Source organism: Lathyrus oleraceus, chromosome 5 (genome assembly GCF_024323335.1).
Source record: "Lathyrus oleraceus cultivar Zhongwan6 chromosome 5, CAAS_Psat_ZW6_1.0, whole genome shotgun sequence".
Lineage (NCBI taxonomy): Eukaryota > Viridiplantae > Streptophyta > Magnoliopsida > Fabales > Fabaceae > Lathyrus > Lathyrus oleraceus.
The window spans coordinates 428,112,600-428,184,688 of NC_066583.1; the positions used below are offsets into that span (position 1 = coordinate 428,112,600).

The following is a 72,089-nucleotide window of genomic DNA, read 5'->3' on the forward strand; positions in this document are numbered from 1 at the left end:
TCCTCCGCTAGGCGAAGCGCGCGCATTTTGGAAAATAACAGAAAATTTTGGGCTTGATTATGAGCCCACCAAGTCACCAATATTAGGTTATAAATACCAGAGCTTCATTTGAGAAAAACAGGCTGGAGACTATTACTAACCCTGGACAGAAAGAGTAGAAAGAGGGAGAGAAGGAGAGAGGCAAACTAATCTGCAACAACCTCCAGGCAGCTCTGAGAAGTTCACCCTGACTCACACACTTTTTCACCTCCGCCTCACGCAAACCCTAACATTGCCTTGCAAACCCAGCCGTGCCATTCGATTTTCATCGGTCTCTCTAATCAGGTTTGCCCTTATTCCCATTACTTTCAATTTGAATGCTCTAAATGTATGAGGTATCGTTCAGTTTTGCACCTTCGCTAGGCGAGCACGCGGCGAAGCTTCGCTAAGCTTTCGCTAGGCGATGCAGCAGCGATCGCGACAACATTTGTTTTTTCTGTTTGTTCTAATCTATTTTGTGTTCAACATTGTTTTCTCCCGATTCCATCCTGTTACTCTAACCTTTTTGTTGAGTTTTGTGAGGACTCACGTGACTCTTGTAGAGATGGCTTGCTTGGTATTCCACTTTATTTGTGGGATACCACCCTGGAGGTTTATTCCGATTACCTGTACTAACCCACTTTCTTTGATGGTGCTAGCTTGAGAGATCTCTGGGTTACTTGTTTCTTGAGTTGCTGTTACTCCGGATCTTTATCCGTGTGGTAGATCTTAATCCCTTTTACATCTTTTAGCATTTTACTGCTTTCTTAGCTGGAAGACCTCGATAGGAGGCAATGTTCTTGTGTGTTACTTTTGTGCTAAAGACCTCCATGAAGAGGAAATTGACGGATAAAAGGGATTAATAATCAATCCCCCGTTATTCAGTGTGTCGTTCTTTATGCTCACACTACGTGTCGATGCTTCAGAACAAAAGCCCAAGATCTTTTGTCCGGTCGGTCAGTGGAGAGGGTTCCACCTTTATGAATCCCCACTTTTTGCCATGAGCTCACCCTGTCCAGGGTTAAGAGCTATGAGGTCTTATCCTCATTACCCCTTTTGCATGAGCGTTCCTAAAACGCAAACAACTCATTGATTTTTCTTCTCCTAAGAACACGGTTACTCCTTCTACTACAGGCGAGTAAGTCTCCAAAGGTCGAGCATCCGGTAGATTGCATAGTAACGTCGTTCAACCCTTACCCCGTAGTTAGCCGAACTACGGCTTGCTCTGATTCTCATTCCAGATGAGATACGTAGGCATAAGATGCGATGTCTTACCGAGCACCCTCCTCTTTAACCCATAGGTAGCCGAGCTACGAAGACTCTGATTCTCCTATTCAGATGAGATACGTATGCAGTGGATGCGACATCCGTGCGAGTCATTTTCTTTTGACCCTTCTTTTAGTAAGTAGTACATTAGATAAACATACACGATTTTCTCATCCCTTCAATCATGTTTGCACAAATAAATTTTTACAAAAACAACAACCTTTGCAACAAATGTGAAAAGGGCTCCCTAGGAGTACCTAGGATGCTTTGGGTGCCTAACACCTTCCCATTGCATAACCAACCCCCTTACCCAGATCTCTGACATTTTTACTAGTTTTTGATTCGATAAAACTTTTTAGGTTTTTGTTTGCTTTCTAACTATTCCTTTGGATAAATAGAAGTGCGGTGGCGACTCGACTTGTATGATTTACCTTGGATTTAGTCAATATCTCTAATGGTAACGAATACCCCACTACAGAAAAGTGGCGACTCTGCTGGGGATAGAATGCCTAGTGGGTTTTGCCTACTTTCCATATTGTGTTGTATTGTTGTGTATATTATTTTGCAACATATTTTTGTGCAATTTGGGATTACTGTATTGTATGTAATGATTGAATTTCTTGAATATTAATTCCTTGTGTACTTGGTGATCTTTGTGAGATGAGTTCTATACCCGAACTCGAGTGCACTTAGGATAGGAGAATGGCATAGTCCTGTTGACTTGTGTGGAGTTATTCCTTAGCAAGTTGACTTGCAAGTCCATTCACTTGGTGGAGGTTATGTTGGGGTCAATAATGTCACACAAGTAAGTTGTGGTTAGACATTACTCTTTCCAATATAGACCTTAGAAGCCAAGGACCTTAGTTTACCAAACCCATCTTGGCCTATGCTTAGGATGTAGTGCGAAGATTGTTCAAGTGTAAGATTTGATACGATTGCTACGCGACAGGCTGGTGACACAGACAAGCGGGGTCGTGTCGTAGAAGTCGTCGAGAACAAGAACAAAGTTGGTCTAGGATTTCAACAAGGTCCATTCAAAGGAAATGTCAAGGCTATGTAACAAGTATTTTGTAGTGGATGGTCCATTCACAAAGAAGAACAACACTCAACTGCGATCATTGAAGACGGAGATGAGGAAGGCAACACCAACTTTGTAACACACAGACAGATTTACAACAATTGGGTTGCTATTGATGTTCCTATTGTAGTCCATCATTCAAAGTAATATGTCTTATTGTTAATGTAAAAATCCTTCTCCTATGCCTAAGGGATAAGTGAAAACATTGTTGGGCATTTTCAATTATCATCAATAAAATGAAATTTTATTCATCCACATTTATCTCATTTTTACTTTTTGCTTTTTCTTAAAAAGGTAATCACAAAAAACATAAATAAACAATAATTTTTCCATATTTGCATAATATTTGTGTCCACTTCATATTTCTAAAATCAAAAAATCAAATCATTATGCAAGTTGCTTCTCAAACCCATTAAAAATAATGATCTTACTCCCTCTCCGAACTTTGATTTCCCTGTGTTTGAAGTCGAGGAAGAGAATGATGATGAAGACATTTCTGATGAGTTATCCTGATTGCTTAAGCACGAGGAAAGAACTATTCAGCCATTTGAAGAACAGATTGAGTTAGTCAACTTGGGTTCCGAAGATGACATCGAGGAAGTCAAGATTGGGTCACAACTTCGTCCAGAGGTTAAGAAGGGGTTGGTTGAACTTCTCCGAGAGTACTCTGATGTGTTTTCTTGGTCTTATCAAGACATGCCAGGTCTTGATACCGTTATTGTGGAGCATAGATTGCCATTGAAACCAGAATGCCCTCCAGTCAAGCAAAAGTTGAGAAGAGCTCATCCTAATATGGCAGTGAAGATCAAGGAAGAAGTGTAAAAGAAGATTGATGCTGATTTCCTTGTTACCTCCGAATATCCGCAGTGGATGGCCAATATTGTGTCTGTTCCTAAGAAGAACTGAAAAGTTCGCATGTGTGTTGATTATAGAGATTTGAATAAAGCCAATCCAAAAGATGATTTTCCTCTACCACACATTGATATGTTGGTAGATAATACAACTAAATTTAAAGTCTTCTCTTTTATGGACGAATTTTCCGGTTATAATCAGATTAAGATGGCACCCGAAGATATGGAGAAGACCACATTCATTATGCCTTAGCGAACATTTTGTTATTGAGTGAAGCCTTTCGGTTTAAAGAATGCTGGTGCAACGTACCAAAGAGCCATGACCATTCTTTTCTATGATATGATGCATAAAGAGATTAAGGTCTATGTTGATGATACGATTTCCAAATCAAGGACTGAATATGAGCATGTTGAGCATTTATTGAAGTTGTTCCAGCGTTTGAGGAAGTATAAACTCCGCTTGAATCCCAATAAGTGTACATTTGGTGTTCGCTCTGGTAAGTTGTTGGGCTTTATTGCCAGTGAGAAGGGTATTGAAGTTGATCTTGCCAAGGTCAAAGCAATACAAGAGATGCATGCGCCCAAAACTGAGAAGCAAGTCAGAGGTTTTCTCGGCCGCTTGAACTATATCTCAAGATTTATATCGCATATGACTGCCATATGTGCGCCTATATTCAAGCTCTTTTGGAAAGATTAGTCTTGTGATTAGACCGAGGATTGCCATAAAGCTTTTGGCAGTATGAAAGAATATCTGCTTAAGCCTTTGATTCTGTCTCCGCCTATTGAAGGAAGATCTTTGATCATGTATTTGACTGTGCTTGAAGAGAGTATGGGTTGTGTTATTTGTCAGCAAGATGAATCTGGTAAGAAAGAATACGCTATTTATTACCTCAGTAAGAAGTTCACCGATTGTGATTCTCGGTATTCTATGCTTGAGAAGACATGTTGTGCTTTGGCTTAGGCTGCTAAGCATCTGCGCCAGTATATGTTGTATCATACTACTTAGTTTATATCCAAGATGGATCCAATCAAGTCCATCTTTGAAAATCCTGCTTTAACTGGGAGGATTGTCCGTTGGCAGATGTTGTTGTCTGAGTATGATATTAAATACCGAGCTCAGAAAGCGATTAAAGGTAGTGTCTTAGGTGACTATTTGGCTCACTAACCTTTTGATGATTATCAGTCAGAGCAGTATGATTTCCCTGATGAAGAGATATTATATTTGAAGATGAAAGATTGTGATGAATCATTGCTTGAATAAGGGCCAGAACCTGGTTCCCGTTGGGGCATGGTATTTGATGAAGTTGTTAATTCATATGGTAATGGTATTGGGGCATTGATTATTACTCCTCAAGGCACTCATTTTCCGTTTACAACTAGATTGACCTTTAAATGTAAGAACAATATGGTTGAGTGTGAAGAAATCAAGGATGATAAGCCATGGTACCATGATATCAAATGTTTCTTCCAAAGTCATATTTACCCACTTGAGCCATCTTTGAAAGACAAGAAGAGTTTGAGAAGATTAGCTGGAAACTTCTACCTGAACGATGATGTGCTTTACAAGAGAAATCTTGATATGCTTTTTCTTAGATGCGTGGATAGACACAAAGAAAACTTATTGATGACATAAGTCCATGAAGGTTCCTTTGGTACTCATTCCAACGGACATGCTATGGCAAAGAAGAAGTTGAGAGCAGGTTGCTATTGGCTGACAATGGAATCTGACTATTGCAAGTATGTGAAGAAATGGCACAAGTGTCAAATCTATACGGATAAGATTCATGTTCCTCCGACACTTTTGAATGTCATTTCCTCTCCATGACCCTTGTCTATGTGGGGAATTGATATGATTGGAATGATTGAGCCCAAAGCATTGAACGTATATTGTTTCATTCTAGTGGTTATTGACTACTTCACATAGTGGGTTAAAGCGTCATTGTATGCAAATGTGACCAAGCAAGTTGTTGTAAGGTTTATCAAGAATCAGATCATACACCGTTATGATGTGCCAAGTAATATCATTACTGATAATGGATCGAACTTGAATAACAATATGGTGGAAGCTCTATGCAAAGACTTTAAGATAGCACATCATAATTCTTCTCCCTACAGACCCAAGATGAATGGGGTTGTTGAAGCTGCAAACAAGAATATCAGGAAGATTATCTAGAAGATGGTTGTGACGTACGAAGATTGGCATGAGATTATCCCATTTGCTTTGCATAGGTTCCGTACATCCGTCCCGACTTCAACGGGGGAATCCTATTCCTCTCTTGTTTATGGCATGAAAGTTGTGCTCCCGGTAGAAATTGAGATCCCATCAATGTGTGTGCTAATGGAAGCCAAGTTGACTGAAGTTGAATGGTGTCAGAGCAGATATGATCAGTTGAATTTGATTGAAGAAAAGAGATTGACTGCCATGTGTCATGGTCAGTTATATCAGCAGAGAATGAAGAAAGCTTTTGATAAGAAGGTCAAGCCTCACGTGTTCCGAGAAGATGATCTCGTGCTCAAGAAGATTTTATCTTTCAAACCTGATTTTATGGGAAAATAAACTCCTAAATTATGAAGGCTCATATGTTGTTAAGAGAGTCTTCTCAGGCGGTGCATTGATTCTTACAACTATGGATGGTGAAGAGTTGACTCGTCCTATGAATGTCAATGCAATCAAGAAATACTTCGCCTAAAAAAGAAAAGGAACAACTCGCTAAGTTGAAAACCCGAAAGGGAGGCTTAGGAAAAAATGAGCGCCTTAGTGGATTGAAAACCCGAAAGGGCGATCCAGGAAAATGTTAGAGACATAAACCAGAAAAATTATCCCGGTAGATTGAGTATCCGACCTTCGGGCAATCAAGGCAAAAGTTAGGGATTATGGCAAGTAACTACACCCGACTTAGATTTGATCGTTGAAGCAGCATAGCCAGTCATTTGGTTCTGATCACCATTCTCATCCGAAGATAAAGCATAGTGGATTTTAGAGTTGGTAGGGAGAGTAGTGGTCATTGTATTCAATGTATCCCTTTTCCATGTAAAATTACCATTTTCAACTTTGTAAGGATCCATGGAGTCTCTCAATTTGTAGACTACCATTCTATTAAATAAAATTGAGCCTTTATCCAATTATTGCTATTCTTATTTGTTTTTGTTTAATAAAATTGAATTTTCATGATGATAATTCTGAAATAAATAAATTAATGAATAAACATTTTTTGAAAGAATAAGACATTTACTTTAAGAACTCGAAAAGGAATGTCAATAGAAATCTAAGAACAGTAAGTCTAGATGCGTGAAGCATTGTTGCCTTCCACGAGCAGCTATTTGGTGACTTTATCTCCCCAAACAATTTGTTATTTATCCCCAGCATGGTTGATGTTTGCTCCCTAGTAGTTTAGCATTTATCCCAAGTGGAACTGATGTATTGTTCTCTTTGTAGTGCATCATCTGTACCCAACTGAGGCATTTTTGAATTTTCATTCTCGATATGCATTTGTATTATGATTAAACCCTGGATCTCCCGTGAAACCTTTATTTGGGTTTTCAGATCCCAACACCCTTTATTTGGTTGTTGCATAGCCATGGCAGTATTTCTCCCGTTGTGAGTTCCTGCGTTGTTGGTTGATATTTTTGGTACCTTGAAATTGGTTTATTTCTCAATATCCAAGAAGATTCTTGTGATTATTGTTTTCCTCTTGAGGTATTTGTTGTCGGTTGCATCCTCATGTGGCTTTTGACTTATCCTGGAAGAGTTTTATCCCCCAGCGAAGAACCCACATAATTTATTTTGATATTTGGAAACCCTAATAAGTTGTCTGGTTCCCCACTCGAAGTTTTGCCTCTTGTTGTGACGTGGATTCCCAACGGAGTTTCCTCTTCTGATGAAAGATCTTCTCATTTAGCCAGTGTTTGATTCTGAGCAGTATTGATGTAGTCGTCCCCTGCAGGGTTGTCTCCCATTTGATATGTATTGATCTAAAACTCCCCGCATCATTGACTTATTGCTTTGAAATAATATATATATATATATATATATATATATATATATATATATATATATATATATATATATATATATATATATATATATATATATATATATATATATATATATATCCGTCAACTTGGAGGTGTGGATCCTCAGCAGACATCTCTTATCCTTAGCATGTTGGTTGATATTCTCAGCAGTACTTTCGTCCCCGCGAATTTGCCAAGCTGTATTTTTCTCCTCTCCAAGAGAGTTTGAGCTTTAGGCAAGATCTTTGTCAATCATTGCTTATCCCCTAGCAGTTATTTCTTCCTCTTCCGAGAGTCAAGTTTTTATATTTGGGTCTGTTCTGATCCCCATGACTTCTACCAATATATATATATATATATATATATATATATATATATATATATATATATATATATATATATATATATATTCTTCATTTCCTCTGAGCGCTGAGTATTCAACATTTTTTTTGGTCGGATACATGTTTTCCATGTCTTCTCCAACCAGAGTTGAGCGTCGATTCAGATTGTTATATCCCCAGTCTTCCTTGAGTACATAGTTGTGTATTGTTCCCATTGAATTGAATATTTGAAGATAGGACTTATATCCTCAATGATTTATTTTCATACCTAGTAGGTTTTCTAGTTAGTGTTCTGATCTTGTTGAGATTAGTTGATTATCTAGTTGTGATGATTGGATCTTTAGTGTTTGTATCATTTGCGCTCGTTTGTCATCATAATCATATACATACTCATGCATAAGCATAACATCAGATATTTCATTGTTCATCTTACGCATTGACCATTTTTTTCCTGATCCCCTGCTTTAGTGATATCATTTCCCCATGCAGATTTGGTGTGGCTGTCCTCCTTTAATGTAGAGTGTCAACCCCTTATGCAGAAAGAGTTTATCCTTTCTTCTTCCTCACTGAGTTATTTCCTCGTGGATGATTATTACTTTTTTCTCCTCCGCAGTTCATTATCTGGATGGGACCACTCCCCTTGAGTTATATCCTTATTGGGTTGAGTCTTGTTTGACTGTTTCTTTCTAGTTCTCACCTAGATAGATCTTTTGGTCCCCCGAGAGTTTATAACCCAGTAACTGATAATATCCTTCTTGATGTTGAGTACTTTACCTGTGCTAATTTACCCATTAACCGGTAAAAGGTAATTTACTTCTCTGATTTTTCTCCAGCGAATTCGTTTTCGTTTCCCCAGTGAGTTTGTCCTTGATATGTTTACCTTAATCGGTAACGGATATTGTCCTATCTTTGGTATTCTACCCAGTAACTGGTAGATGTAAATCCTATTTCTTTTGTGGTTGATCATCTTTGTTAAGCTTCCCAGTAACTGGTAGTTGGTGACTCTTCCTTCTTTCCCAGCAAGTCTATCCTTGATATATTTACCTTACTCGATAGCGAATATTCTTTGCAGCAAGTTTATCCTTGATATGTTCACCTTAATCGGTGACGAATATTCTCTCTTTGGTCTTCTGTCCAATAACTGGTAGTTGTAAATCCTATTATTCTTTTTGGTAGTTTATCCTTGATATGTTCACCTTAACCAGTGACAGATATTCTTCCTTCTGAGTCTATCCTTGATATGTTTACCCTAAATGGTAACATATATTCTCTCTTCAGTCTTCTACCCAGTAACCGGTAGTTGTAAATCCCATTTCTCCCAAGCAGTCTATCCTTGATATGTTCACCTTAACCAGTGACAAATGTTTTTCCTTTCGAGTCTATCCTTGATATGTTCATCTTAACCGGTGACGAATATACTCCATCTTTGGTCTTCTACCCAGTAACAGGTAGTTATAAACCCTATTTCTTCTTTTTTCCCAGTAGGTTATTCTTACCCAGTAACCAGTATTGAATATTCCTCATTTTCCTCAATGAGTCATCCTTTATATGTTTACCTTAACCAGTAACAGATGTCCCTTTGCCCGAGTGTATTATCTTCTTACCCAGTAGCAGGTGGTAAATGATATGTCTATTTTACTTATGTATTGAAGTTTTTTCTTCCCCAGTTGAGTTTGGATTCATATTTCTTTGTGAAATCGAATTTACTTTTGGTGTTTGAGTATTTCATCTTTGTTCTGATTTACGCCTATCCCCATGGTTTGTTTCTTGCTGTGTTAGTGTTATCCCAATACATGCAGATTCTTTTTCCCTAGTACGAGTCTTTCCATTGATTTATTTTCATGGAAACCCCCTCGTGTCTCCAGCAGTTTTTAAGTCGTAGCCTAGCCTACGCATAACTATTTATCCCCCGGAGTCTCGGTATCCTCAGTGAGTTTTCCTTACGAAATGCATTGTACTTCTTTGGACTTTCAATCTCTCCTGGATTCTTTTCCTTTGTGGCAATATATTCCCCATAAATATTATATTTTTCATTTCATATCATATGCATCATGAGGTCTCTTAGGGACCAATTTTTTTTCTTGTTGTTGTTATTTAAGTCCATTCTACCGCGTTGATACGAAGATTTTAACCTTCTCATCCCCTAATACAATGACCTTAGGGGCAGCTGTAAGACCCCTATTTTGACCCTAAGATCCCTCATGCCATCTCATTAACTTGGCATTAGCATTGGGATAACACCTTGGTATCCTCCTCACACATCATTCATTGGGTTTGCATTGGGAGATCACCAAACATGTTTGATTGTATCATACATTATTTTCTTTATTTACTAACCAAAATCCAAAAATATGTCTAGTGTAGTTTTATTTCTTTTGTAGATAGTGTGTGCATCTACATATGCCCCGTCAAGCTCACATCTAGGATTTGAGACCCTCAGTGAAAGGGATCAAGTTAGAAAAGGTTCACATTGGTTCAAAGCATCATATATGGATCCCCATGTTATTTATTTGTCATTTTGATCAAGAATCCATCAATAATTTGAAGTTTGTTTGTCAAGGAAGCCCTAATTCATCTGGGTATCTTGTGTGCCTTCCTCAACAAGTTTCTTTAACATTTGGTCAAAGATATCAAGGGATACTTAATTTTAATTCATCATAAGCATATTTGATCCTCCATGATACCCAAAGAGCTAAGGAACTTCAAGTTTGCAAGTTGGTTTAAGGATGGTTGACCAGAGAAGTCAACTGGTCCAATCTAGGGTTCCTTAGACTCTATCTCCTACAATTTTTGCCATATGAAAATGATTCCAAGAGAAACAATACTCTTTATGACATTAAAAACAAATTTTATGTTGTAATAAAGATATAATTTTTCTTGGAAAGTCATTTTTTATGGTGAAATATTATAGGTCATTTTGTTTGTGCCCTAGAGAGAAGGTCAACTTCCAAGAACCATAACTTACTAAATTTTTATGATATGAAGATTATCCAGGTTTCACGATCAATTTTAAGATGTCTTCTCCAACTTTTCTTCTTTGAGAAAGGTCAAATTCCACTTTCAAGGTCATGTGCCATGAGGAAACCTTATAGGTCCATTTTGGTCTTCATCTTTGAACAAGCAGTTTTCCTCAACTTCTAAAATCCATAACTCCATCATGAACGCTCCAAATTGTGTAAAATTTGTGACCAAATTGAATATAATGGAAAGATATACAACTTTGAAGAAGGAACCAAAGTCATCTGAAGCTCATAGAGAAAGTTATTCAAGATGGAAAAAGGGGTCATTTGACTTTTAACTTAGAAAATTTTCAAGTATGTTTGAATCCTCCAACTTCAAGGCCAGAATTCACCATGATCCAGGATTCAAATGGAAAAAGTCCCAACATCAAAGTTGTTCCTCTTGATGGTATATTTCCAAAGAGTCCAAGATCATTGCACTTGGATCAAAATTGAGGGACTTGTGCATGTCTATTTTGCATGCTTCCATGTTATGATCTCAACATCATTTATGCACGAATTTGGAGTGGATTACATGATCATTTGGGCCTAAAAACATGCCCATGAACCCATGCATACAACTTGCTATTTTTGGCCAAAATTTCAAATGGTGTGGAAATGAATTCATGAGCCTATAAATACATGTGCATTGCCTCATAATCGAAGGAGAACATTGCCCAAGCTATTCCCAGCAACCCCATAACCACCATTGAGAGAACACCTTGAGGATTTCATTGAAATCGAGCTTCTAGTTCAACTTCTATTTGTGAACTATAACTACAAAGATTCACATCTTTTTTCACCTCAGTCATCTCCTGCAAGCAAAAGGAAGCAAGGCCGAGTGTAATTGCATCGAGATCTTTCTCCAAAGTCACCACCCGAAGGTGAATTTTCTCAAACTTTCCTTCTTCGATTCTAACTCATTTCTCAACATTTTTGCTTGATTTTTGGTTGGCTGAAGTCATACCAATGTAGAGAATAAGATTGAGTTTCTTTGAGGTTGAATTGAAACAACTCAATTATGGAACCTCATTTTTCAACTCCACATATCTTCTTATAGAGTGAGAGTTCGAAAAATTGGAGGTCATATTTGAGATCCTCATGATTTTCGTTTCAAAATAGTATATGATCATAGATTTTGGTGAAGTTTTGATCTTGAATAGTTCGGTGGGGGTGACAAGAGAAGACGACGGGAGCTAGGGCTCTGATGGTGCATTGGCATTGTCCAAGTCGTTTGATCCCATGGCCACGTTCTAATCTCAGCGTTTGATCTTGAATACCACTTGTGTAGCGCGTTGACTGATGAACATGGTGGATGATACGCGCTTGACCATCAGATCTGCCACCTCAAGTAATGAGGAAGATCTGATGACCCTCGTTCTTTGGATTTAATTAATTTTCTGATTTAATATTTTAAATACCATTTTCTTGCAAAATTCACTATAAATTCAATTTTAATCCAAAAAAAAAAGATGGGAATTTCACCAAAACTTCAGAAATAATTTCCTCTTCCCACTTCTAAATTAAAATTAATTTTTATATTGAGTTTGATATTTTTAGTGAATTTTGTGAATTTTAACTTGTTTTTAATTGATTTTAAATACTTCTGACTTTTCAAAAATTCTAAAAAAATCAATCAATGGTCCTTTGGCCTTTTTTTTTACCTATGATGAATCCCTTGGCCATTTATTTGGTGATTTGAAGGAATTTTAGGTTTTTCCGCTTTTAAAAATTATTTTTCTCCATTTTAAAATTGAATTTAAATTGTTTATTTTCTTTTAAAACTGTGTTGAGCTATTTGATTGACTTTGTGTTGACTCAACTTCTGTCTGGCCTTGTTCTTGGTTGAATTGGACTCTACTTTGATCAATACTATTGGATTTACGAGGTTGATGAAGTTTGAACTTCATCCCTCAAGATGAATGGATAGTATTGATCAAGTGAGGTTCATCCCTTGATCAATTTGGGATTCTCTTTCACTTCATCTCTTCATCTTCATCTCACTTATTTCACAATTCATCCATGGCCAATGATTTCTCAAAGATCAAATGCTAGTTGATTCATCAATGACCTTGTGTTAGATGAATCAACATGAGCTTGATTGGGATAGGTATGTAGAGGTAAATTCATGACCATTAAGTTATGGATAAACTTAACGTCAATAAAACCAGAGTCGCCACCGTGCTTTTATTGTTTCCAAATGAAAAGGGAAAAGTACGAATAAAACCCAAAGATAAGAAGTTTTCAAATAAAAACTAATAAAATGCCAGAGATTACAAGTAAAGGGGTTGGTTAAACAGAGGGAAGGGGTTAGCACCCAAAGTGTCCTAGGTACTCCTGGGGAGCCCTTTTTATGTGTGTATGTGTTTTTGGTATAAAAGATGTTTGCAATAAATGGAGTGTGGGAATGAGAAAATAATTCTTTAATTATATTTTTGTGTTTGGCAAGACTTTCGGACATGTGCCTACGTACCAAAATAAAAAGGAGGGATCAAAACCTCGTAGTTCGTGGTATCAATTTCAAAATAAGTGGGTTTATTTTAATCTAAAAATTAAGTTTAAAAGAGGCATAAAGGAGCCTAAAAGAGTTTGAATGAGTGTTATTTCTTTTTGTCTTTTTGAAATTTTAAGTCAATATGGTTCAGTTTATTTATATGTTTAAGAAAAAAGTTTAAAAAATGCAATGACATAAGACCAAAGTTTCTAATTGGCAATATGGTCCAAGTTTTAAAATCACAAGCAAATAAGATTTTTGAATATGGGGAGATTTTGAAATTAAAGAAGTGGGAGGAGATGAAGAGACTAATCCTAAGCATAAAATTAAAAGTTAAGAGTTGAAAAGATCTGACCAATGGGATGCAATCCAACAGACAAGAATGTCATATAGAAAATCCACTTTCCCTTTGGACTTTGAATCAAGCAATATCAACAAGCAAATAGCAATATGAAGAGCAAGGCATCAAATAAAGATGGCCATATCCAAGCAATCAACTTCACAGCTAACAGTCTTCTTTGTCTCCTTAGGTATCAGATGGAATACTCCTTGATTAACTCAGAATAAGGCATTAGACACATGTTCAAAGTAATAGTTGCATCAAGACCATGTAGCAGGTGAATTCATGTGGATCCCAATACTTGCATCAGATGAAAGCTCAAATCATAATAACTTGGTCTCAGAAAAGTTGGCATTGGCCAAGTCCTTTTGCATATGGAATGTTGTCTAATTCTAAGTCCAAAAGCTCAGATCAAATCCAACAGTCCACACAAACATTTTTTAGGGTTTGTGTTGTTTATTAAGTATTTTAAGGTCCTAAGACCACAAACACAAACAAATATATACAATCACAATATATGGCTCAAATGAGCAAAGTGAAAATGGCATAAATATAAACAAATTAAATGATATGTAAATGACAAATGAAATAGTAAATGACTTGAATTTAAGTTGCATAAAGTAAATGACTTGAAAAATAAAAGCAACAATAATACAAGTTAGTCGAATGTTAGTTGATTAGATGTTAGTGATATTTTGCTTTTCAATTGATTAAGTCATTCTTTGGAGAACACTCAACCCTCTATTCACAAGCATGGATCCTTGAACCAAGACATCTTCCAAAGGAAGGAAAAAAGGCCAAGTTTCCATACAATACCATGAAGGGGGGGGGGAGACTTACAATCTCACTTACTAGAATGATATGCCTTTAGGGTCAAAATTTAGCTCTATGTTAAGCAATCGTAATTAGACTTATGTAGAAGTCACAACTATCTGAGGTCGGGTAATAGAAATTTTGGTGTTAATGCATGTTAGAGATATGGTATAATGAACCATACTCCTAAAACATACCACACACAAAAATAAAAAGATCAAAGGATGAACCTATCTCATCCATACTTGTATTAGTTCATCTAACACAAAGTTATTGATGAACCAATTAACCTTTGGATATTGAGACTTCATTAGTCAACGGAAAGGATGGGAGAGAATGGGATTGAAGATGACGAGGGAGGGGAGATGAGAGGAACACAAATTGGTCATGGGAAGAATTTTATCAAATTAAAATCATTCATTCATTTTGGGAGATGAAATGTACATTTCATCAATCCCCTAAATCCAATGATTTTAACTCAACAAAAGTCAAATCAACCTTGACCAAGGCCCAAACACATAGTCAAACACCATAAGTCAATAAAAATTGCTCAACATAATTTCTACACAATTAATCAAATTAAAAATGCATTTAAATTAAATTTAGTTTGGTCAAAACCTAAAACCTCTTCAAAACACCAAATAAATGGTCAAGAGATTTATCCTAGGTAAAACATGGTCAAAGGACCTTAGACAAAAAATTTCATAATTTTTGAAAAGTCAGAAGTATTTTTAAACAATTAAAAATATGTACAAAAACAATTAATTCATGAAAACTATCAAAATTAATCCAAAAAATAATTTTAATTTAGAAAATGAAAGAGGAAAATATTTAAATATTTTTGGTGAAAGTACCATATTTTTTGGATTAAAAATGAAATTAATATGAATTAATCAAAATAAATGGATTAAATGAAAAATCAGAAAATAAAAAGAAATTCAAAAAACAAGGGCCAACAGATCTCCCTCATTAATTGAGGTGGTAGATCTGAACGCCAAGCATGCGCTTCCACCAAACGCTGCAGTCAATGTGTGCACACGCATGGTAATCACTTTGGACGCGTGAGATTAGAACATGAGAACCAGATCAAATGGCCTGGATTGATCCGGCGCACCACCGGAACCCTAGCTCCGGTCATCTTCTCTAGTGATCACCACCGGTCTGGTTCAGGCTCAACTCCAAGGAAAATAAAAAGTGAATACACTAATTTGAAGGAAAAATGCTCAGGAGCACGAATCTTGCCTCAATTTTCTCTAATTCCAAGTATATAAAAAGATACAGGGATTTGAATTTTGAGGATCATGAACTGAGTTGCTTCGATTTAACCTCAAAGTAACTCAATCTTCTTGCCTATATTGATAGGACTTCAGACAACCAAAAATCACAAAGAATGGTGAAGAATTGAGGGAGAATCGAAGAGATGAAGTTTCTGAAAATTCACCTTCAATGGAGCTTCAAACTTTCTCGATCATGATTCTAATTGTGCCTGGCGTTGCTTCAGAAGTTTGTTGGAAGTGATTAGGATCCAGAAAAGGTCTGGACTCTTGGAGTTTCAATCTCCAAACAGATGGAGATTTGAGACTCGATTTTCAAAAGAAAATCTTCAAGATTATCCTCTAATGGAGAGGGTTTGGATTGCAGGTTCAAAGCTTGGGCATGAGGTCCTTAATTCTGAGCAATGAGGGTTATATTTATAGCCAAGGATATTCATTTCCACACACTTCCAAATTTGGCAAAAATGAGTAATTCTCTTTGCATGCTTGCATGGGAGTGTGATAGGCCCATCAAGTGATGTATTCGGGTCTAAAAATGAGTGGGAATCATGTTGAAATCAAGTCATGTGGCCATGCAATCGTGTATGAAATGTGGAAGTGAAAAACATCCAAATGGTTCCTTACATTGCACCCATGCGCAAGGCCTCCATTATTTGGCCAAATGAGGTGATCTTGGACTTTTTGGAAAGGTGATATCAAGGGGAACAACTTTCATGTTGGACACTTTTTAATTTGAAGCTTGGATCATGATGAAGTTTGAGGTGGAAGTTTGGGAAATCAAACATATTTGAAAAATTTCTAAGTCCCAAGTCAAATGTTCACATCTTCCACCTTGAATAAATTTTCTATGGACTTCAAATGAGAAACGTTCCTTCATCAAAGTTGTAGCTATTTGAAACCTATTCAATTTGGTCATAACTTTGACCTCATTTGGATCTGGCATGAAGGAGTTATGCATTTTAGAAGTTGAGAAAAATCACTTGTTCAATGGTAGTGGCCCAAAATGACCTATAATGTTTCCTCTTGGCACATGCATTTGAAAGTTGAATTTGAACTTCCTCCAAACATAAAAGTTGAAGTAGACATATTGAATTTGATCATGTAAGTTTAATGGATTTCATATCATAATAATTGAGAAAGTTATGGTCTTGGGAAGTTGACCTCCAAACTAGGGTTCAAACAAAATGACCTATAATCTTTCACCATAAAAAATGACTTTCCAAGAAAAACTAGCTCTTGAACTAAACATGAAAGTTGTTTGAAATGGGAGTTTGAGTAATGTTTCTCTTGGAATCATTTTCATATGACAAAAATTGTAGGAGATAGGGTCTAGGGAACCCCAGTTTTGACCAGTTGACTTTCTTTGGTCAACCACCATGAACCATCTTGCTATCTTGACATTCTCTTGACTTTTGTGACTCATGGAGGATAATATATGTTTAGGATGATTAAATATGAAGTATCCCTTGAAATATTTTATCAAATGATTGAGAAACTTGTTGAAGAAGTCACATAAGATACCCAGATGAATTAGGGTTTCCAAGGCAAACAAACTCCAAACTCTTGATGAACTCTTGATCATAATAATGTGAGAAGATCATGGGGATCCATATATGATGCTTAGAGCCAATGTGAACCACTTCTTGATTGAGATCCTTGTATTGAGGGTCTTAAACCCTATATATGAGCTTGATAGAGCATAGGTGAGCATGCACACTACCTACAAAAGTAACAAACTATATATTGACATATTTTTGGTATTTTGGTTAGTAAATAGTGAAAAACAAAGTATGATACAATCAAGATGTGCTTGGTGATCTCTCCCAATGCAAACCCAATGAATGGAGGGGTAAGGGGGTTCCAAAGTGTGATACCAATGCCAATCCATATGATGAGATAGCATGAGGATCTTAGGGTCAAAATTGGGGTCTTACAGCTGCCCCTATTTAAGGACATTCTAACTGAGGAGATGAAGGTTAAAATCTTTGTATTGACTGAGTAGAATGGACTTAAATAACAACATATAGAAACATATTTTGGTCCGTAAGAGACCTCATGATGCATATGATATAAATGTTAAAAGGAATCTTCGTGGGGAAAATATTGCCACAAAGGAAAAGAATCCGGAGAGACTGAAAGTCCTCCAGAGTATAATGCATTCCATAAGGGAAACCCACTAGGGAGACAGAGACTCTGGGGGATAAAAAGTTATGTGTAGGCCAGACTACGACTTAAAAAATTGTTGGGGACACGAGGGTAATTCCATGAAAACAAATCAATGGAAAGACTCGGTCGTGGATAAAGGGAAAATCTGCAGGGGAAGCAGGTAAATCAGAAGAAAACTGAAATACTCGAACCAAACAGGGGATTAACGACTTTACTGAGGAAATACGCACTCAAACTCAAAATGGGGAAGAATGGACTTCAGCACAGGAGTACCAGAATTATATTACCTATTACCCGATTACTGGGTAAGGAGATAACATAATCTGATAGAGAGGCATCTGTTACTGGTTAGGGTAAACATATCAAGGATGACTCGCTGAGGGAAACAGGAGATGTATTCATTACCGGTTACTGGGTAAGAATAACCTGCTGAGGAAAAGCCAAATAGGATTTACAATTACTGTTTACTGGGCAGAAGACCGAAGAAAGAGGATATTTGTTACTGGTTAAAGTGAACATATCAAGGCTAAACTCAAAAGGAAGAATATCTGTCATCGGTTAGGATGAACATATCAAGGATATACTTCCGGGGAGAAAATAGGAATTATATCTATCAGTTACTAGATAGAATACCGAAAAGAGAATATTTGTCACCGGTTAGGATGAACATATAAAGGATAGACTCAGTAGGGGAAAGCAGAATTCACAACTACCCGTTATTGGGCAAAAGACCGCAAAGAGGAGAGAACCCATCATCGGTTAGGATGAATATATCAAGAATTAACTCTCTAAAAAAGCAATAAGGATTACAACTACCTTTTTACTGGGTAGAAAACCAAAAAAGGGGGGGAGAATATTTGTCATCGGTTAAGATGAACATATCAAGGGTAGACTCAAAGGGAAGAATATTCGTCATCGGTTAGGATAAACATACCAAGGATAGACTACCTGGGGAAACATAAAATGAATCCGTTGGGGGAAAACAAAAGGAAGTAGATTACTGTTATCGGGTATTGGGTAAGAGTAAGGTACTCGCAAAATCGAGAAGAATATTACCAGTTACTGGGTAACAAAAATTTGAGGGACCAAAAGCATCTATCAAGGTAAGAGCTAGAAAGAAATGGTCAAACAAATGACTCTACCCAATGAGGATATATCTCAAGGGGAGTGGTTCCATCCAGATAATCAACTTGGAAGGAGACTGAAGTAATAATCATCCACGAGGAAATAACTCATCGGGGAATGAGAAAGGTTAGATTCTTTCTGCTTAGGGGAATGACACTCTATAATTGAGGGAGGACAAACGCACCAAATCTGTGTGGGGAAAGGATATAACCATAGCAGAGGATCGGAAAAATAAGGAATCAAATGCAATAGTAATGCATAATGAAATATCTGATGTACGAATGTATATGTATATGTATATATGACTAATGATTATGTTGAAAAAACGATCACAAAGGATACAGATATCACAGATCTAAATCATCGCTACAACACTCGACTAATCTCGACAGGATAGAGGCATCAACTGGAGAAAAAGATGGGGATGAACATAAACCATCCATCACAAACCACTCGACCCTAACCCAGGAGATAGAAAAGATCAGCTGAGGATCTGAAACATCAATTATGCAGGGAATTTTAGGTCAATAGCATGCCACATGGGAGACAACCTTGCAGATGACCAAAAATACTGCTCAAGAATCGGTGTTGGCGGGGTTCATGAGTGAACTTTGCTGACGAATTGAGGGAAATAAAAATTCTATGCCGGATTTATGCAAACCAATGAGAAAATGCACCTACAACTCAGCTGGGGAGGCGATGACAAAACTCGGCTGGAGAAATTGAATTGCAGTTGAGGAGGAAAGAGTGATCAAACCAACTGCTTGGGGAGGACCAACAATGCTTCTCACTTTAGGACTCACTTGTTCTCAGACTGTTGTTGATATTCCTTATTGAAATCGATTGTTTTTAAAAGTAATTGCTTTTATTATTTTTAAGAAAAATGATTTTGATTTTTATTGATTCAAAAATTTCAAAATTATCATCATAAAGATTCAATTCTATTTAGCTTAAAGATAAATAAGAGTAGAAATAATTAGATAAAAAGCTGAACTTTATTTAATAGAATGGTAGTCTGTAAGTGACAAGACTCCATAGATCTTTGCAAAAGTTGAAAAATGGTAATTTACATGGGAAAAGGGCTACATTGAATACAATGATCATTAACCCTTCTATCAACTTCAATATCCAATGTGCTCTTAGCTTTGGTTGAGAATGATGAATCTGAGTCGACTGACTTGCTCAAGACTGTTCCAAGACTGGAGATCAACCGAGTGCAGTTACTTGCCATAATCCCTATTTTTGCATAAATTTCCCCAAGGTGGGGTACTCAATCTATCGGGATAAATTTCTATTTTATGTCTCTAACTTTTTCCTGGACCGCCCTTTCGGGTTTTCAATCCACCGAGACACTCATTTTTGCCTAAGCCTCCCTTTCGGGTTTTCAACTTAGCGAGTTGTTCTTTTCTTTTTAGGCGAAGTATTTATTGACTGCATCAGCATTCATAGGACGAGTGAACTCTTCACCATCCATAGTTGTAAGAATCAAAGCACCGCCTGAAAAAGCTCTCTTAACAACATATGGGCCTTCATAATTAGGAGTCCATTTGCCCCTAGCATTAGGTTTCAAAGATAGAATCTTCTTGAGCACAAGGTCACCTTCTCTGAATACACGAGGTTTGACCTTCTTATCAAACACTTTATTCATTCTCTGTTGATATAACTGACCATGGCACATGGCAGTCAACCTCTTCTCTTCAATCAAATTCAGCGTGTCATATCTGGTCTGACACCATTCAGCTTCTGTCAACTTGGCTTCCATCAGAATACGCAATGATGGGATTTCAACCTCTACGGGAAGCACAACTTCCATGCCATAAACAAGTGAGAAAGGTGTTGCCCCTGTTGAAGTGCGGGCAGATGTACGGTACCCATGCAAAGAAAATGGGAGCATCTCATGCCAATCTTTGTATGTTACAACCATCTTCTGAATGATCTTCTTAATGTTCTTACTTGCAGCTTCAACAGCCCCATTCATCTTAGGTCTGTAGGGAGAAGAATTATGATGTGCAATTTTGAAGTCTTTGCAAAGAGCTTCTACCATGTTGTTACTGAAGTTCGATCCATTATCAGTAATGATCTTACTTGGCACACCATACCGGTATATAATCTGATTCTTGATAAACCTTACAATAACTTGCTTGGTTACATTTGCATATGATGCCGCTTCAACCACTTTGTGAAGTAGTCAATAGCCACCAAAATGAAACTATGTTCGTTCGAAGTTTTAGGCTCAATCATGCCAATCATATCAATTCCCCACATGGATAAGGGCCGTGGAGAGGAAACGACATTCAACAATGTCGGAAGAACATGAATTTTGTCTGCATATATTTAACACTTGTGGCATTTCTTTATAAACATGCAACAGTCAGATTCCATTGTCAGCCAATAGTAACCTACTCTCAACATCTTCTTAGCCATAACATGTCCATTAGAATGAGTACCAAAGGAACCTTCATGGACTTTAATCATCAATAGATCTACTTCGTGTCTGTCCACGCACCTGAGCAAAACCATATCGAAGTTTCTCTTGTACAATACATCACCATTCAGGTAGAAGTTGCCAGCTAATCTCCTCATAATCTTCTTATCTTTCAAAGATGCCCCAGGCGGGTAAATCTGACTTTGGAGAAAAAAATTAATATCATAATACCACGGCTTTTCATCTTTGACTTCTTCAACAACAAACACATGAGTTGGCCTATCAAGATGCATCATAGTCAAATAAGGAACTTCATTCTAAAATTTTACCACAATCATTGAAGCCAACGTTGCAAGGGCATCTGCCATTCAGTTTTCATCACGAGGGATATGATAAAACTCAACCTTTGTAAAGAAAGTTGAAATCCTCCTCGCATAATCTCTATATGGTATCAAACCAGGTTGATTTGTCTCCCATTCACCTTTGATCTGATTGACAACCAAAGATGAATCTCCATAGACGTCAACATATTTGATTCTGAGATCAATGGCCTCTTCAAGCCCCATAATGAAAGCTCATACTCAGCCATATTGCTTGTACACTTGAAAGTCAATCTAGTTGTAAACGGAAAATGAGTGCCTTGAGGAGTAATAATCACTGCCCCAATACCATTACCATATTAATTAACAACTCCATCAAATACCATGCCCCAACGGGAACCAGGTTCTGGCCCTTCTTCAAGCAATGGTTCATCACAATCTTTCATCTTCAAATACAATATCTATTCATCAGGAAAATCATACTGCATTGACTGATAGTCTTCAATCGGTTGGTGAGCCAAATGGTCAGCCAAGACACTACCTTTGATAGCTTTCTGAGATCGGTATTCAATATCGTACTCGGATAACAACATCTTCCAATGGGCAATCCTCCCAGTTAAAGCAGGTTTCTCAAAAATATACTTGATTGGATCCATTTTGGATATCAACCAAGTTGTATGATTCAACATATACTGGTGCAGACGCTTAGCAGCCCAAGCCAATGTGTAACAAGTCTTTTCAAGCATAGAATATCGAGTCTCACAGTCGGTGAATTTCTTATTGAGGTAGTAAATATCATATTCTTTCTTTCAAGTTTCATCTTGCTGACCAAAAACACAACCCATGCTCTCTTCAAGCACAGTCAAATACATGAACAAAGGTCTTCCTTCAACAGGTGGAGACAGAATCGAAGGCTCAAGCAGATACTCTTTGATACTCTCAAAAGCTTTCTGGCAATCTTCGGTCCAATCACAAGACTGATCTTTCCGAAGAACTTGAATATAGGTGCACATGTGGCAGTCATATGCGATATGAATCTTGAGATATAGTTCAAGCGGCTGAGAAAACCCCTGACTTGCTTCTCAGTTTTAGGCGTAGGCATCTCTTGTATTGCTTTGACCTTGGCAGGATCAACCTCAACACCCTTCTCGCTAACAATAAAGCCCAACAACTTACTAGAACAAACACCAAAATTACACTTATTGGGATTCAAGCGGAGTTTGTACTTCCTCAAACGCTGAAATAGCTTCAACAAATGCTCAACATGTCCTTCTTCATCACTTGATTTGGAAATCATATCACCAACATAGACTTAGATCTCTTTATGCATCATATCATGGAAAAGAGTGGTCATAGCTCTCTGGTATGTTGCACCAACATTATTTAAACCGAAAGTCATCACTCTATAACAGAATGTTCCCCAGGGTGTAATGAATATGGTCTTCTCCATATCTTCGGGTGCCATCTTGATTTGATTATAACCGGAAAATCCGTCCATAAACGAAAAGACTTTGAATTTAGTTGTATTTTCTACCAACATATCAATGTGTGGTAGAGGGAAATCATCTTTCAGACTATCTTTGTTCAAATCTCTATAATCGATGCACATACGAACTTTTCCATCCTTCTTAGGAACAGGCACAATATTGACCACCCACTGCGGATACTCAGCGGTAACAAGAAAACCAACATCAATTTTCTTTTTCACTTCTTCTTTGATCTTTATTGCCATATCAGGATGAGTCCTTCTCAACTTTTGCTTGACCGGCGGGCATTCTGGCTTCAACGATAATCTATGCTCCACAATCTCAGAATCCAAACTAGGAATGTCTTGATAGGACCAAGCAAACTCATTTGAATACCCTCGAAGAGGATCAATCAACCATTTCTTAACCTCTGGACACAATTGAGACCCAATCTTGACTTCCTTCACATCATCTTCGGAACCCAAGTTGACTAGCTCAATCTACTCTTCGAACGGCTGAATGGCTTTTTCCTCATGCTCAAGTAGACGAGACAATTCATCAAATACTTATTCATTAGTCTCTTCCTCAACCTCAAACATAGGGAAATCAAAGTTTAAAGAGGGAGTAGGATCATTGTATTCAATGGGTTTGGGAACCAACCTGCATAACGATTTGATATTTTGATTTTAGAGAAGAGAATTGTGACCAAATATTATGCATATGGACAATTATTTTATTTATTTATGTTTTTTGGTGATTACCATTTTCAGAAAAGCGAAAAGTAAAAATAAAACATCATAGATGTGGATGAAATAGAATTGCCTTTTATTAATGATAATTGAAATGTCTAACAATGTTCACTTCTCCCTTAGGCATATGAGAAGGATTTTTCTTAAAACAATGAAAAACAAATTACTTAGAATAATGGAAAATAGAAGGAACATCAACAATAACAACCCAATTGTTGCAAGTCTTGCCATGCGTCACGAAGTTGGCGCAGTCTTCATCTTCATCACCCTCGATCACAGTAGCTGAGTGTTGTTCATTACCATGGATGAACCCTCCACTACGGAATAGAGTTCCAGTTTTCTTTACTTCAGCAATAGACAAAGCTTGGAATAGAGTTCCAACCTCTTCCTCAGCTTCAACATACCTAAAAGATGACAGATAGCTCACCAAAAGCGCTTTCTCTCCACCAACAATGACAAGCTTGCCATTCTTCACAAATTTCAACTTCTGGTGCAGAGTAGATGTTACAGCTCTAGCTTCATGGATCCATGGCCTCCCTAATAAATAACTATAGTCCGGGTGGATATCCATTACCTGAAACGTAATTTGGAAATCACTCAGACCTATCTTCACTGGAAGGTCCACTTCTCCATTGACAGTTTTGTGAGAACCATCAAACGCTTTAATAATTACGCCATTATATCTCATCGGGGAACCTTGGTAGGATAATCTGGACATAGTTGATTTCGGGAGCACATTCAGAGAAGAATCAGTACCAACTAGCACATTGGACAACATATCCTCCTTATAATTAATTGACATATCTAATGCCAGATTGTGATTTCTGCCTTCCTCGGGAAGCGCTTCATCACAAAAACTCAGATTGTTACAAGAAGTAATGTTAGCCACTATATGGTCAAATTGATCCACAATCACGTCGTGCTCGACATAAGCTTGCTCCAACACTTTTTCCAATGCGTCTCTATGCGCTTCAGAATTCATCAACAGAGACAACACTGAAATCTTCGATGAAGTTTGGAGCAGGTGCTCCACCACATTAAACTCACTCTTCTTGACTAACCTTAACACTTCATCATCATCATCATTAGTCTTCAGCTTGTTGGATTCACCAGACTGACATACTGGAGCACTAATTCGGTTTACCACAGGCACATCAACCTTCTTACTAACCGTAGCCTCTTCTACATCTTTTGGAAAAATCGGACCAAATACACGACCACTATGGGTCACCTTCGTGATATCAACTATATTCACAACATAATTTGTCGTAGGCAACGGAACCTCTTGACCATTCTCAACCATTGTGGCATTATACTGGTAAGGAACAACTTTATCGGATGCATACGGGACAAGGCCCACTAACCATATTACCAATGACGATACCGATCTATTTACGTTGTTGTTGCTGCTACTATCAAATTGAATCACTACCCGCTCCGGGGTCTTAAACACTGGTACTATTACATTGACATCATCTACTTCCCTTGACTAACAAACTTGGATAACCCCTTCATCAATCAATCTCTAAATGTCCCTCTTGACAATGACACATCCTCGAGGGTTCACACTGCATATCACACAACCATCATGGTCATGCTCACAATCACTGGCCAAACAGATATCTCTATGAATTGCAACCAAAGTTTGTCTGATATGGAGAATATCATAAATCTTATATTCTCCAGGACAACCATCTACCATGTTGACAGAGGAGTTACCATGAACGGGCAACGGATTAGCTTTCACATTCGGCGCATGGTCTTCAAAGGACAACCATCTACCATGTTGACAAAGGAGTTACCATGAGCTTCTGTACCTCATACTCCAACGGGTAACAATTCTGAATATCATGGTAGGGAGCTCCTTGATTAAAGGCATAACGGAGTTCAGGCTTATACCACCATGGAAGTGGCTCGGGAATTTGCGGTGGATTTCTTGGTTGAAGTAGGTTCTTGAGAACCAAAGATGGGTAGAGTTCGGCGTATGACATAGGAATAGGGTCAAAAGAGACCTTCTTCCTCTCGAAGTTTTGTTGTTGATTATTGTTGTTGTTGTTGTTGTTGTAGTTGGTTCTTTGTTGCGGTTGTTGTTGACGTGGTTGTTGAATTGACACTGATTGATTATTGGAATTGTTTGAAAACATTGGAATTACTGATGAAACCTGATGTTAATGTTGACGCGGTTGAGGATTTCTTCTGACATGAGGCCTCATCTGCCTCCCTACGGACACTACATTGGTTCCCCTTCCTTCTTTCTGGAAAAACCACTCCCATATTTCTTACCAGATGACACTTCTTCCTTAGATAGACGTCCTTCACGGACTCTTTCCTCTAACCTCATCCTCATGTTTACCATTTCGGTAAAGTCACCGGGGGCACTAGAAATCATGCGTTCGTAATAAAACGAACTCAGGGTCTTCAGGAAAATCTTCGTCATATCCTTCTCTTCCAACGGAGGATTGATCTGAGCAGCAAGTTCCCTCAATCTTTGGGTATATTCTTTGAATGTCTCTTTGTCCTTCTGAGACATAAACCTCAGCTGGTCTCTATCAGGCACCATGTCCACATTATGCTTGTACTGTTTCACAAAAGCTTCACCCAAATCATTGAACGTGTGAACACTTGCACTGTCTAGCCCCATATACCATCTCAGAGCAGCACCAATCAAGCTGTCTTGAAAGTAATGAATTAATAACTAATCATTATCAGTTTGAGTTGACATTTTTCTCGCGTACATAACAAGGTGGCTTAACGGACAAGTGTTTCCCTTATGCTTTTCAAAGTCAGAGGCTTTGAACTTCATTGGGATCTTCACATTCGGTACTAAGCAGAATTCAGTAGCACTCTTACCAAACATATCCTTTCCTCTCAATGTTTTCAACTCCTTACGCAGCTCAAGGAATTGATCCTTCATTTCATCCATTTCTCATAAACATCTGGGCCATCAGACGGCTCAGAATGGTAGATGGTTTCCTCAACATAAGGCAAGGTATGAACAACTAGAGGTGGCACAGACATGATCGGGCTAGATTCCAGCATAGAAGCAAATGCGGGTGCAAACCCTTCAGGCATGAAATTCGGTGGCATTCCCCACGGGAATCCAACAGGCATACACGGACCAGATTAAGTAGCAGCAACGGGCATGGTTGAAGTAGCAACCTTGGAAATGACAGTCCTCTGGGGAGGAGGAGTTGCAGGAGTTGGTGAAGATTGATTCTATGCAGCAAGAACAGACTCCATCATGGGAGTCAGCCGAGCAATCTCATCCTTCAGTTCTATGTTCTCTTGTTCTAAATGCTCCATAATTCTAGGTTGATTTACGTGAGTGTTGTATCGGTGAGTCAACTTGGTTGAACCACAAAAGAATAATTGATAAGACATCTGGCGAAAGAAAACCTGTTATGCAAATGATGCATGAAATGCAATGTTTTTGTTTATTTTTAATTTCAAGTAACATATTATTTTATTTGCAAATACATAATAATAATAATAACAATTTGATTGACCATAAAAATCTCTTTTATTCATAAAATTTGGAAGGATTACACTGAGTATGATTTCAGAAACCAAAGTACAAATACAAGAGAAAAGGAAACTAATCATCCTACCGATCCCCTAGCAACAATGTCAGATGATCTGGCTGCAGGCGTGTACTTCCTTCAGATGCGTCGAATCTCGGTCTCAAACGATGTCTTTATTGGTTCTAAGTGTTTGTAGCAATTTTGGTAAAACAAAGAGTGTTCACAAGACGTTGCATGTGATGTCTTAACATAAGATATCTTGTACCTGCTGGAGTTTAAAAATATAATTATGCAGGATTGTTTCAGGATGTCATACACGATGCCATGACATCTGATATAATGTACCTGCTGGATATTTAAAATGGAATTATGCAGGATTGTTCTAGGATGTCAGACCCAATGTCATGACATCTGTACACAGAACATTCGGTATGAATGTTATGTGTTATGTGATTGCGCTTTTAATGGCAATCTATGTATGATTGAAGATCTGATTTACAAGCGCATTCAATCATTAATTACAACCAGATTTACTTATTTTCTAAAGAGATCTAATCAGCTGTCATGAGAAGATTTGAATGGAAAATAGTTTTAGGGTTTCAAGATGTTCAAGCCCGGCTAAATGCTTATATAAATAGGACATGGAAAACCTGATTTGATACACAACCAATATAGAGCGAAATATTGAGAGAGAATAAGGGTTTGTGTCTTGTGTGGTCGTGTGACTTGTAAGCCATTCAATTCATCCATAGATGATTGAATTGGTCTGATTTGTGAGTTGTAATTTGTCACTCTAAGCTTTTAAGCATGAGTGTGTGTCTACTTGATTGAAGCTGTTAAGTAAGATCAAGTGTGTGTCTACTTGATTGAAGCTGCTAAGTAAGATCAAGTGTGTGTCTTTGAAGAGTGTCTTCTTTTCATAAGTAATTGTTGTTTAAAATCACTGGAGTGATTGAGGGGGAGTGAGTGGGTTCTCATATCTAAGAGTTCTTAGGTAGAAATCACACGGGTAGAGATTAGGTGAAAAAGACTGTAACTTGCGGAGTGTACTGAGAGTCTTTGAACTAATTCTATTTAGTGGATTTCCTTCCTGGCTTGGTAGCCCCCAGACGTAGGTGAGTTGCACCGAACTGGGTTAACAATTGCTTGTGTCTCTTGCATTACTATTCTTTATCTTTATCCTGTTTGTTTTACTCAGATATTAGTGTCGTGACATTACCTTCGACATCTCATATCTGATACCAGAATTTCAATTGGTATCAGAGCAGGCATCCTGCTCTGGTTCTAGGTGATACCTAGGGACAATACTTTCTGGTACAATGGAGAGAGATGGAGGATCTGTTCACATGCCACCAATTTTGGATGGATCTAACTATGACTATTGGAAACCTCGAATGGTAGCTTTCTTAAAATCTCTGGATAATAAGGCTTGGAAGGATGTGTTAACAGGCTGGGTACATCCAATAATTACTAAGGAAGGAGAAGCCACAACTGACAAGAAGCCTGAAGAACAATGGTCCAAAGAGGAGGAGGATCTAGCCCTTGGAAATTCTAAAGCATTGAATGCCATATTCAATGGAGTAGACAAGAATATCTTCAGGTTGGTAAACAACTGTGAGGTGGCTAAAGATGCTTGGGACATTCTCAAAACCACTCATGAATGCACCTCTAGAGTAATGATGTCTAAACTATAGCTGCTCACCACCAAGTTTGAAAATTTAAGGATGAAAGAAGATGAAAATATTCATGAATTTGATATGAGTATCCTTGAAATTGCTAATGCCTCAGGAGCCCTGGGAGAGAAGATGTCAGATGAAAAATTAGTAAGAAAAATACTCAGGTCACTCCCTAAGAGATTTTCTATGAAGGTGACAGCCATAGAAGAGTCTCATGACATCTCTAATATGAGAGTTGATGAGCTAATTGGTTCCCTCCAAACATTTGAGATGGGAATGAGTGAAGGATCTGAAAAGAAAACCAAAAGCATAGCCTTCATGTCAAAAATAGAGGAGGAAAATGGTCAGGATGTTGATGAAGATCTAGAAAATGATGTAGCAATGCTGGGAAGATAGTTCAACAGACTGTTGAAAAAGATGGATGTTAGATCTAAGGCTAATGTCAAGAACATCTCATCTGACATCAGTAAATCCAACAATGCTGGAAGAAGAACAAGGTCAGATGACAAGCCCAAAGAAGGAAAAGAAGTACACTGCTATGAATGTGATGGGTATGGACACATTAGAACTGAATGTGGAACCTACCTCAAGAAACAGAAGATGAGTCTTGATGCCACTTGGTCTGATGAGAGTGAAACAGAAGAGTCTGCAAATCTGGTGACTGCCTTGACTGGAAGATGGGGTTCTGATGAAGACTTAAGTGATGATGAAGTAACCTTTGAAGAGTTGGCCACTACCTACAGAAAGTTGTGTCACAAAAGTGCAGAGGTGTGTAAACAGGTTGAAAGCCAGAAGAAGGTAGTAATTCAACTTGAGAATGAGAAGGTAGAAGACGTGGAAACCATCTCCAAGTTAAAAATTGAAGTTGTGTTCTTGAACTCTAAACTGGAAGAGATGACCAAGTATGTAAGAATGTTAAACAATGGATCTGACTCATTAGACAAGATTCTCCAGACTGGACAAATAACAGGAGACAAATCTGGCATTGGGAATCTAAGCCTGAATGCAGTTACACAGGTGGCAAACCTAAATCCAAACCTAAGTGCAGCCATATTAAAAGCAAACCTGAGATGTCACATCATATGTCACAACATCAGAAGGGAAGACAGCAAAAAGAGAAACACCAAAGATGGAGATGCCATTACTGTGGAAAATTTGGCCACCTGATGCCTAGACATGTTCATCATCAGACTCACTATCAACCTAGACCCAAACATCACAGACCTGTCAACAAAAAGCAATGGGTTCCTAAGACTAATGTTACAAGTCTAATAGCTCACACTTCCTTCAGAGGTTCAGCCAAAGAAGATTGGTATCTTGATAGTGGGTGCTCCAGACACATGACTGGAAACATAGACCTGCTAATTGGCCTTCATCCTCATGCCATGAGTTATGTAACCTTTGGTGATGGAGCAAAGGGTGAAATCAAGGGGATTGGTAAGCTTGATTGCCCTGGAGTTCCTGACCTTGAAATGTCCTACTTGTTAAGGGCTTGACTGCAAATCTAATAAGCATCAGTCAACTATGTGACCAAGGTCTAAATGTTAACTTCACTAAAACTGAATGTCTGATTGCTAACAAAGAAAGTGAAGTGATCATGAAAGGAGTCAGGACCAAAGACAACTGTTACATATGGAGCTCTCAAATTGGTTATTCCTCAAAGTGTACCTTAGTCAAAGAAGAAGAAGTGAAGACATGGCATAAATGTTTGAGACATCTGCATCTTAAAGAGATGAAGATGATTAAATCTGCTAGAAGAACTCCCAAATTGAAGATTGATGAAAGAAAAGTCTGTGGGAAATGTCAGACAAGGATGTCACACCAGAAACTCAGACATGACATCACTTCCAAAGGTTTGAAACTCCATCATATGGATAATGTTGGGTTTGGCAGGAGGTTAGATCAAATGGTAGAACATGTTGCTAGTCAAATGCAGTCTGAAGTTGAAAAGATCTTTGTTGGACTTGGGCTACAAATCAAGAAGATAGAAGGGTCTATGTGTCTATCTCAAAGCAAAAGTGCCAAGAACAATGTTAAGAAGATTGGGATGGAGAGTGAAAGGACACTTGCTCCTACACATTTGAAAAATGAAAATGATGTTTGTGTTATATATCAAGCTGAATATATAGCAGCTGGAAGTAGTTCTTCTCAACAGGGTTGGTTGAAACTAATGCTGACTGAATACAATGTCACACACGATGTCATGACATTATACTATGACAACCTGAGTGCTACAACTATGTCCAAAAATCCTATTCAGCACAGCTGGACCAAGCACATTGATTTTTGTCATCACTTTATTAGAGAATTTGTGGAAGACAAAATCACAGCACTAAAGCATTAAATACAATTAGCTGACAAATTTGCAAGGGTTTTGGATGATAATCAGTTTGAATGTTTAAGAGGGAAATTGGGGATTTGTATTCTTGTGAAGTTATAGCAATTAAAGTGGAGTGGAAAAGGTAATAAAAATATTGTATGCCCACTTAAAATATTGGAACTAGTATCTATGCCATTTCCACACGTTACCTCAACAAAATCATTTCCATCTTCATCCAACTTCTCAGACAACCTCTGCTAGGGCAAAAAGATTTTTATCAAAAGTTCAACAAAATGTCACAACATCCCTCATCCTCAGGATCAAAACCCACTCACAAAGGAAGGACTCCCTCCATGGAGTTTCTAGATGAAGATATTATGGAGGTTATTCCCCTCTCTGTTATTCCAGGCGACGTCCCTGGACCTTCTTCCACAGCTGGAAGTAATCAAGGTAACATTCCTGATAAATCTCATCATAAGGATGACATGCACTTTACAGATCGTGCCATAAGGAACCTAGTAACTAGGATTCTAAACGAAGAGCATGCAATCAAGGGTGTTTCTACCCCTCTGTCTAGAAGGGACCCCTCTCCTGAGGTGGAACCCCAAACTGAGAAAGATGATGATTCATCTAGATCAGAGAAAAACATGGCTGCTGAGGGATTATGCTCTCTAGGTAAAACCTTGCATAGTAAGAAACCAACAGATGTTTCTCATGAAACTGCTGAGAATGTTATTAATCTGGAGGAAGAAAGTTCTAAGGAAGAAGATGACACCTTGGTCCATCATGTGAAACCAAGTGGAGCAAAGAAACTAAGGACCAGAAAAGGGAAGACTGTGGCTGAGATGTTGACAGCCAGAACAGGTAAGAAGGTTGCTGGTGTAGGACCCTCCAAATCATGGAGTAAAGTTGAGGTTAAGAAGAGGAAGGTTAGAGAGAGTTCTGACTCTGAAGATGATGTCGAAGACGATGTCCCAGACATCTCTCCTGCTAAAAGGTAGGCTGTTAAAAAGTCCCCAGCCAAAGTTGCAGTTGTGCACTTAGACAACATCTCTTTCCATCTGGAAGATGGTGCTGCCAAGTGGAAGTTTGTCATTCAAAGGAGGGTTGTTGTTGAAAGGGAGCTAGGAAAGGAGGCTGTAGAAGTGATGGAATTGATCAAGAATGTTGGTCTGATGAAAATTGTTGTTGCTTTGCCCCAATGTTTTGAAGGGTTAGTGAAAGAGTTTGTTGTGAATATCCCAGAGGATATTTCTGAAAAGAGTAGCAAGGAACTCTACAAGGTCTTTGTAAGAGGTAGATGTGTGAGGTTCTCCCCAACCATAATCAACAAGTTCCTAGAGAGAGGAACTGAAGGAGGTGTGGAGTTAGAGGCTACAGACAATGAAGTCTGTAGGACTATTACTGTTGGCTAAGTCAAGGAATGGCCTAGTAAGAAGCATCTATCAGCTGGCAAGTTAACTGTTAAATATGCCATCTTGCACAAGATTGGTTCATCCAACTGGGTGCCAACAAACCATATCTCAACCATCTCTAATGGTCTTGGAAGAATCATTTATGCTATTGGAACCAGGCTAAAATTTGATATTGAAAGGTTTATGTTTGAACAGATTGTTAGACATGCCTCCACTAATGCAGTTAAGCTGCCTATTGCCTTTCCATCCATCATTTGTGGAATTATTTTGAGCCAGCAACCAGGCATTCTCAACACAAGTGATATTCCCAGCAGAAGGAAGCCTCGACTATCCATTCACTACAAGTTGTTTGAAGGGAGCCATGTCAATGATGTTATCATGACATCTGCAAGGAAGGAGCCTGCCTCTCAAGGTGGCTTGATTGATCAATTGAAGGAAACTTGTAAGGAGCTGGATACTGGTATTAGGGTTTCCAAGGCAAGGAAAGAGGCTTTAGAGGTTCTTATTAGTAGTTTAGAGAAGGAAGAGATGGTCAAGGTTGGTGAAACCAAGGATTCAGATGCCAATACCTCAAGTGAGAGGTCCAATGCTTAATCTAGTGGTAGTTCTGATTCTGAAGGTGAAGATAATGCTACTTCCTTAGACTGAGTGGTTATGGTTCCCCCTGTTATGAAGACTGTGTGCTGTTATGAAGATTGGTCCCCCTGTTGTTTTAGCTGCTTTGGATGCTGGATGTTTTATTGTTTTCTGTTGAAATGTTTGTATTTTGTGGCAGTCCTTACTGATGCCTTGATGTAATATTTGGGCTCTTAATGAGTTCCATGGATTTCTAATTATCTCAGCTATTGCAGCTGTGTATAATTATGGGTTGTATCTCCTAACATTTATGTTTTAACCTTCTTTATGTTATAACATCTGCTGTGACATTCTCTGCTAGGCTGATTGACATTTATTTTGTCTAATTGGTCACCTTTGGTCTATTTTGACTAAAAAGGGGGAGAAGTGATTATATGGAGAGCTGAAGTTATATGTATGGATATGGAGATCTGCATTGCTGTTGTAGCTAGTTAGGCTAAACAGGTGAACAACTGTTGTTGGAGGAGATGTTTGATGGGAGACAGAATGATGTTCTGTTCTGTTCTGTTTTGTGATGTTAAAGGAGATGTTAGAATGTGATTCTGAATGTTACAGATGTTGAAGGAGATGTCAGAAGGATATTCTGTTATTACAGGTGTTGTTATTGTTAAAGGAGATGTCTGTGTTGTACAGACTTAGGGGGAGAAGAAGTACCCATGTGCATTTGTGTGTTTTACTAGTTGTCATTATAGCTAATAATTTTGTTTGCTTCTGCTGCTGCTTAAACACTGTTATAATGTTTAACTGATGATGTTTTTTCTTGTGAACAAAATGGACAGATGTATGTTTTAGCCAAAATTTGCCAAAGGGGGAGTTTGTTGATTCTAAGTGTTGGCAGCAATTTTGGTAAAACAAAGAGTGTTCACAAGATGTTGCATGTGATGTCTTAACATAAGATATCTTGTACCTGCTGGAGTTTAAAAATATAATTATGCAGGATTGTTTCAGGATGTCATACACAATGTCATGACATCTGATATAATGTACCTGCTGGATATTTAAAATGGAATTATGCAGGATTGTTCCAGGATGTCAGACCCGATGTCATGACATCTGTACACAGAACATTCAGTGTGAATGTTATGTGTTATGTGATAGCGCTTTTAATGGAAATCTATGTATGATTGAAGATCTGATTTACAAGCGCATTCAATCATTAATTATAATCAGATTTACTTATTTTCCAAAGAGATCTAATCAGCTGTCATGAGAAAATTTGAATGGAAAATAGTTTTAGGGTTTCAAGATGTCCAATCCCAGCTAAATGCTTCTATAAATAGGACATGGAAAACCTGATTTGATACACAACCAATACAGAGCGAAATATTGAGAGAGAATAAGGGTTTGTGTCTTGTTTGGTCGTGTGACTTGTAAGCCATTCAATTCATCCATAGATGATTGAATTTGTCTGATTTGTGAGTTGTAATTTGTCACTCTAAGCTTTTAAGCATGAGTGTGTGCCTACTTGATTGAAGTTGTTAAGTAAGATCAAGTGTGTGTCTACTTGATTGAAGCTGCTAAGTAAGATCAAGCAGGTGTCTTTGAAGAGTGTCTTCTTTTCATAAGTAATTGTTGTTTAAAATCACTGGTGTGATTGAGGGGGAGTGAGTGGGTTCTCATATCTAAGAGTTCTTAGAGATTAGGTGAAAAAGACTGTAACTTATGGAGTGTATTGAGAGTCTTTGAACTGATTCTATTTAGTGGATTTCCTTCCTGGCTTGGTAGCCCCTAGACGTAGGTGAGTTGCACCGAACTGGGTTAACAATTGCTTGTGTCTCTTGCATTACTATTCTTTATCTTTATCCTATTTGTTTTACTCAGATATTAGTGTCGTGACATTACATTCGACATCTCATATCTGATACCAGAATTTCAGTCTTCATCTGAGCCTTCTCAAGGACAAGTTGATCAACAATCTTCTTCCAAGCACCAGAAGGTTGAGGCATACTAGAGGAAGATGGACCCTTTGGCTCTCTCTGTCTCTTCATTGCTCGGTCTTCAAGAAGTTCAATAAGTGTGTCTTTGTCCTTTGACTCAAGCTGCAACTCCTCATGCTTTCGGCTTAAAGCATGGAACTACTCTTCCCACATATCTCTCTCTTGCTTCATCTTGGCGAGTGCATCTTCCAACTCCTTTACATCTTGGTTAGGGAGATTTGATGGCTCAACTACAACCATAGACATAGGTCTCTCATAAGCATACAGCATCTTCAACTCCAAAGCTCTCTTCTTCACCCAAGTAGTGTAAGCTTCCAAGGCTACACAGTTGCACGAACCAAGCTTGGATCTTAATTTCCTATGCACATTATGCCAAGCAAGTATCATCTTCTGCTTCAAATGTTGGGGATCTTTACCATCTTGATAGAAAAGTCCTTCTAACTGAGTGTTATTAGGTTTGTATGTCAAGCGGAACCCAAGTTGACGACGAGCCAAAGCAGGGTTGTAGTTGATTCCTCCTTGTGTACCAATGAGAGGCACATTAGAGAATTCACCACAATTGTCAATAATATCCGCACTACTTAATGTAGAGTCATACCAAACAATATCATCATTAGTGATGGACATAAGTCTCTGAGACCACCGTAGACATTGTTTGTTCTCCACAAAAGCAGGCGTCTGAGGCAAGTGAGAAATAAACCACTTGTACAGGAGAGGAACATAGCACACAATAGTCCCACCACCTTTAGAATTCCTCAGATGCAAAGAGAAGTACATATCACCCAACAAAGTAGGCACAGGATTCCCAATCAAGAAGATTCTAATGGCATTAACATCAACAAAACCGTCAATGTTAGGGAACAAAGCTAAACCATAGATGAGAAACACAAAGATGGCTTCAAAAGTGTCCACACTATCGGCTTGAGCAAAGACAATATCTTTCCCTATGAGAAACTCAGAAGTCAACCCAAAAATTCCTCCTTTCTTCACCCAATGAGCCTCAATCTCAAACTTCTTCAGATGAAGAGCTTCAGCTATAAGATGAGATCTGGGAATCTCCTCCAATCTATTAAAAGGCACCTTGTCAGAAACAGGTATTCCCAAGATATGGGCATACTCTTCTAACGTAGACATAAGCTGATAACCAGGGCAAGTGAAGCAACGGTAGAGAGGGTCATAAAACTGAACCAACACACTCAAGAGTCATTCAACCACATCAGCGGATAACACATATAGAAGTTTCCCATGACATTTCTTGAAGTCTAAAGGATCTAATACAAATGATGATAACTTCTTTAACTCTTTCAAGTCGGGACATCTAAAACTGTACTTCTTAGTGTTCCTTCATCCATAATCCATGGTCTGAAAATATTTTCAAATAAAACCTCAGTTCCTTGAAGTTATTTTTCGTGTGATGAATGTTATGATGCGCATGAATGCATGAATGAAAGAATCACAAATAAGGGATCACACACAATGCAAACAAATAAAGGTCAAGGGATGAATTAAGTCATTATCAAGGTCAATCATCCATTTTGGTGGATTATGGTTTTCACCTTATCAACACCCAAGTTACATTGATATTGACAAGACTTGATTGGATCAACCAAGAATCAAAGGGTTTGTTGCGAGTCATGAGCATGGAGTCAGGTTAAAAACCATCCCAAAGGAGTGTACCAAGGATAAAACCTGTAGATCATGTTCTAAAAAGTTCCCAGAGTCTTAATTCCCTCTATCGGATATTATAGGTTAGGATGACTGACTCATCAACACATAATATTCTCAAGAGAAACTCGTCTGAGCGTAGTATCGCGTAACAACTGTTATCAAGTCTACACCTGAACAGTCTCTGCACTACATCCTAAATAGGCCAAGTTAGGTTAAATGTTCTACGGTCCTCAGCTTCTCGGACCCCAAATCAGAGAAAGTAATGTCTAACAACAAATAACTTGTGTGACATCAATAACTTCAAAAGGGTCTCCACTGAGTAGATGGGTCTCAAGCCAACTTGTTAAGGACTACTATACACAAGTCGAACATGACTATACCATCCTCCTATCTTAATTTCACTCAAGTTCGGGTTAGAACTTATCTCACTACTCAGAGATCACCAAGCACAACAAGCAGATTATATCACACAAAACAAATATACAATCATCAAATATACAATTATATACACATAAAAAAGTAGGCTGAACCCATTGAGGACTACTCCCCAGCAGAGTCGTCACTTAATTTTTGTAACTGTAAATTCATGACCATTAAGCTATGGATAAACTTAACATCAATAAAACCATAGTTGCCACCGCGCTTTTATTGTTTCCAAAGGAAAAGGGAAAAGTATGAACAAAACCCAAAGATAAGAAGTTTTCAAATCAAAACTAATAAAATGCCAGAGATTACAGGTAAGGGGGTTGGTTACACAGAGGGAAGGTGTTAGCATCCAAAGTGTCCTAGGTACTCCTAGGGAGCCCTTTTTTATGTGTGTATGTGTTTTTGGTATAAAATATGTTTGCAATAAATGAAGTGTGGGGATGAGAAAAGAATTCGTTAATTATATTTTTGTGTTTGACAAGACCTTCGGACTTGTGCCTATGTACCAACATAAAAATGAGGGATCAAAACCTCGTAGTTCGTGGTATCGATTTTAAAATGAGTGGATTGCTTTTAATCAAAAAATTAAGTTTAAAAGAGACATAAATGAGCCTAAAAGAGTTTGAATGAGTGTTAGTTCTTTTTTTCTTTTTGAAATTTTAAGTCAATATGGTTAAGTTCATTTACAAGTTTGTTTGAAGAAGAGAGTTTAAAAAATGCAATGGCATAATACCAAAGTTTCTAATTTGCAATATAGTCTAAGTTTTAAAATAACAAGCAAAGATTTTTTTTGAAAATGGGGAGAGATTTTGAAATTTAAGAAGTGGGAGGAGATGAAGAGACTAATCCTAAGCATAAAATTAAAAGTTAAGAGTTGAAAAGATCTGACCAATGGGATGCAATCCAACAGACAAGAATGTCATATAGAAAACCCACTTTCCCTTTGGACTTTGGATCAAGCAATATCAACAAGCAAATAGCAATATGAAGAGCAAGGCATCAAATAAAGATGGCCATATCCAAGCAATCAACTTCACAGCTAACAATCTTCTTTGTCTCCTTAGGTATCAGATGGAATACTCCTTGATTAACTCAGAATAAGGCATTAGACACATGTTCAAAGTAATAGTTGCATCAAGACCATGTAGCAGGTGAATTCATGTGGATCCCAATACTTGCATAATAACTTGGTCTCAGAAAAGTTGGCATTGGCCAAGTCCTTTTGCATATGGAATGTTGCCTAATTCTAAGTCCAAAAGCTCAGATCAAATCCAACAGTTCACACAAACATTTTTTAGGGTTTTTGTTGTTTATTAAGTATTTTAAGGTCCTAAGACCACAAACACAAACAAAATATACAAACAAATATATCCAATCACAATATATGGCTCAAATGAGCAAAGTGAAAATGGTATAAACATAAACCAATTAAATGATATGTAAATGACAAATGAAATAGTAAATGACTTGAATTTAAAGTGAATAAAGTAAATGACTTGAAAAATAAAAGCAATATTAATACAAGTTAGTCGAATGTTAGTTGATTAGATGTTAGTGATGTTTTGCTTTTCAATTGATTAAGTCATTTTGGAGAACACTCAACCCTCTATTCACAAGCATGAATCCTTGAACCAAGACATCTTCCAAAGGAAGGAAAAAAGGTCAAGTTTCCACACAATACCATGAAGGGGGGGGGGGGGGGGGGGGGACTTACAAGCTCACTTACTAGAATGTTATGCATTTAGGGTCAAAGTTTAGCTCTATGTTTAACGATCGTAATTGGACTTATATTGAAGTAATAATTATCTAAGGCCGGGCAATAGATATTTTGGTGTTAATGCATGTTAGAGATATGGTATAACGAATCATACTCCTAAAACATATCACACACAAAAAGAAAAAGATCAAAGGATGGACCTATCTCATCCATACTTGTATTGGTTCATCTAACACAAAGTTATTGATGAACCAATTAGCCTTAGGATATTGAGACTTCATGAAGGCAGAGAAAAACAAGAAAGGGGGGGGGGTTGAATTGTTTTGGAAAATAAAACTTTTTAAGAATATAGGTACACTCAGAATAAAAGAATTAGACACAGAATTTTATACTGGTTCGCTTTAAATTCAAAGCTACTCCAGTCCATCCGGCCAAGATGATTTCGCCTTCAAAAAGGACTTAATCCACTAATCTTGAAAGATTACACAAACAACCGTCTAACAGAATAATCCCTTAGCCCTCTCAAGTATTCAGACTGCACAGAGTCACTTAAGGAAGTATCTTAGTAATGAAATGATTGGTAATACACAGTGCTTCTGACAATAAGCAAATATTACAAAAAATATAAGAACAACAATTATTCACGTAAGAGCAGCAACTCGTGAAATAGTGAAAGAGAGTGATTGAGATATTTGTATTCTTGAGTGTCTCAGGTGTATTTTCTTGTGAGGCATTCCATCCTTTATATAGGAGTTTGAGAGGACCGTTGGTTGATGACGGAATCTTGGTCATTGAAGACTGATTAATGTCATTACTCTCCTTGTTTCTTTCCAAAATAGTTTTGGGTGCGTCATAATTTCCTTCTAGAAATAGTTTCTTTCTAAATGCAGATTTCTTCATGGTTACACATTCTGAGCCAGCGAATCCTGTATCCAGAGTCTTGCTATGCAATGTTCTTCTTCAAAGGGAACTTGTATCTGAATTTATCAGAGTTTCTCTTTAATCTTGACTTCTTCAGATCGTGCGTCTTCAGAGTCTTCATTATTCTTCTCTTTCATAGTTTCTGACTTCTTTCGTTTTTGCTAGCGCTTGTGTTGGAGTCAGAACATTCTGGTTATGTAGCCTCTGAGTAGCATCTAACGCTGGATTCTGTATCTGATGATTTATCTATCTGATTATTTGATCAGAGTCCTGCAGACTTAAGAAAAATTTCATTAGGGTGCCATTCTTGTTTCAGCCTTTGTTATCATCAAAATCTTAGAGATACATTGTAGAACCAACTTTGTTCTTACAATCTCCCCCTTTTTGATGATGATAAAACAAGACAGAGCAGAGGTGAAACAGTATAAAAAAAATCTCAGATTAGATAAGGAAGGGGACTCCCCCTGAGTTAGATCCTTAGGTTAATCAGAAGTTCTTACCAGACCTTCCTTGGTTTAGCTATTTTCCGACATATCTTTAGTCATTAGTTTAATAATTCAACGTTTGCAGTGTCTTGAGAGGTTTTAGTTATGTTTCCATCAGAGTTTTTTTAGTTCTCCCCCTTTTTGTCATAATCAAAAAGACATAGCAAAAAATAACAGATATTTATATAGCATAGAAAAATAAGTACAGATAAGCAGCACATAGGGCATAGATCAGAAATCAAGAAGAAAAAAGTATCGAAAGAAGAAGCAATAAACAAATAGCCTAGGTTCCTAAGGGTTTGGGGGCGGAGGCATCCTTTGTAGCAGCTGAGACAACATGTTCTGAATGTTGATGTTGACCGAGTCATGTTGACCTAGCCTAGCTCGAACCACTTGTTGTTCTTTTTGTAGCTCCTCCAAAGTCTTCAAGACCAGAGGGGCAAACCCAGAGTTGGAGTGCTCCCCCTGAGTCAGAGCATCAGCTTTGGCCTTGGCAACTTCCTCTACAGCAACACGTGCTGCTTCTTCAGCTTCGGCTTTAGCTTTAGCCTCAGCCTCAGCAGCAGTCGCAGCAGCAACAACTTTTTCTTTAGCTTCTTTGATCCACTGATCTTATTCCAGGTGCGCTCTCTCTTCTGCTTCCTTCCTAGCCTATTCCTCAACTTCTCTGGCCAGGCGATCTTGGAGCCTTATACCAGCATCTCTGATGAAGTCGTTGCGGACTTGTTCAGAGAAGCCTTTCAGTTTGAAGGCTTCAGAGGTCATCCAACTGATCACTATGTTATAATGGATCCTTACTTCAGAGGGATCATCACTGATGCCAGAATTAATAGTCAGAGAATTGATCTTCTCTATTGAAGACTCAACAAAAACTTGTATTGCTTCTTCTAGGGTATGGAAGGTTGTTTCTGGTATAGTGGCAGAGGCTAGGGAGGATGGAGAAGGTGGATTGGTGTCACCAAGATTGAGAGTGGGAGTGATGGAGGCAACAGAGGTTGGTGGTGTGAGAATGGCAGAGGGGGACGATGTTGTTTGTCCAGGGTGTGAATTAGGTTCAGATGGTGAGTGGATTGGTTGAGGTTCAGATTTGATTGGTTGTTCAGGAGGTGGATTTTGTTGTTGTGTAGGTGGTGGTGTTTGAGGATGTTCAGATGTAGTTGGATTTGGATGTTCAGGGGGTGGGGAAGTGACTTTTGATTCAGGTTCAGAGTGTGATGGTTGTTGAGATGCCGGAGCACGAGCTTGTAGCTGAGCCAGAGTGGGGGATTGGGGGTCAGATGGTTCATTGTCAGAGGAGAAAACATAATATGGTGGGGATTGGGGTGAGGGTGATGATGATTGTGAGGTAGTTTCATTCATCATTTCTACTTCAGAAACGGGTAGTGTGGTGGTAGCAAGGTTGAATTTAAGTGAGGGTGGGTTAGAGGTTCTGGTGGTTGAGGGAGGTGTTTCAGAGGAGGTGTATATTGGAGTGGTTTGGGGAAGAGAAGAAGCAATATGTTTTATTTTAACAGAGCAGGAGAGAGGTATAGACTTACTTGGAGAGCCAGCCAGAGGGACTGGAGGTCTTGACCCAGAGGATTCTCCCAGTCTTGCTTTCTTTGCCTTCTTGGACTTTTCAAAGGGCTCTCGCGTCATCTTTATGAAGTGTGGTGGATGCTCAGGTAGCTAGTCCGTTGAGAAATCAGAGATGTCCTCCCCTTGATTGGCAAGATCCTGTAGATAGTAAGCTACTACTTCTGGAGGGTCAATCTTGGAGAATAGGTAGAGTCTGTTGGGAATCTTCCTCTGATCCCTGAATGCTTCCCAGGAGGTGTCTAGTGTTGGTTTAGCTTTGACTTGATCAATGATCCCCATGCTCTTCAGATTCCAAGCGTTCAAAGGCCTCCCAATGTTAATTGTGACATCTTCCATTAGTCTGAGATGGATAAGGTGATCCACTAAGCCACTTTCGATAAGAACATCTGAGATAAGTCTTCCCAGAGGGATGTAGTTCCTGGTCTTCATGTTGTTTCTGGTATCCTTCACAGAGTCTCTAAGATACTTGAAGAGCAATGCTGGAAGACACAGTTTCAACCCCTTGTGGATGCAGTACAAAATACACTTATGATCTGTGTTGATGTAGTTAGAAGAGTTTGATGCAGGGAGATGATGAATGGTGCCTAAGACGATCTTCAAGAAGACACAGAGGTTCTGATGGAGCTCCTTGTTCTTTGAGTGTTTGCCTTCAGTATTCTGTTGAAAGATAGTAAGGTTGATTTCCTGGGACAAGTATTTTTCCCTAGGGTTGATGTTGTAGATGCGTCTTCCTCCTGTCTTCTCCATGTTCAGAAGAAAAGCAATAGATTTCTCAGTGATGACTATCTTGACTCCCAGAATGTAAGAGATAATGTAGTGATCATCTGAGTCTGCGAAACTCCAGAACTCCTTCACCAGGTTTGTGTACACAGGACCATAGAGTCTTTGAAAATATGTTTCCCACCCTTGCAACCTTAACTCTTCAGTTAGGTCTACGCCATTCTTCTTCATGTTTTCAAAATCCACTAGCGACTCACACAGTACTTTAAGCTTTTCAAATGGTGTTGCTAGATTGATGTGGGGTTCACGATCAAGGATATGGGGTTCCTTGTAGATGGGGGTTGAGACGACTCCGGTGGTTGTTGTTGTTTGTTGAGTAGAAATGGGTGTCTGCTTTGTTGAGTTCATTTCTTGAGAGAAGTTGGAGACGGATTGTTGTTAAGCGTCCATGAAGAACAATGTTGATGATGAAGGTTGAATGAAGAACTTGATGAAGAACTGCATAAATCTTGAGGATGACGAAGAATTGAGAGAGAGAGATAGAGAGGGTTTAGCGTAGACGTGAGTGTAAACTGTGCAGTGGTAGTATGTGAAAAGATTTTATACCCATAAGGAGCATGCAAAACGACAGTATTAATAGAGTTAAACTGTTAAAACATTAAATGCAGCATGTTAACCAAGTTAGCACGTTTGGAGGAGAATGATTACAGCCCATGATGGAGGTCTAATCCCAAATCAGCATACTGCTCGAGGGGATTTCAAGAGTTTCTCTCATGATTTCTGCTAGACAGCTGTCTAGAAGTTCCAAGGTCAGACGCATGAGGTACCACGTGTTACTTTATCTGATCTTCAGGAATACCAAAGGTTTGGTTCCTGAGGATTTCTGATTCAGATAGCTTCTAACCGGTAGTAGCATCAGAGTCAGATTCAAATACCATATGCTTAGTTCAGAGTCTTATTTTGCTATTTCAGAGAGGCACATTTTTATTCTGGACAAATTTGAATGTTTAAAATTTTCAAAATGAAAGAGAATTTGTCTTCAGCGAGGGGTTTAGTAAAAATGTCAGCCCATTGATGGTCTGTATCAATAAATTTTAAAGTTATTACCCCTTTTTGAACATAGTCTCTAATGAAATGATGTTTTATTTCTATGTGCTTGGCTCTGGAATGCAAAATGGGATTCTTACTTAAACAAATGACAATAGTATTGTCACAAAAAATAGGAACGTTACTCTCAAAGATCAGAAGGTCTTCAAGTTGACTTTTCATCCAAAGCATTTGAGTAGTGCAGAGTGATGCTGATATATATTCTGCTTCTGTAGTGGACAGTGTCGCATCCGCGAAAAACAACCGGCGGGAAAAAAACAAAACAAACAGAGCCGCCACCGTGTGTTATTTATCCCAAAAGGGGGAAAGGAAACGCTCGAAGTAAACCTGGAAAAGGCATGGTCTCGCGACCAAAGAGAGATGGGATCGGGAGTCGGTTACGCAAGGGGAAGGTATTAGCACCCCTCACGTCCGTCGTACTCGACGGGATCCACACTCAAAAAGATAGGATAAGGTTGTTAAAACTGCTCAAAAGAATGCACACACACACTGGAATGAGACACAGATGGAAGAAGAGGGGAACGCGCTCGCTAGGATATCGCATCCTATGCCTACGTATCTCATCTGGAATGAGAATCAGAGCTACCATAGTTCGGCTAACGCACGCCAAACAAAACCCACACAGGAAACTGACTGCCAATCGCTGGGCTTACGTCAGACTCCACACAAACAGGCAAACATGGAAATCGAATGCCAATCACTGGACTTACATCAGACTCTGAACCAACAAACACACACAGGAAACCAACTGCCAATCGCTGGACTTACGTCAGACTCCACACAAACAAACACCAATAGGATACGGAATGCCAATCGCTGGTCTTACATCCATCTCCTAACACACACAAGAAGGTTAACAAACAAACAAGTTAATAGGGAGTTTGGAACTCGAGCCTAATAACTGTCAAGCAAACACACACAAAAAAAAGGAAAAGGGGTGCCTGGAGAGATCTCGTACGATCTCCTGCCTACGTACCTCATCTGGTATGAGGATCAGGGCAACGTAGTTCCCCTTAACAGGGGAGAAACTTCTAACCTAACCAGAGACTGGGAAATGACAAACTAGAAGGGAGCCTGACTCGAGCCTAATAGTTATCATGTAAATCCACCATGGTCCTAGGTTGAGGTTTCTATCTATCTTGCATAGGGAGCAAGCTATCCTAAACAGCACAGTCAAATACATACAAGCACAAAAAGAAAGCACACACACTATATGCACACAATTGGGCTCATACAAGGTTAGGCTGTGAAACACAAGCCAACTGGAATGGGGTGTAGTTAGCTCTTAACCCTAACATTGAGAGTTAGGGTGAAGCAGATGAAATGGGAAGTGAGGGTAAGACCTCACAGCTCTTATCCCTGGCCTGGGAGAGCTTTGACTCATGAAAGTGCGGGAGTTCAGAAAGTAGGAACTCTTCTCCACATATGACTGACACAACAAAGATCTTGGGTTAATATCCACAATGCATCAACACATGGTGTGAGCAAAGTGGATGACACACTGAATAGCAGGAGATGGATTGCACATCTCTTTTATCTGCCAATTGCCTCTTAAGAGGTCTTTACCTGCTTGGCACAAAAGTAAACATTCACAAGCATTGCCTCTTAAGGAGGGCTTCAGACAGGTGCCTGCCCACATAACAGGACAGGTCTTCCAGACTACATGAAGTCAGAGAGTTATACCTAGGTTAAGCAACCCACAAGCTAGCAAAGCAAGTTCAAAAGAACTCAAAGCAACTTAGGTTCCTGAAAAAAGATCTGAACCAATCAGTTTACAAGTCAAACAAACAGACAGATAACAGTGAATCACACAATCAGACAGATAAGGCATTAGGCAACAATATGCAAGCCACAAGCCAATAGACACGACACAAATGACTTGGCCTCAACCTACAAAACAACATAAGGTTACCCAACATCAATCAACTAATCAATCCAAATGAGCGAACCACTTCAACCATGGTAATGTGCTTCTTAACCTGAAATCCACAATCACAACAGTGAGTCCAAACCACTAGGTCAAAGCCCAGGGTCAAAAGTAGGTCAAACATTCAAAACAGAACATGAAATTTGACATGAACCAACTTCAATCACATCTTGACACATTCCAAAAGGTCCCATATCAATATCATTAACCAAAAGCATTTCATGAACCAAACATGGCAAGGTATGCAAATTATGACCACATTGTGACATCAGAAGAAATAAATGCACATTAAATCAAAAATGTTTAAATAATCTTGGCAAAATTCATGAGTAAACAGGACATACAACATGATCATCACACAAAAAATTAGAGGCATTGGACATCATTAGGCATGGAAATCACATAGCATAAGTCAAGACAAGCACATGTGTGACACAAATTGTCACACCAAGTTAGCATAGGCATAAAACAGGGATGGATCATGGTAAAAACCTCAAACCAAGGCCAAAACAACATTCAACATGTCTAAAAATAGTATGCAAAAATTCAGAAGCATTGGATAAGCCACAAGCATTTTATGATCAAATGAAGTTCAAGGCAACTTTAAAGCTCAAAGGTGACCAACCAGAATGAAAAATCTCAATTAAATCAGAAATGATCCCAATAATTCCAACAAAAATTCATGATCAATCACAACATCTAAAACATGCATCACACAAAAAATCAGGAGCATAGGACATCATTTGGCATGGCAAACACATCATTCAAGTTGAACATCACAAGGTGTGACACAAATTGTCACACCAACTTAGCATGATCATAAAACAGAAATGGTAATTGATAAAAATACCAAATCAACACCAAAATGTCAAGCAATGTGTCTAGTTATAGCATGCAAAATTTCACATTCATTGGATCAAAGACCAGCATTTCACAACATGATAACTAAGGCAAGGTTAAGTATGGACACATGTTCAAACTCCTTAGACAAAATATTTTCCAGGCCAGGCACAACTTGCATTTTGATAATCATAAAAAACTAGATAGAATGAGGAACATAATGCAAAAAAATGGAGATCATTTGGTTGATTTTTCAATTTTAAATGAATTTTGGAAGTTGATGGAAGAAATAAAAATGAGAATGGATCAAGCATGGCAAATATGAAGGAAATGGTGAAAAAATACAAGGCAATGAGAAAATGCGCCCAGCCGGATTCGATCCATGGCCATTTTTGAACCACCTAGCGCGCCAAATGCCAAAACGACGGCGTTTAAAGATGAAACCCTAGCGCGCGCTGCATGGATTCAAAAAATCCGCAGGTAATGCCTATGCGTTCTGCAGGTAATCTTATGCATTTTGCAACAAAATTCGCAGGAAAATCTCCAGCAAAACTGGAAAATGCATGAACATGATGAACACGATGAAGATCTTCATCCAACTTTTCCAGATTTTTTCAAAACTTCCAAAAATGAAAATCAAGCATATCAATCAACTCATCACGCTATGCACATCAAAGATCAATTACTAATTCATGCTAAAACATCAAGATGAACACGGATCGAAGGAATCAAGAATCATCATCCAAAATTGAAATGCATGTAACTTGCTCAAATCACCACCAAATCAATCCAAATTTCCATCAGAATTACCACCATTCCATGATCTATAAGATAGGCATAATGAATTGCAAAATTAAAGAGGTCGAAAAACCAACCTGTTGATGAACAGAATTGGATCCACGTGTTTCCAAGCTTTGCCACGCCTCAAATCTCTTCCAGTATGCTTATTGAGATGGATGATGATGAAATGGAAGCTCAACAATGAAAGAAACAAGCTAAATCTTCAACTGCCATGGAAGCTTCAAGCTATGAACATGAACTTAAACAGCCACGATTTCTCTTGCTCACACGTCCAAAAGTGCTCCAATATGCTCCATGATGATGAATTGATCAATCAAAAGTGTTTAGGTTTGAAGAATTTTTGGAAAAAAGTGAGAGAAAAATTTGGAGGATTTGGTTGAATCTAGATCTAGAATGTTCATTCTGATCAAAACAGTTAGGATTAGGCATATATACCCCATGCTAATCATGTTTAGGAAGTGTTTAGGGCAAATGCAAATGTCATTAGTGAGCTTTGTGGTGTAAGTGCAAAAATGATATTTTCTCTCCATGCACCCTCATGCACGTGAACAGTGCATGTTCAAGGTCAAAAATGCCTAAAAATGAGTTCATGCACATGTTGGAATTGGTTTGGTATGCATATGTTCAACCAAAATAAGTTTATGAAATTTCTTCCCAAAATCTTCATGAATGAGCCAATGCCATGCAAATGAGATTTCATGCCATATGATAGTATGCTTGGAAAATACATGTTACAAGGATCAAAGTGCAAAAAGAACCACCCAAATTGGAGTTTTGGTTTGAAAGTTATGCTCATTTGAAGTTTAAACCACACTTTGCCATGATTGAACCATATCTCCTCAACCACACATGATAAATCCATGATCTTGGACTTTTTGGAAATGGGAGAGAAAGATCTTCAACTTTCATGTTAGACAAAACTTCATTTGAAGCTTTATTAATGATGTAATCTTGAGTTGAAGTTGGGATAAAACCTTTCCATTTTTTGGCAAATTCAAATTATAGGTCACTTTCTATTTTTGGCAAGTTTTGACCTGACTTCAAATCCTTCAAAGTTGATGTTTAAAATGTCAAATGAGACTTGTTTACACATGATTGAGGCATCTCTAACCACTTCCCACCTCCAAATCCATAGTTGACTTTGCAGTTGACTTTTATGATTGACAAATGACTTAAACATACACTGATGATTCTGAGCCTCAACCACTTGATGAAATGGCACCAAAATGAAACCATAGCTTATACAAGCTCAATAAAATCACATGATGATCTCCATCTCATTAAAGACCTCATCTCCTTGCAGAACCCTGACTAGAAGAATGCAACTGATTAGGGTTGACCAGAGGTCAAAACCCTAATCCCAAGGAATCTGATCAGGAATAATGAATCATGATGATGATGGTGTACTATTTCAACCAAGATAATACCCAACCTCCTTGAGGAACCAAAAAAACCTAATTGAAGCACTCAGATGATTAGTGATCAATTCATAAGACCCTCAAGCTTGAATCTATTAACCTCTCTATCTTCTGAGAAAGACCTAGGAGGATGACTTGCTTATTCTCTCATGATATGCAATATGTAATGCCTAATGCCATAAAAATGAGATGCAATATGCTAAGCTAGTCCCAAGAGAGGAGGGCAAATTTTGAGGTGTTACAGATAGTGTTATTGTTGATTGTCTTTTGCTGGCCCATGATATGAGATTATTGCCCAAGAACTGATAGTTCCCAGATGTATTTTGCGTTCCATTCTGTCTCCTACATAATCTGCATCACAATAACCAGAGAGCATATACTCTGATGTTTTCTCATACATCAGGCCAAGGTTAGGGGTCCCTTTCAGATACCTGAGGATTCTTTTAACAGTTGTTAAATGAGATTCTCTAGGATCTGATTGGAATCTGGCACAGAGACATACACTAAATAGAATATCAGGGCGTGTAGCCGTCAGATAGAGAAGAGAGCCTATCATACCACGATAGAGCTTCTGACAAACCTTTTGGCTAGTTTCTTCTTTTTCCAGAATGCAGGTTGGATGCATTGGTGTTTTAGCAGGTTTGCATTCAGCCATTTCGAACTTCTTCAGAATGTCTTTTATGTATTTACTTTGATAAACGGAGGTAGCTTCTGAAGCTTGATTGATTTGAATCCCTAGGAAGAACTTTAGTTCTTGCAGTAAGCTCATTTCAAATTCTGCCTGCATTAGCTCAGACAATTCTTGACATACAGAAGGGTTAGCTGAACCAAAAATAATGTCATCAATATATATATGGCATATCATGATATCATTTCTAATGTTTTTATAGAAGAGTGTAGAGTCAACCTTTCCTCTAATAAAATCGTGTTCCAGAAGAAATTTACTTAATCTTTCATACCAAGCTCTAGGATCTTGTTTTAAACCGTCCAGTGATTTCTTAAGTTTAAAAACGTGTTATGGACATTTAGAGTTTTCAAAACCTGGAGGTTGATTGACATAGACTTCTTCTGATATATAACCATTAAGGAATGCACTCTTGACATCCATTTGATATAGTTTGATTGAATGATTTACAACAAATGAAACAAGTAAGCGAATAGATTCTAACCTGGAGACTGGGGCAAAGGTTTCGTTGTAGTCAATTCCTTCTTGTTGACTATACCCTATGCCACCAGTCGTGCTTTATTTCTGACAACTTCTCCCTTTTCATTCAGTTTGTTTCTGAACACCCATTTGGTACCAATAATGTGAGTTCCTTTAAGCTTTGGAATAAGATCCCAGACGTCATTCTTTGAGAATTGGTCTAGCTCTTCTTTCATGGCTAGAACCCAGTCGTTGTCTGGAAGTGCCTCATCACAGAAAGTAGGCTCAATCAGAGATGCTAGTCCTAGAGGAGTTTCTTCAGGTACTTTGAATGTTGACCTAGTTTTGACAGGTTCATCCTTGTTTCCCAAAATCAAATCTTCAGAGATGTTGGGGCGACTTCTTGATTTTTTCTGGATAGTTGAAGCTTCAATTTCATCTGGACTTTATTTATCAGATACTTATGGTGTTAAAGTCTTTTCGTCAGAACCTGCAAGAGTGATTTCCAAATCTGCAAGTTTCTCAACTAGCTTTGACTTTTTAGGGTCAAGCTTATCATCAAATCTGACATGTATTGATTCTTCCATAATTTTGGTTTCTGTGTTGTATACTCTGTAGCCTTTAGAGCGTTCTGAGTATCCTAACATAATACCTTTTTGTGCTTTTGAATCAAACTTGTTCAGATGTTCTTTAGTATTGAGAATAAAACAAGAGCATCCAAAAGGATGGAAATAAGAAATGTTGGGTTTTCTTCCCTTACACAGTTCATAAGGAGTCTTCTCCAGAATAGGTCTTATAGAGATTCTATTCTGAATATAACACGATGTATTTACTGCTTCAGCTCAAAAGTGCTTAGCCATATTTGTTTCATTGATCATGGTTATGGCCATCTCTTGGAGTGTCCTATTCTTCCTTTCTACAACTCCATTTTGTTGTGGAGTTCTAGGACAGGAGAAATCATGAGATATTCCATTATAATCAAATAGTTCCTCAAAAAATTTATTCTCGAATTTTCCACCATGATCACTTCTGACTCTGATGATTTTAGAGTCAAATTCGTTTTGCACTTTGGAACAGAAGCTAGTGAATACAGAATGAGACTCACTCTTGTGCTTTAGCAATTTTACCCATGTCCAGCGACTAAAATCATCAATAATAACTAGTCCATACTTCTTTCCATTGACTGACGTTGTCTTAACAGGCCCAAACAGTTCAATGTGAAGAAGTTCCAGAGGCTTAGAGGTAGAAACAATATTTTTCTTTTTGAAAGATGTTTTTGAAAATTTACCTTTCTGACATGCCTCACATAGAGCTTCTGAAGAATACTTCAGTTTAGGTAGGCCTCTGACTAACTCGGGTTTATTTAGCTGAGAGAGTTTTCTCATGCTAATGTGGCCCAAGCGTCTATGCCATACCCATTTCTCTTCATGAATAGACATCAGGCATTTTACATTTTGTTCTTTTAGGTCTGTAGGATTTATCTTGTGAATATTGTTTTTCCTCTTGCCAGTGAATAGGACTGTTCCATTATTCTGATTAATTAATTTACATGTTTTTTTATTGAAGATTACATCATAACCGTTATCACTTAATTGACTTATTGATAGCAGGTTATGCATTAATCCTTCTACATAGAGAACATCAGATATAGAGGGAAGAGTTCCATTACCAATAGTTCCGGAGCCTCTGATTCTTCCTTTCTGATTTCCTCCGAACCTACAAAGCCAAGATCTTTAAGTTCTAGGATTTGGAACATATACTTTCTTCCCGTCATGTGTCGCGAGCATCCAGAGTCCAGGTACCATGATTGGTGTCTTAACTCTGCTGCATAAGATATCTGCAACATAAACAATATTATCCTTTGGTACCCAGAATCTTTTGGGTCCTTTGTGATTAGTTTTCCCAGAGTTTCTTAGAACTTTGGATTTTCTAGCATTATCAAAATGTTGTGCTTGTGTATGTGTGTAGTGATAAGAAAAAGGAGATTTAGGTTTGTCATCTCTAGAAGATTTATCTTCACTGGGAACATACTTTATTCCTCTTTTATTATTTTGACTTACTCCATAAATCATGGATGCCATTCTGCTCCTCTCTATCCCATTTTTCAGAAACTTTTGAAAAGATTTTTCATATTCATATATCATTGTATTAGAAGTTTGTGGGGCTTGAGATAGTGCTTCTTCAAGTTTTAAACATTGTTTATTTATGGAGTCTCTTTATTTTATCAAAGTTTGATTTTCATCTTTTAGTTTTGAAGCAGTTATCTCAAGCTTATCACATTCTTCGATGGTTCTTTCAAGAACTCCTTTTAAAGCCTTTAATTTTTGTTTAAGTTTCTAATATGAGTTTAGAGTTTCAGAAAGGCATGATTCAAGGTCAGAGCGAGAAAGATCAGAAAATACCTCTTCAGAATCAGATTCTCCATCTGATGTATTTCTGGAGGTGGTAGCCATGAGTGCAACATTTGCCTGTTCTTCAGAGTCTGATTCGGAGGAATCATATCCACTATCATCCCAGGTGGCCATCAGTCCCTTTTTGGTTCTGAATGAGCTTTTCTTGAAACTTTCTCTTCTGGAGCTTTCTTTCTTCAGCTTGGAACATTCGTTTCGGTAATGACATGTTTCCTTGCATTCATAGCATGTTATTTCTTTGTTTGACTTACCTCTGGAAGTTGATTCTGAGTGATCTCCCTTGGGTCTTGGTCTTCTGAAGTTATTGTTCCTTTTTCTCTAGAGTTCTTTAACTATTCTGGTCAAAAGGGATAACTCTTCTTTATCGTCAGAGTCTTCCTTTTCAGAGTCGTCATTATCTTCCTCTTCAGCTTGGAAGGCTTTGTTTCTTTCTGGTTTGTGTCTTTCAGATCTAGACTTCAGTGCTACAGACTTGATCTTCTTTTGAGGCTCATCTTCCTCAAGTTCTATCTCGTGGCTTCTGAGTGAACTGATGAGTTCCTCAAGGCTGATATTGTTGAGATCTTTGGATAACTTTAAAGCTGTGACCATGGGTCTCTATTTCTTTGGTAAGCTTATGACTATTTTGACATGATCTATAGTTGTGTAGCCCTTGTCCAGAACTTTGAGTCTTGCATTTAAAGTTTGAAATCTAGAAAACATTACCTCTACAACTTCATCATCCTCCATTTTGAAGGCTTCATATTTCTGAATTAGAGCCACAGCCTTTGTCTCTTTGACTTCATATTCCTTCATGAGTCATCCTCAGGGAGTCAAGTATTTCTTTAGTTGTTTCCCTATTGGTGATCTTTTCATATTCATTGTAGGAAATGGCATTTAGTAGTATCGTTCTGGCTTTGTGATGGTTTTTGAATTCACACTTCTGATCATCTGTCATTCTGCTTCTGGGAATGGCAACGCCAGCGTCAGTCACAAGTGGCGTGTATCCGATTGTGCCATATCCCATAGATCAGCGTCGTAGCCCAGAAAGAAACTTTCAATTCTGTCTTTCCAATAATCAAAATTTTCTCCATCAAAGATTGGAGGTTTAGCATTTTAAGTATCTCTTTCATTGGTGTTGGCCATAGTGTTTTTCTCACGCTGGATCTCTCTACACTGTTAAGTGTTTGATTAGAAAATCAATAACAGAGTCGGAGCTCTAATACCAACTGAAGGTAGAGAAAAACAAGAAAGGGGGGTTTGAATTATTTTGGAAAATAAAACTTTTTAAGAATATAGACACACTCAGAATAAAATAATTAGACACAGAATTTTATACTAGTTCGCTTGAAATTCAAAGAAACTCCAGTCCACCCGGCCAAGGTGATTTTGCCTTCAAAAAGGACTTAATCCACTAATCTTGAAAGATTACAGAAACAACCGTCTAAGAGAATAATCCCTTAGCCCTCTCAAGTATTCAAACTGCACATAGTCACTTGAGGAAGTATCTTAGTAATGAGATGATTGGTAATACACGGTGCTTCTAACAATAAGCAAATATTATAGAAAATATAAGAACAACAACTTTTCACGTAAGAGCAGCAGCTCATGAAATAGTGAAAGAGAGTGATTGAGAGATTTGTATTCTTGAGTGTCTCAAGTGTATTTTCTTGTGAGGCATTCCATCCTTTATATAGGAGTTTGAGAGGACCGTTGGTTGATGACGGAATCTTGGTCATTGAAGACTGATTAATGTCATTACTCTCCTTGTTTCTTTCCAAAACAGTTTCGGGTGCGTCATAATTTCCTTCTAGAAATAGTTTCTTTCTAAATGCAGATTTCTTCATGGTTACACATTCTGAGTCAGCGAATCCTATATCCAGAATCTTGCTATGCAATGTTCTTCTTCAAAGGGAACTTGTATCTGACTTTATCAGAGTTTCTCTTTAATCTTGACTTCTTCAGATCGTGCGTCTTCAGAGTCTTTATTATTCTTCTCTTTCATAGTTTCTGATTTCTTTCGTTTTTGCTAGTGCTTGTGTTGGAGTCAGAACTTTCTGGTTATGTAGCCTCTGAGTAGCATCTAACGCTGGATTCTGTATCTGATGATTTATCTATCTGATTATTTGATCAAAGTCCTGCACACTTAATAAATATTTCGTTAGGATACCATTTTTGTTTCATCCTTTGTTATCATCAAAATCTTAGAGATACATTGTAGAACCAACTTTGTTCTTCACTTCATTGGTCAATGGAAAGTATGGGAGAGAATGGGATTGAAGATGAAGAGGGAGGGCAGATGAGAGGAACACAAATTGGTCATGGGGAGAATTTTATCAAATTAAAATCAGTCATTCATTTTTGTAGATAAAATGTACATTTCATCAATCCCCTAAATCTAATGATTTTAACTTAATAAAATTCAAATCAACCTTGACCAAGGGCCAAACACATATTCAAACATCACAAGTCAATAAAAATGGCTCAACATAATTTCTACACAATTAATCAATTAAAAATCAAATTAAAAATGCATTTAAATTAAATTTAGTTTGGTCAAAACCTAAAACTTCTTCAAAACACCAAATAAACGGTCAAGAGATTTATCCTAGGTCAAACAAGGTCAAAGGACCTTAAACAAAAAATTTCATAATTTTTGAAAAGTCAGAAGTATTTTTAAACAATTAAAAATATGAACAAAAACAATTAATTCATGAAAAATATCAAAATTAATCTAAAATATAATTTTAATTCATAAAATGAAAGAGGAAAATATTTAAAGATTTTTGGTGAAAGTCCCATATTTTTTGGATTAAAAATGAAATTAATATGAATTAATCAAAATAAATGGATTAAATGAAAAATCAGAAAATAAAAAGAAATTCAAAAAAACAAGGGCCATCATATCTCCCTCGTTAATTAAGGTGGCAGATCTGATGGCCAAACACACGCTTCCACCAAACACTATAGTCAATGCATGCACACACATGGTAATCACTGTGGACGCGTGAGATTAGAACATGAGAACCAAATCAGATGGCCTGGATTGATCCAGCGTACCACTTGAGCCATAGCTCCGGTCATCTTCTCAAGTGATCACCACCGGTCTGGTTCAGGCTCAACTGCAAGGAAAATGAAAAGTGAATACACTAATTTGAAGGAAAAATGCCCAGGAGCACGAATTTGGCCTCAATTTTCTCCAATTCCAAGTATATAAAAAGATACAGGGATTTGAATTTTGAGGATCATGAACTGAGTTGCTTCAATTTGACCTCAAAGCAACTCAATCTTCTTGCCTATATTTATAGGACTTCCAACAACCAAAAATCACAAAGAATTGTGAAGAATTGAGGGAGAATCGAAGAGATGAAGTTTCTGAAAATTCACCTTCAATGGAGCTTCAAACTTGCTCGATCTTGATTCCAATTGTGCTTGGCCTTGCTTCAGAAGCTTGTTGGAAGTGATTAGGATCAAAAAAAGGTCTGGACTCTTAGAGTTTCAATCTCAAAATAGATGGAGATTTGAAACTCGATTTTCAAAAGAAAACCTTCAAGAATATCCTTTAATAGAGAAGGTTTGGATTGCAGGTTCAAAGCTTGGGCATGAGGTCCTTAATTCTGAGCAATGAGGGTTGTATTTATAGCCAAGGATATTCATTTCCACACACTTCCAAATCTGGTAAAAATGAGTAATTCTCTTTGCATGCTTGCATGCTTGCATGGGCATGTGATAGGCCCATCAAGTTATATATTCAGGTCCAAAAATGAGTGAGAATCATGCTGAAATCAAGTCATGTGGCCATGCAATCGTGTATGAAATGTGGAAGTGAAAACATCCAAATGGTTCCTCACGTTGCACCCATGCGCAAGTCCTCCATTATTTGGCCAAATAAGGTGATCTTGGACTTTTTAGAAAGGTGGGATCAAGGGGAACAACTTTCATGTTGGGGACATTTTCATTTAAAGCTTGTATCATGATGAATTTTGAGGTGGAAGTTTGGGAAATAAAACATATTTGAAATTTTTCTAAGTCCCAAGTCAAATGTTCACATCTTCCACCTTGAATAACTTTTTCTATGGACTTCAAATGAGAAATGTTCCTTCATAAAAGTTACAGATCTTTCAAAAATATTTAAATTTGGTCACAAATTTAACCTCATTTGGATTTGACATGAAGGAGATATGCATTTTAGAAGTTGAGAAAAATCACTTGTTCAATGGTAGTAGCCCAAAATGACCTATAATGTTTCGTCTTGGCACATGCATTTGCAAGTTGAATTTGAACTTACTCAAAACATCAAAGTTGAAGTAGACATCTTGAATTGGATCATGGAATTTGAATGGATTTCATAGAATAAGAATTGATTAAGTTATGGTCTTGGGAAGTTGACCTCAAAACTAGGGTTCAAACAAAATGACCTATAATCTTTCACCATACAAAATGACTTTCCAAGAAAAACTAGCTCTTGACCTCAACATGAAAGTTTTTTGGAATGTCATTTTTAGTAACTTTTATCTAGGAATAATCTGCATATGACAAAAAATTATAAGAGATAGGGTCTAAGGAACCCCAGTTTTGACCAGTTGACTTTCTCTGGTCAACCACCATGAACCATCTGGCTAGCTTGACATTCTCTTGACTTTTGGGACTCACGAATGATCATATATGTGTAGGATTATGAAATATGAAGTATACCTTGAAATATTTGATCAAATGATGGAGAAACTTGTTGAAGAAGTCACATAAGATACTCAAATGAATTAGGGTTTCCAAGGCAAACAAACTCCAAACTCTTGACGAACTCTTGATCAAAATGATGTCTGAATATCATCGGGATCCATATATGATGCTTAGAGTCAATGTTAACCACTTCTTGATTGATCTCCTTGTATTGAGGGTCTTAAACCCTAGATATGAGCTTGATAGAGCATAGGTGAGCATGCACACTACCTACAAAAGCAACAAACCATATATTGACATATTTTTGGTATTTTGGTTAGTAAATAGTGAAAAACAAAGTATGATACAATCAAGATGTTCTTGGTGATCTCTCTCAATTCAAACCCAATGAATGGAGGGGTAAGGGGGATGCCAAGGTGTGATCCCAATGCCAATGCATATGATGAGATACCATGAGGGGTCTTAGGGTCAAAATTGGGGTCTTACAAGGTCCATCCCATTTTATTTTTGTGTGTGTTATGTTTCAGGATCTTGGTTCTTTATACCTTGTCTCTAGAATGCATAAACACCAATATTATTATTGCCCAGTCTCAGATAGTTATGACTTCTATATAAGTCCAATTACAATTGCTTAACATAACGCTAAATTTGTCCTGCAAGCAATAGCATTTTTGTAAGTGAGATTGTAAGTCTCACCTTTCTCATGGTATTGTGTGAATATTTGACCTTTTTTCCATTTATAAGAGCTAGTGGCATACTTGTTGATTTTATCCAAGTTGGATCCCTTCTCATAAATGATGTCTAGGTTCATATCTTCATGCTTATGAGTGGATGGTTGCGTGTTCTCCAATAAATGACTTGGATTTTTTTTCTTCCACTAACATTTCTTTGTATTTACTTTATTATTAATTTCATTTACTTAATGCAATTTAAATTTTAGCACTTTATCATTCACTGTCAATTACATTCATGCAATTTGTTTATGATTCAGTCATTTTTACTTTGCTCACTTGAGCCATATTTTGTGCTTGTATTATTTGTGTGTTTGTGATTTTGTTTTGTTTGTGGTCTTAGGACCTTAAAACACTTAATAAAAACAAAAACCCTAAAAAATATATTGGTGGACTATTGGACCTCTGTCTGAGACTTGATCGGAAGTCTTGGACTTAGAGTAGGCAACATCCCTGAGCTATGGAAGAACTTGGCCAATGCCATTAATTTGAGACCTTTTCTTGGCCAATGTCATTCATCTGATACAAGCCTTGAAAGACTCCTTTGATTTATCTTTTATACTCCCTTTTTGTCTGAATTTGTTATTTTGATCTTATTGATATCATTTGATGCTTTCTCTTTGAGTATGTTTCAAGGGACATTTCATATGATACATCTAAAGGTCATTGAAGACTACTTGCTTTTGGAATGCTTGCTTGGATGTTTGGTTATATTTATTTTATACCATTTGGTCTTCTTATTTGTTTCTTGGATGATTATGCTTGTTGCTTGCTCAATAGTCCAAAGGAAATGGATTTCTATCTCACACTGTTGTCTTGTGGATGCTTCCCATTGGTTAGATCTTTTCAACTCTAAACTTTTAAATCTTGTATAGGATAATCCCTTCATCTCGTCTCCTTCTTTATTTTCAAAATATATCCCTCATTTCAAAACCTTATTTGCTTGTGTTTTTTAACTTAGACTTATTTTAATGAGTTGAAACCTTGGCCTTATGCCATTGATTTTCAATATATTTTTCTTAATCAAAATTTTAAATAAACTTAATCATATTGACTTTAATTTCAAAAAGACTCAAAAAGAACTAACAACTTCATCTAATCATTTTGGCCACTTTGTGCTTTTTCCTTTTAACATTTCAAAAGAAAGCATGTAGGTTTGAGTTATCTTTGGTTAAGATATAATTCTCCCATTCCATGATATATTGATTATAAGTCTTTCCATTTATTAGGGGTTAGTGGCATACTTGTTGATTGAATCCAATTTGGAGCCCTCCCTCTTAAATGTTGTAAACCCTCATTATCACTGGATATTTAGTTGAGTATTCTCCCATTGATAACAAAACATCTTTAAGCTTTTGTTAAAATCAATTCATCCATCTTTGAAATTTTTACCACGAACTACGGGGTTTTGATCCATCATTTTTATGTTGGTATGTAGGCATAAGACCGAAGGTCTTGTCAAACACAAAAATAGAATAAATGAATTCTTTTCTCATCCCCCATTATATTTTTTCAACAAACATATTTTCAACTAAAAAAACACTTACACATAAAAAAGGGCTCCCTAGGAGTACCTAGGAGACTTTGGGTGCTAATACCTTCCCTATATGTAACCAATCCCCTTACCTGTAATCTATGACATTTTATTAGTTTTGATTTGAAAACTTCTTATCTTTGGGTTTTGTTCGTACCTTTTCCCTTTTCCTTTGGAAACAATAAAAGCGCGGTGGCGACTCTAATTTTATTGACGTTGAGTTAACCAATATCTCAATGGTCATGAATTTACCATTATACTACAAAAATAGCATCTGAAGCAAACTTCATATTTGGCATGCCTCTGACTAAATTAAGCTTGTTTAGCTGACAAATCTTCCTCATGCTAACATGACCCAATCGTCTATGCCACGTCCATTGCTCTTCATTTACATACATAAGACATTTTACATTTTGATTCTTCAAATCAGGAAGTCTTATCTTATAAATGTTGTTCTTCCTCTTTCCATTGAAAAAAATTGAGTCATCCTTTTGACTAACAACTCTACAGGACTTTTGATTGAAAATAATGTCATAACCATTGTCACTTAGTTGACTTATGGACAACAAATTATGCATTAATCCTTCAACTAAAAGAACATTAGTAACTGAAGGGAGTGTATTGTTACCTAATGTTTCAGAGCCGATGATCTTCCCTTTCTAATCACCTCTGAAACCGACGATGCCTTCAGGCTTAAGTTCTTGGGTTTGGAACATATGCCTTCTTCACATCATGTATTGCGAGCATCCAGAGTCTATGTACCATGACTAGTGTTTCAACTCTGTTGCTAAGAATATTTGTAACACATACTATCTTGTCCTTAGGTATCCACATCTTTATGGATCCTTTTGGGTTAGTCTTCCCAGAGTTCTTAATGGACTTGGGTTTTTGTGCAGGATATCTATACACGAATGCATGATTAGAATGGGCATGAGGTTTTTCTTTAGCCTTAGGTTTAGAAACAGTTATGCCTTTAGGCCTAACATCATTTTGTTTTCCATAAGGAATAAAATGTGACTGAAGAGTATTTGGCTTGTCATCTTTTTCAGAATAAAAAATGTCATCGGAATCATATCCAATACCCATTGTCCCATTTTTTATAATACCATAAATCATGGAATCCATCAAGCTTCTATTCAGGCTTCTAGCAATAAATTTCTAGAAAGATTTATCATATTTCTTTATGATATCACCAGAACTTGTAGAGGATTTAGAAATAACTTTCTTTTCAGGTTTGAGACACTTACTTGGAGGCACATATTTTTTGTTTTTCATAATAAGATTTTCTTTACTCAAACTTGAAAAATCTTTCCAAAGCTTACAATAAGCCTCTAATTCAGATACATGAATCTTCTTCAGATCCTTGTATTTGTCCAGAAGATTCAAATATTTTTCTAGAATTTCTGATAAACTAGATTAAAGCTTAAAACTAGAAAGTTCAGCAAATACCTGTTCAAAATTTGACGGAAATTATGATTCTGATTGAATAATTTATGCTGGAGCAACATACTTGCTATTTCTCTTGGGCTCATCTTCCTTAAGCTCAATCTCATGACTTCTTAAAGAACTAACCAATTCTTCAAGAGAAGTGTTGTTAAGATCCTTCGATAACTTCAGAGTTGTTACCATAGGTCTCCAACGCTTAGGTAGAGTTCTGATGATCTTTTTAACATGATCATCAGTAGAATACTCTTTGTCAAGAACCTTAAGTCGTGCAACAAGAGTGTGAAACCATGAAAACGTGTTCTCAAAAGTTTCTTCATCCTCCATCTTGATTGCTTCATATTTTTTAATCAAGGCAAGAGTCTTGGTTTCTTTTACTTATGCATTCCCCTCATGCTTCATCCTCATATAATCAAATATAGATTTGGTAGTATCTCTATTGGTGATTTTTTTCATACTTACTGTATGAAATATCATTTATCAAGATGGTTCTTAACTTGTGATGATTCTTATAGTCTTTCTTCTATTGATCATTCATCAATCTTCTTTCAAGTTTATTGCCACTTGCATCTACTAGGTGTACAGATCAACATCGTGACATAGAAAGAAGCTCTTTATTCTATCACTCCAATAGTCAAATCTATCTCCATAAAAAACTGGAGATTTAGCATTGTAATGATCTCTATCATTTGTTTGATTAACTGGTGGTGGAAGGGCATCCATTGTGTTTCATGTTGGATCTTTATCTGACATTGTTAAGTGTTTGATATCTTATCAAGACTAGAATTGGAGCTCTGATGCCAATTAAAGGTGAAAACAAACACAAGAAAGGGGGGGGGGCTGAATTGGGTTTCTAAAAACAAAACCTCTTTAAAAACAAACTCAATAAAGCAATAACACGAACAAGAAAAATAACAAAGTTTTTTTTATACCGGTTCGCTGTTAACGAAGTTACCTCCAATCCACCCTACCAATGTGATTTCTCCTTCTCAATAAGGACTTAATTGTAGCGGGAAATTCATGATCATCAAGCTATTGATAAGCTAGAGATCAATTTAACAAGAGTCGCCACCGCGCTTTTATTGTTTCCAAGGGAAAAGGGAAAAGTATGAACAAAACCCAATAAGTAATAAGTTTTCAAATAAAAACTAATAAAAATCAGAGATCACAGGTAAGGGGGTTGGTTACACAGAGGGAAGGTATTAGCACCCAAAGTATCCTAGGTACTCCTAGGGAACCCTTTTTGTGTGCATATGTACCAGGTATAAAGTGATGTTTACAAGAAAATAGAATGGGGGTATGAGAAAAGAATTCGTTAATTATATTTTTGTGTTTGAAAAGACCTTCGGTCTTGTGCCTACGTACCAACATAAGAATGAGGGATCAAAACCTCGTAGTTCGTGCTATAAATTTCAAAATGAGTGTGTTGGTTTTAACAAAATTTAAGTTTGGAAGGCACAAAGGCCTAAAATGATTTGAATGAGTTAGTTCTTTTTGGCTTTTTGAAAGTTTAAGTCAAGTATAGTTAAGTTTATTTACAAGCTTGATTAAAGAAAATAAGTTTGAAAATGCAATGGCATAAGGCCAAAGTTTCTACTTTTTGTAAAAATGGTATAAGTTTAGAACAAAAGTAGTTCACACAAAGAAGGTTTTGAAAATGGAGGGAGAGATTTTGAAATTAAAGAAATGGGGAGAAGATGAAGAGATTATCATATGCACAAAAATTAAAAGTTTAGAGTTGAAAAGATCTGACCAAATGGGTAGCAATCCAATAGACAAGTATGTCAATAGAAACCCAGAATTCCCTTGGACTTTTTGGAATCAAATAATGCACAAATGCACAATTATATCAATCTTGCAGAGCAAAGGCATCAAATAAAGATGGCCTCATCCAAGCTTATCCACTTCATAATCTTTTTCAAAATAGCTCATGTAGCAAATGAATTCCACAAGTCACAGGTTCAACATAACAGCTTAACAATGATCAATGTTGCAGATGAACTAGAGAGATCTTCAAAGATGTATCAGATGAATTTCAAATTACAAACACTTGGTTCTTTAATAAGTTGGCATTGACCAGGTCCATTAGCAAAGGAATGTTACCTAAGTTCTAAGTCCAATTGGGCAAGATCAAAACCAGTAGTCCACTGAAAAGTCTTTTAGGGTTTTTTGTTGTTATTATGTACATTAATGGTCAAAGACCACACAAACAAGCAGAGTATACACAAACAAAATATATCACACAATATGGTCCAAGTGGACAAAGTAAAAATGACATTAACATAAACAATTAGAATGATATGTATAATGGAAAATGATATAAAGTGCTAAAAGTAAATTGCATTAAAGTAAAAGCTTGAAGTTAAAAGTTAATAGTTAGTAAGTTAGTAATTAGTTTTGTTTTGCTTTTGATTTCATGACATTCTTTGGAGAACACTCAACCCACTTGCCACAAACATGGATCCTTGAACCAAAACATCTTCCAAAGGAAGGAAAGAAGGCCAAGTTTCCACACAATACCATGGAAGAGGGGAGACTTACAATCTCACTAACTAGAATGCTTATGCCTTTTGTATCACAAATTTAGCGCTATGTTAAGCAATCGTAATTGGACTTATGTAGAAGTCACAACTATTTGAGGCAGGGCAATAGACTTTTGGTGTTAATGCATGTTGGAAACATAGTATTATGAACTATGCTCATTAAACATACCACGCACACAAAAATATGCAAAAGGTGTGGTCTAATCTCATCCATACTCATGTTAATCTTTCAATCAACTAGCATTAGGACTTTGAGATGTCATTGGCCAATTGGAAATGAATGGATGAATAAGGGGAATTAGATGAAGAGGGAAGGGGATGAATGAGAGTACAAATTGGTCAAAGGAGGACTCTTACCAAATTAATATCATTCATTCATTTTGGGAAATGGAATGTACATTCCATCAATCCCCTAAATCCAATTATATTAACTTGACAAAGTCAAATCAACCTTGACCAAGGCCCAACAACAAATAAGAAACTCAAATAAGTCAATACAAATGGTCAACACAATTAAAATGGCATTTATTCAATTAAGAATAGTAAAATAATGCATTAAATTTAAATATGTTTTGTCCAAATCCTAAAATCTCATCAAAACACCAAAGAAATGGCCATGAGATTTATCATAGGTCAAACAAGGTCATAGGACCTTGGAGAAAAAATTTCATAATTTTTGGACACTTAAAAATATTTTTAAACAATTAAAAAAATGAAAAATCATTTAATTCAAGAATAATATTAATAATGATCCAAAAAATAATTTTAATTCATAATATGAAAGAGAAAAATATTTGAATTTTTTTTGTGAAAGTCCCATATTTTTTGGATCAATATTGAATTTTATATTAATTATTGAAGAAAATGAAATTAATATGAAATTCAGAAAATCCAAAAATACGTGGACCATCAGATCTCCCTCATTAATTGAGGTGGCAGATCTGATGATCCAAAACGCGCGATCCATGTGTTCCTTAGTCAACTGCGTGGCATAGATGGTAATCATAACAAACGCTCTATATTAGAACGTGGAATGAGGATCCTATGGTCCAGAGGTGAGACACCTCATCTCCGGAGCCAGAGCTCCGGTCATCTTCCCTGGTGAGCTCCACCGGACTGGTTAAGATGAACCATCACCAAATTATAAAACAGGGACATGATCTTAAAGAAAAAACATCACTGAGCATGAATATGACCTCCAATTCCTCCAATTCCAAATATATTGAGAGATATGTGGAATTGAAAAATGAGGTTCATGATCTGAGTTTCTTCGATTTGGCCTCAAAGCAACTCAATCTTCTTGCCTACATTGGTAGGACTTCAGACAACTCAAGAATCAATGGAATTGAGCAATAAATTGAGAGAATCGAAGAGTTTAAAATTTCTGCAAATTACCTTCAATGGAGGTCTGAACACGATGGATCTTGATCTGAATTATGCTTGGCTTCACTTCACTTGCTTGCAAGAGAGGAATGGAAAGGTTTAGAAGCAATGGACTCCTAGAAAATTGAATTCCAAAACAGTGGAGATTCAAGCTCAAATTCAAATGAATTTATCAGGGTTATCCTTTGAGAGTGAAGGGTTTTCAATGGAGATTCAAAGTTGGTGCAATGTGTGTGTCATTTCTGAGCAAATGCAGTTGTATTTATAGCCAAATCCATGTGATATTTGCACACTGTTTTCAACCTTCCAAATTTGGCAAATGATGATAGCATGGTGCATGGGCGTGCATAGGCCCATGGAATGATAGCTTAAAGTCCAAAATGAATGATCAGATGTGTTGAAGCAAGCTTGGAATGCAAGGCAATTGGACATTGTTGCTTGAAGTTGGATCCATGCCAAATGATATCAGCCTGTTTGAGCCAGGCGCATCTTATGCATTTCAAGTCCAAAATGAATGAATTTGAGCTCTTTGGAAAGGTGAGATCAAGAGGAACAAGTTTGATGTTTAACACTTTTTCATTTGGATCTTGGAACTTGGATAAATTTGAGGTGGAAGTTTGGAAAATTTTGACATATCAAACATTTTCTAAGTGTCAATCCATATGTCTCAATATTCCACCTTGCTTAACTTTTTATGGGAGCTTCAAATGAGAAACGTGTATTCAAAAAAGTTGTAGCTCTCTCAAAGACCTTCAAAATGGTAACCAATTTAATGTCATTTTGATTTGAAATGATAGAGTTATGCATTTTTGAAGTTTGGAAAAATCATTTGGTCAATGGTATAGGTCAAAAGTGACCTATGTAGCCTCATATCACATGCTCAAAAAAGATGAATTAGCTCCCACTCAAAACATAAAATTTGAAGTAGACACATTGAATTTGATTTTGAAGCTTGAAAATATTTCATCTCATAAAAATTGAGCAAGTTATGGCCTTGGGAAGTTGACTTTCAAATTAGGGTTTAGACAAAATGACCTATAATGTTTCAACATAGAAAATGATTTTCCAAGAAAAACTAGCTCTAGGTCTCAACATGAAAGTTGTTTAGAATGTCATTTAGAGTAAGTTTTCTCTTGGAATCATTTTCATATGGTGAAATTGTAGGAGATAGGGTCTAGGGAGACCTAGTTTTGATCAGATGAATTCATCTAGCTAACCACCATCAACCAACTTTCTAATTTCCAATTCTCTTGACTTTATTGGCTCATGGTAGATCATATATGAATAAGATGATGGATTTTGAAGTGTCCCTTGAGGAATTTGATAAATTGGTGAGATAGCTTATTGGAGAAGTTACTCAAGATACCCAGTCAAACTAGGGTTTCCAAGGAAAATCACCCTCAAACTCTTGAAGCAAACTTGATCAATAAAACATGTAGAGATCATTGGGACTCATATATGATGCTCATAACCATTATTGAATCAATTCTTGGTTGTGCTCTTTGTTCATGAGGGTCTTAAACCCTAGATGTGATCTTGATGAATCAATGGGATCATGCCCTACCTACAAAAGAGTTGGGAAAATACAAAGACATATTTTTGGTATTTTGGTTAGTAAAATGATAATATACAAGTATGATATAATCACAAAATGCTTGGTGATCTCTCCCAAAACAAACCCAATGAAGAGGGGTAAGGAAGATGCCAATATATGATCCCAATTCTAATGCTTATGATGGAAATGCATGAGGGATCTTAGGGTCAAAATTGGGGTCTTACAGCTGACCCTATTTAAGGACATTCTAACTAAGGAGGCGAAGGTTAAATTCTTCATGTCGACTCAGTAGAATGGGCTTAAATAACAACATAGAGAAACAAATTTTAGTCCCTAAGAGGCCTCATGATGCATATGATATGAATGCAAAAGTTAATGCTTTATGGGGAAACATTGCCACAAAGGGAAAGAAATCAGAGAGACAGAAAGTCCGTCGGAGTATAATGCATTTCGTAAGGAAAACTCACTGGGGAGACAGAGACTCTGGGGGATAAAAGGGAGTTATGTGTAGGCCATGCTACGACTTAAACTACTGGGGACTTGAGGAAATCCATATAAAATGGAGACTCAGCTGGGAAAACAAACAACATCTGCAGGGGATACGAATAAGTCAAGATAAAACTGAAGCATTCGACTCATGCAGGGGAACAACGATTTCACTAAGGAAAATGAGCACTCAACTCAACTAGGGAGAAGATAAACTTCAACATAGGAGGAGCAGAAATCTATTATCTACTACCTGCTACCGGGTAAGGAGATAATAAAATTTTGACAGAGAGGACATCCGTCATCGGTTAAGATGAACATATCAAGGATAACTCGCTGAGGAAAATCCAGGGGGGAATATTCATTACCGGTTACTGGGTAAGAATAGCCTTTCTGGGGAAAACTGCAGAAAATAGGATTTACAACTATCAGTTACTGGGCAGAAGACCAAAGGGTGAGAGTATCTGTCATCGATTAGGATGAACATATCAAGGATAAACTCAACAGGAAAGAAAATCTGTCATCGGTTAGGATGAACATATCAAGGATAGACTTGCCTGGGGATGTCAAGAAGGATACCCGTCATTGGCTAGGATGAACACATTAAGGATATACCAACTAAACAAAAAAAAGGAATTACATCTATCGAAAACTGGATAGAAAACCGTCGGAGAGAAAAATCCGTCACCGGTTAGGATGAACATATCAAGGATTAACTCTGCGAGGGGACAAAATAGGATTTACAACTACCGGTTACTGGGTAGAAGACCAAAGGGTGAGAGTATTCGTCATCGTTTAGGATGAACATATCAAGGATAAACTCAACAGGTAACAACAATGGGGATTACATCTATCAGTTACTGGATAGAATACCAAAGAAGAGAAAATTCGTCACTGGTTAAAGTGAACATATCAAGGATAGACTCTGCACAGGAGAAAAAAGTAGGATTTACGACTACTGGTTACTGGGTAGAAGACCAACAAAGAGAAGAAAACCCGTCATCGATTAAGATGAACATATCAAGGACTAAATCTCCGAGGAACCAAAATAGGGATTACAACTACCTTTTTACTGGGTAGAATACCAAAGAAGAGAATATTTGTCACTGGTTAAAGTGAACATATCAAGGATAGACTCCACAGGGGAAGAAAAGATATCCGTCACCGGTCAGGATGAACATATCAAGGATACACTTTTCGAGAATAGATCCATTTGGGATTCTGTTGAGGAGAAAAATGGTACTTTTGTCGGGTATTGGGCAAGAGGTAACAAACCACAAACTACGAAGAATATTACCAGTTACTGGGTAATAGACTCTTGGGGAACCAAAGTATCTATCTAGGTAAGAGCTAGAAAGAAAGTGGTCAATCAAGACCCAACCCATTGAGGACATAACTCAAGGGGAGTAATTCCATCCAGAAAATTTGCTGGAGAGGAAACTGAAATAACAATCATCCATGAGGAAACAAACTCAGTGGGGAAACAGAGAAAGGTTAAAGTCTTTCTGCTTAAGGGGATAACACTCTACAATTGAAGGAGGACAGACACCAGATTCTGTGTGGGGATAAAGTACCACCATAACAGAGAATGAGAATCTCAAACCAATCAAATTTCAAGATGCAGGATATGCAAATCATGAATTTATATGGATGTATGTATATGTATATATGATGATTATGCTGACAAAATGATCACGAAGGATACAGAGTTGTCGCAAAGAAATTGAACCACTAGTACAATCTTCGGTCAATCCACAAATCATGGAGACAAACTGCTAGAGAACAGAGAGATCAACATCCCAAAGGCTCAACCCTGGATGGGGAAAGACGGAGGAGACCTGCTGAGGATAAAACATCCAATCTGTAGGGAATTTTAGGTCAACACCATAAAAATGGGAGACAACCCTACTGGGGAAGAAATCAAAAGCTGCTCAGGAACCAGGAGGAAACTTTGACTCGGGGCAAAGATAGATGGCGACTGGTGAAAACACCAAAGCGATCTACTGGGGAAAGATCAAACATCTCTGATGACGATCTACCTGCTGAGGCAAAAATGAACTCCGCTGGGAAGGTCGAAACTCCGTTGGGGACAAGGACACGCCGCAACCAACTCAGCTGGGGATAAAGCAAGAAGCTCCATTGGGGATCAAACACTCCGCCGAGGAACTGAATCAACACAAACGTCTAGGGATACCCGAAGAGTTAACTGCTTCGGGAACCTCAGATGCTTCGCACTTAAGAACTTGCTTCTTACTGAAATGTTGTTGATATTCTTTTTACTTGCTTTGCAAAAGTTTTTGCTTTTATATATTAAAGGAAACTTGATTTTGATTTAAAAATTTAATTTTAAAATGATCATAATAAAGTTTAAAACTATTGGCTGAAGTAAATAAGAGTAGAAACAATTAGATAAAAGCTCAACTTTATTTATTGGAATGGTAGTCTCTAGATGACAAGACTCCATAGATTTTACAAAGTTGAAAATGGTAATTTACATGGAAAAGGGGTACATTGAATACAAATGATCCTTAATCCTTATACCAATTCTTGATATCCATTGTGCTCTTAACCGCTGCTGGGATGATGAACTGATGTCAACCCTTGTGCTCAAACAAGTCTCCAAAATCACTAAAGATCAGCAGAATGCAGTTACTTGCCATAATCCCTAATTTTTGCATAAGTTGTCCCAAGGTGGGGTACTGAACTTATCAGGAAATTCTTTTCTATTTTATGTCTTTAATTTTTGCCTGGATCTCCCTTTCGGGTTTTCAATCCACCGAGACGCTCATTTTTGCCTAAGTCGCCCTTTCGGGTTTTCAACTTAGCGAGTTGTTCTTTTCCTTTTTTAGGAAAATTATTTCTTAACTGCATCTACATTCACAGGACGAGTGAACTCTTCACCATCCATAGTTGTAAGAATCAATGCACCGTCTGAAAAGGCTCTCTTGACAACATATGGGCCTTCATAATTAAGAGTCCATTTTCCTCTGGAATTTGGCTTGAACGATAAAATCTTCTTGAGCACAAGGTCACCTTCTCTGAACACTTGAGGTATGACCTTCTTATCAAAAGCTTTCTTCATTCTCTGCTGATATAACTGACCATGACACATGGCAGTCAATCTCTTCTCTTCAATTAAATTCAACTGATCAAACCTGGTCTGACACCATTCAACTTCAGTCAACTTGGCTTCCATGAGCACACGCAATGAAGGAATCTCAACCTCTACATGGAGCACTGCTTCCATACCATAAACAAGAGAGAAAGGGGTTGCCCCTATTGAAGTGCGGACGGACGTACGATACCCATGCAAAGCAAACGGGGGCATCTCATGCCAATCCTTATAAGTGACAACCATCTTCTGGATAATCTTCTTGATGTTCTTATTCGCAGCCTCAACAACCCCATTCATCTTGGGTCTGTAGGGAGAAGAATTAAGATGTGCAATCTTGAAGTCTTTGCAAAGAGCTTCCACCATATTGTTATTCAAGTTCGATCCATTATCAGTAATGATCTTACTTGGCACACCATAACGGCATATGATCTGATTCTTGATAAACCTTACAACAACTTGCTTGGTTACATTCGCGTACGATGCCTCTTCAACCCATTTTATGAAGTAGTCAATTGCCACTAAAATGAAACGATGTCCATTCGAAGCTTTGGGATCAATCATTCTAATCATGTCAATTCCCCACATGGAGAAGGGCCATGGGGAAGAGATAACATTCAGAAGTGTCGGCGGAACATGAATCTTATCAGCATAGATTTGACACTTGTGGCATTTCTTCACAAACTTGCAACAGTCGGATTCCATTGTCAGCTAATAGTAACCTGCTCGCAACATCTTCTTTGCCATTGCATGTCCATTGGAGTGAGTACCAAAGGAACCTTCGTGCACTTCGGTCATCAACAAGTCTGCTTCGTGTCATTCCACGCATCTGAGCAAAACCATGTCGAAGCTTCTCTTGTACATTATATCACCATTCAAGTAGAAATTATCGGCTAATCTTCTCAAAGTCTTCTTATCTTTCAAAGATGCCCCAGGCGGGTAAATTTGACTTTGGAGGAAACATTTGATGTCGTAATACCATGACTTCTCGTCTTTGATCTCTTCAACAACAAACACATGAGATGGCCTATCAAGATGCATCACTGATAAATTGGGAACTTCATTCCAATACTTTACTACAATCATTGATGCCAATGTTGCCAGAGCATCTGCCATCCGGTTTTCATCTCGAGGGATATGATGAAACTCAACCTTTATAAAGAAAGTTGAAATCCTCCTTGCATAATATTTATATGGTATCAAACCGGGTTGATTTGTCTCCCATTCTCCTTTGGTCTGATTCGCAACCAAAGTCGAATCACCGAAGACATCCAAATTCTTGATTCTGAGATTCATGGCCTCTTCAAGCCCCATAATGCAAGCTTCATATTCTCCCATGTTGTATGTACACTTGAAAGTCAATCTAGTTGTAAATGGTAAATGTGTGCCTTGAGGAGTAATAATCACTGCCCCAATGCCATTTCCATATTGATTAACAGCTCCATCAAATACCATGCCCCAACGGGAACCAGGTTTTGGCCCTTCTTCTAGCAATGGTTCATCACAATCTTTCATTTTCAATTACAAAATCTCTTCACCAGGAAAGTCATATTGTACTAACTGATAATCTTCAATTGGTTGGTGAGCCAAATGGTCAGCCAAGATACTACCTTTGATCGCTTTCTGAGATCGGTATTCGATATCATACTCTGATAATAACATCTGCCAACGGGAAATTCTCCCAGTTAAAGCAGGCTTCTTGAATATATACTTGGTTGGATCCATTTTGGATATCAACCAAGTGGTATGATTCAACATATACTGACGCAGACGCTTAGCAGCCCAAGCCAATGCGCAACAAGTCTTCTCAAGCATAGAATACCGAGTCTCACAGTCGGTGAACTTCTTACTGAGGTAGTAAATTGCAAAAAATTTCTTTCCAGTCTCATCTTGCTGACCAAGAACACAACCCATACTATCTTCTAGCACAGTCAAATACATGATCAACGGTCTTCCTTCAACAGGTGGAGACAAAATTGGAGGTTCAAGCAAATATTCTTTGATACTATCAAATGCTTTCTGGCAGTCTTCGGTCCAATCATAAGACTGATCTTTCCAAAGAAGCTTGAATATAGGCGCACACGTGGAAGACATGTGGGAAATGAATCTGGAAATATAATTCAAGCGGCCGAGAAAACCTCTGACTTGCTTCTCAGTTTTGGGTGGAGGCATCTCTTGTATTGCTTTGACCTTGGCAGGATCAACTTCAATACCCTTCTCGCTGACAATAAATCCC

The 72,089-nt window shown here is 37.6% G+C and overlaps 1 protein-coding gene across 1 annotated transcript; it reads right to left on the minus strand.

Annotated features, from left to right (window-relative positions):
- Positions 1-40,752: 40,752 nt before the first annotated feature.
- LOC127081143 (uncharacterized) lies at positions 40,753-42,099 on the minus strand. Its single transcript, XM_051021425.1, has 2 exons — positions 41,260-42,099; positions 40,753-41,067 (listed from the first exon to the last, which is right to left on the minus strand). The coding sequence occupies exons 1-2, from the start codon at positions 42,097-42,099 to the stop codon at positions 40,753-40,755; spliced, it is 1,155 nt and encodes a 384-aa protein (XP_050877382.1).
- Positions 42,100-72,089: the final 29,990 nt, after the last annotated feature.

Excerpts from the sequence above, each read along its gene's own strand:
- LOC127081143 (XM_051021425.1), bottom strand. The coding sequence starts at position 42,099 with ATGACGCGAGAGCCCTTTGAAAAGTCCAAGAAGGCAAAGAAAGCAAGA. Across the intron at positions 41,068-41,259 it reads TCAGTGATGATCCCTCTGAA|TGGATCAAAGAAGCTAAAGA; the intron begins GTAAGGATCCAT and ends GAATAAGATCAG.